The sequence below is a fragment of the Cydia pomonella genome, chromosome 4, assembly GCF_033807575.1.
Source record: "Cydia pomonella isolate Wapato2018A chromosome 4, ilCydPomo1, whole genome shotgun sequence".
Lineage (NCBI taxonomy): Eukaryota > Metazoa > Arthropoda > Insecta > Lepidoptera > Tortricidae > Cydia > Cydia pomonella.
The window spans coordinates 1,895,844-1,967,932 of record NC_084706.1 but is presented as its reverse complement, the minus strand read 5'-3'; the positions used below and the strand labels follow the sequence as shown (position 1 = coordinate 1,967,932).

The window sequence follows — 72,089 nt, the reverse complement described above, 5'->3', positions numbered from 1 at the left end:
CACAAATTGATTAAGTCCCACAGTAAGCTCAATAAGGCTTGTGTTGAGGGTACTTAGACAACGATATATATAATATATAAATACTTAAATACATAGAAAACACCCATGACTCGGGAACAAATAATCACACGAATCACACGAATTGCCCTTACCAAGATTTGAACCCGGGACCATCGGCTTCATAGGCAGGGTCACTACCCACGAGGCCAGACCGGTCGTCGGACTTCGTACTTATAGATAACAATTTACTTTACATCTTGTACGAGTACCCACAACACAAGCCTTATTAAGCTTACTGTGAGACTAGCTTGTGCAAGATTTTCCATTATTTATTACTATTTTATATAATATACATAATTCCCGAGTATCCATCACAGTATTAACCGGCGAAAATCTGAGTGCATTTAAGGCGGCTTTAACAGTTTGACGGCGCACTTAATGTATTTATACCGGGCACCGGGCAGCGGCATGTGCGGCTAATGATATCTGGACCCCCCACCCTCCCCGGTCTCGGCGCCCCCATGATTCGGTCATTAGTTAAACACGCACAGCGCCCGCATGTCGCAAGTTTATCTTTGGCTAAACTGTTGGTATGTGGACTCGATTAGCCCTTTGATCAAATAATCCGGCGATAAAATTGGGTTTGAGGAAATTAAATTACATTAAATGCCATTGTCGGTGTGCTCTGGCGGTGAAATGGCGCTAATGAAAGTAGATTGCTTTGAATAGATTAGCTACGTAGCTGAACTAGTCAAAGCAATAATGTTCTTTATTCGAATAGGCCTAGCAACAAGCACTTTTAAATCATCTAGCTCTAAAACGGGCAGCAATTCGAACGTCATAAACTCAATGAATGATCCGGGGCGGAGTGTTCGGCCAGCTATGCATGGAAAAACTAAGTTTAATGCGAAAATTATTTTTGCTGTTTCATGAATCGAATGTAAATAGTGGTTCAGAAATACATCAATATTTAACTTAAAGCTGAAAACAGCCGACAATGGTTTTCGATTACCTACACATTTAGTAGTAATAGGTTTAGTACTATGTAGTAAACTCTTTGGTGTACAAAAACACGTAATAAAAGTAACTTACAATTAGGTAACGCTAAGTACAAACGAAGTTTATTCCTTTAAGGGATATCTTACAGTTAACCTTTGAGTAGATGAAAGGAGAGCGTGAGTAGAGGGTGACAATTGCAGCAACATGTACAAGTTTTACAACCAGGTATCAGAAATATTTTTTTAATAGGATAAATATATACAGTGTGTCCCTAGCCATTGGACAAAGCCGAAATGCATTAAGGTATTTAGAACCAGTGTACAAAGTATCATAACAACCGGTGTAGCGGTTTCGAAGAAATTAACAAATTACCATTTTTTACTTTGGAGCAGCCTGTATGTGTTAGTAGCTCCTAAGGTAATATCCTCAAAGAATACTATGGAACCTTCTTCGACCTTTTTGATTATCTTTTTTATTTATGACACTAATAAGCTTCTGACTTTTGAGAAATGTCATCATTATCAAATATTTCGAACAAATTGTCAAAAACACTGCCAAAGATTAACACAGTGTGTTTCTCTTTGTTGTCGATTATTGCAAATAACTTTTGTTCAAAAAATTTATGTTTTATCTTTTGTTCTAATAAAACAAATATTAACGTCAGAGCATTCCAGAGAAGTCACCCTACGTGAGATTTCTGGGTTTGTCTAATGGCTAAGGTCACCTTGTATAACATTTAAGTAAACTGATAAAATTGGACCCACTCATTAACTACACCTTGTAAGCTATCCTGGGCATATTTGCAGTTGACGCTATAATTCAAAGCGGTCACGGCGTGGGCGGCGCCGCGCGTCGCAGAGGCTAATTACAACTTATGTATATTGTGACATCAAAATGATATCCAAGTGATGTTAGTCGCGCGTGAGTCTCGCTGGTGCCAACACATGTACGCACAAGTACGTGCGAAATGCATGCGAGACTGATATCATTTAGATATAATTTTGATGTCACAATGTATGTTTGAATTGGCCTCAGAGTCGGAAGACGCGCTCGTTGCCCGCAGGTGGCGCAAGATAAACCGCCGCCCTCTAATTGGCGGTCACCTACGGACGCTCTGCACCGGCCTGATGACTTTATGTTGTTTATTCAAGTTTTAAGAGGAAAGAGGACGACCGATCGTCCTTACAAACGTAATCCCCGTTTTCCTCTCTGAATATTGACATTACGGAAAATATTTCTATAAAATTATATTGTTTTTTAACTATTTAGCTATGCTCCTATCCTATTTAGCTAGGGCTCTGTACAAAAAATATACAAAAGGACCCCGTATGGTGCGACTCTATCCGTCTGTCCGTCCGTCCGTGTGTCACAACGCCAATTATCTCGTTTTAACTACTTTTTTATAAGAGATAGGAGAAAAAAACAAATTCCATACTATTTTTTAAAAGATACTAAATCTTATAGTACCTAATTTAAAAAAAGAAAAAAAAGTAACAAACGAAGGGGCATAGCTATGGCCAATATACATTATATTGTGTACAAATATTTGCTACAATACCCAGGGAGGAAAATGAGGACTTCGTTTGAAGAAGTAGTGGACAACTGCAGCTGCATTAGAGTATTTACAATTCCAACATTAACTCGAGAGTTGTCACTGTCAATATCTTTGATAATATGAGGGATAGATTTTACTTCATAATCACGGCAGTAATGCATCAACTACTACAGTAACGCAGTAACTACTACAGTAATGTTGCTGCAGTCGGTTCCGTTTGTCACATTTCGGGTACGGAACCCTACAATTTAGGGCCTAACTAAATGAATATACTTAACCGTTTTAAATGAAGTATTTTTTTTTAATTAAACCTCATGATACCGTAAATCCGTGCTCAGCACGGCCGGTATCGGTGCCCGTCCTGCGGTGGTCACTCGATTAATACGAGCATTAATCCGCCGCCCGAAGGGACTTTAATTTATGCCGCCATTTTGACAATTGATGGTCAAGAACGTGTTGTTTTGTTTACAACAAGTGGCGCATGCCGTATAATTTAACGCGCTATATTGGGTAAGTTAAAGTCAGTAACGGTTACATTCGTATAGCTTTAGCGTTACTGACAGTTTCCTTTAAAAAGTTCGTTGTGTCCGTTGCTGCATTACTGCTTTGCCGCGATTAGAACGTTCAATCCTTTACTCATTAAAAAAAATATTCCGAAAGCGAAAAGCCATACATTGCCATATTTAGTCGATCTAGGTACAGTACCCCTAGTGTAAATAAATTTGATTTCGAAACGTGACGTACGAGTTTGCGTTTAGTCTCATTTTGTATGTGATTTAGAAAGAGCGCGCCAAGCGGGACGTTTTGGAAACTCAAAATCCTATACAAAATGAGATTTAACGCAAACGCGTTCGTCACGTTATGATGTCGATTAAATTTACACTAGGGGTACTGAATTCATTGTACATACTCTGTAGTTAGCAATGTACTGTCACAAATATAAATACAGGTATATTTTGGTTTCCATGAGCTTTTTCTATTAAGTATACAATAAGGTAAAGTTGCCACAAAAGGTAATGGTGCCACGTTTGACGGTATCGAATAATGTATACTAGCTCTTGAACCGTATATTTCAATTTCAATCTCAATGTATTTATTTCAGACTCTGCGGGTCCATAAAATTGCTAGTATTACAAGTACTTAAATTTAGGGGTTAGTGCCTAAATGCTACAAATATATTCAAATAATAAAAAGCAGCCAAGTGCGAGTCGGACTCGCGCATGAAGGGTTCCGTACCATTTATGACGTATTAAAAAAAATCTACTTACTAGATCTCGTTCAACATTTTACCACTTTGGACACACATTTTTTCACTTTGGAAGTGTCTCTCGCGCAAACTATTCTTTTTAGAAAAAAATTATATTAGAAACCTCAATATCATTTTTGAAGACCTATCTATAGATACCCCACACGTATGGGTTTGACGAAAAAATATATTTTTTTTAATTTTATGCCGTATTAAAAAAGACTACTCACTAGATCTCGTTCAAACCAATTTTCGTTGGAAGTTTGCATCGTAATGTATATCATATATTTTTTTTAGATTTTTAATTCTGTTATTTTAGAAGTTACAGGGGGGGGACACACTTTTTTTCACTTTGGAAGGTTCTCTCGCGCAAACTATTCAGCTTAGAGAAAAATAATATTAGAAACATTAATATCATTTTTGAAGACCTATCCATAGATACCCCACATGTATGGGTATGATGAAATTTTTTTTTTTTTTTTAATTTTATGACGTATTAAAAAAAAACTACTTACTAGATCTCGTTCAAACCAATTTTCGGTGGAAGTTTGCATGGTAATGTATATCATATATTTTTTTTAGATTTTTCATTCCGTTATTTTAGAAGTTACAGGGGGGGGGACACACTTTTTTTCACTTTGGAAGTGTCTCTCGCGCAAACTATTCAGTTTAGAAAAAAATGATATTAGAAACCTAAATATCATTTTTGAAGACCTATCCTTAGATACCCCACACGTATGGGTTTGATGAAAAAAATTATTTTTTTTTATTTTTATGACGTATTAAAAAAAAACTACTTACTAGATCTCGTTCGAACCAATTTTCGGTGGAAGTTTGCATGGCAATGTATATCATATATTTTTTTTAGATTTTTCATTCTGTTATTTTAGAAGTTACGGGGGGGGGGACACACTTTTTACCACTTTGGAAGTGTCTCTCGCGCAAACTATTCAGTTTAGAAAAAAATGATATTAGAAACCTCAATATCATTTTTAAAGACCTATCCATAGATACCCCACACGTATGGGTTTGATGAAAAAAGATTTTTTGAGTTTCAGTTCTAAGTATGGGGAACCCCCAAAATTTATTGTTTTTTTTCTATTTTTGTGTAAACATCATAATGCGGTTCATAGAATACATCTACTTACCAAGTTTGAACAGTATAGCTTTTATAGTTTCGGAAAAAAGTGGCTGTGACAGAATCGGACAGACAGACGGACATGACGAATCTATAAGGGTTCCGTTTTTTGCCATTTGGCTACGGAACCCTAAAAACTAAGTAACATGAAAATTTTTTATATTAAATTCCAAATTATATATACTTATTAAAAGAATTTCATTACAGTTCACGAGAATTTCAGTGTTTACATAACAGGCGAGTTTTCTTGTAAAGCTTAAAGCTGGATAAACATTATGTACAACATACGTCAATCATTATTTTCCTCGCATTTATTACCAGAAGCCTGCGAGTGAAGCGGGCAGTGAATTAATCGCGGCGGTTGGCGCGGACAGCGTCGCGTCGCTTCACGCATGAGGCGCTCGTCCGCTCCGCTCCGCGGCGTTCCGCTCGGATGTGACTAACGTTCAAATAGAAAAACGCAGATTATGGAAATGTATACATGTAATGTAAAAACGATTTAGCGATATTTAAAGGATTTATAGCCATACATTTATTAGGTAAATATAATTACATTGTAATAAAAAATATTTTCCTGGTTCCAACACTATGTGAGAATATTAGTTTTTAAGTGTATACACAACTTAGTAGCTCCCATAATCTTAAAGATAGGTATCTTACATAGTTTTCACAATATTCCTGCCTACACCTACCTGTGCATATAAAAAAAAATAAAAAAAAATGTTATTTATTCAGGTACTAACCCATTAAATTACAATAAAGCAACAATACAATAAAATAAAATAAAAAACAATAGGTAACTAAAAAACTCAATTGCGTCTTATTTTTTCTGTAGTAGTGTACAATACTTGTATGTTGATACATTTAATATCGATTTGATGAATTCCTATTATGCAGAGTACCTGTATCACCTACCTTTCATATGTATTCTCCGTTTATTTGCCGAATTCATGAATCTGTCAGTAATTTAATGCAGGATTCGTGATGGGGACAGAATTACTTAACCGAGTGAACAAAGTTATGCGAATACTTACGCGTATTTCGAATAATTTAATCTATATTATATTAGTTGCGGTATGCGAATTATAAATTCAACGTTGACACAAAAGGTTCAAAACTGATATGGAATAAATTTTCTACTAAATTTCACTACACAAACACAAAGGGACAGCGAAAGGGACCGACTTAATTTCAATATTAAGGTGGAAACTAATGATAAGGTAGTTTGCGTCACGAGGAGTTACAAAATGAAATGATATACGCCTATACATATTTTTTTCGTAACCAATATAATTGTTAAACTATTACTAAGTGCTGATGTCGTCATCGGTCGTCAAAATTAACATGCATTATTAGATTCATTTTGAATATTATGATCGCTTTAAGCTTAACCTTAAAGTAATAATAAAATATAGCAGCTGATTCATTATGATGAAAACTAAAATAACCGAGCTTTTCTGGAATCTCGAATAAATGCATATTTCTTGCTCGCAGACTCGGAATTAAGGATTTCATTAAGCCACACAAAAATTAATCCACAAAAGAACGATTAATTAACATCGCAAGCATAATATTGTAAATTTCGTCGAAATCATTATAAAATCAAATACTTATACAATATTAAATCATTAAAATCACTGAATTTTCGTTATTCATAATATTTTATAACAACTCAATTATGCAATTCCTCGAAATACCTGACAGCTTGATTCGAAATTTTAAGTATTTTTTTTGGTATCTTTAGGGACTTATTAAATGTTGACTTTATAAACTCCATTTTTTGTTTATGGAGTATAATGCATGTGAATTTCAAAATAGCTTAGTTCAAGTTGAAAAGTTTACTTTACACAGCTAATTATAAATTAAAATTCCATGAATTTATAAAAAAACAATAATGGTATTATTTCTAACAATGCGTATGTATAAATATACGAAATAGTTTGTCGATTTTGTTGGTTTTTGGGTCGAATCATTAAAATATATCGTAATGTTTTTAAAACCACACTATGACTCGTTCTAAGTATTATAACAACAACTGACATCAAAAGATTTACACATATATAAGATGACATTTGATTGATATACAATATAATATAATACTCATGTTTCTTTTAAATACAGAAACCTTGTATACAAAGCGTTATAAACGGTTTAAATACAAAATAATTATAGGTATTCCTCATATAATGATTTTCCTCCAACCAAGCATCGAACTCGACTGTAAAAATTTGTCCATAACAGTCCAAAGTGTATTCGACTCCCAATTGCAAATAAACACAGTGAACTCAAAATGCCTTATCCAGATTTTCTCGCTACTCGACACGAGTGCCGCTTCACCCCGCGTCGCGTCTGATTTTGCGCTCGACTGTACACCCGCATCTGCTCGTCCCGTGCCCTTTTCGCTTGTAAGCGGTAATTTGCGAATTATGGTACGCAATACGTAATAAGTATGTATGCAGCTTCTGTTCTGTTGGTATATTCATACAAGCGCATCCATTCAATATGTTGTATTATTTTGTTTTTATACGGATTTAAGGGACGGGTAGCGCCGTGAGGGCCAGAGCGTAAGCCCATGACGCCGGTTTGTATCCGGCCTCCGTCTTCTATACTTATGACTAGACGTTTATAATTTTAATATAGTATTGTGATTACTTAAAAAAATACAAATTAAAATATTGAATGAAACAATTTGATTTCTTCACGAATTCATGGAATAAATAATTTATTTCAGTTGTCAATATTACCGACTACTAAACAAGAAATTCATACTCGACTGGTCTTTTTTTCCAGTTATCACAACATTCTATGAAATATTTAATTATTTACAGATATAAATAGTCAGTGCGGAAAGAGACTAGTCGTGGAATGTATAGGACAAACTACATTCCACAACTCTTCTCTATACGAACAGACTGTATGTATGTATAACCGATTACAGACATTCGAGCCGCCAAAATGATCTCATGAAAGTTAGACGCAATATGTTTTTAATTCAGTAGTGTACTAGTGCAGAATGAGGTAGGTTTACTCCCTCTATTTGTCCAACTTTCTTAAATATATAATATATGTCATTGCTATTTAACATTGTATCATTTACAGTAGCCACATAGCGGACGTAACTGGCGACATGGTGAAAGATGATAATTAAATCAGCGTGCGCCAGCGTAGTTATTAAACCGCAGACTGTCAGCTCAATTAACAACGAATTAACCGGCCAGTTTAGGTGCGGCTGGATGATACTTAGTTACATGTGTGTTACGAGTAACCTAAAGTGAAGTTCAAAAGAAATTTCAAATAAGTACTTAATGTAAAAAAAAAAAAAACAATTTACATTACTTCGTAATCTCTCTCGCACTTTTTAAGGATAACCATGACCTTATCAACAGGTAACATATTTAAATATCTTATTAATATCATTTTATAGTTAAAATATATGTTGATTATTAATATTTCAGTGAAAACAACCTTCGTATTTTAGATTAAATGTCAAATGCTAACAAAATCTGTCATATTTCTTTATATTATTTGTACATTATCTGTAAAACGTTGTACGATACACGTGCGAATATGTAATTCGCAACTCAGTCGATTTAAAACACTCCCCTCGGTCGTGTAGCGCTAGCGTATGCACTTTTTCGCCAAAAATGTTGGTTGCTATTCTCGTTACAATGGGAATCTAGTTACGTTGCATTAAAATGTATCAGGTACAAGGACTCACGGTGTATAACAAAATAGCAGGCGCGTTGCAGCCAAACAACGGGCATACTTCACTCATTAGTTTCCTCGGAGGAGCCGAACTTAGTTCCATACATTTTCATTGGCCAATACACCGCCTGGGGAGGTAATTAATAAAGCTAATATGATTAGTAGTTGTTTGTTGTCTCCATAGTAAATACGTACGAATAGGGCGACTGGCTTTTAGGTGTTTACCGATGAGTTTTCAAGCGAAAACACATGTGGAATTGTGATGTCGTAGTTTGTAAGTAGGTATGTTGACCCGCCCCGTAATCGTGTTAAGTACCTATTACTGTATTTGATTGTTAGATAATAGTTATTACAGGCCTGACCAGCAATCGTTTTACTGAACGATGTTCTAATCAACATACGTCACTGGTCAACAATATTTCATGGATTTATCAAATACATTGAACTATATCAAATTTTCGCTAAACTTACATCTGCAATTAAGTAAAATAACAGAAGAACCAACCGTAGTGTTTTTATTTTCATACTTATCATTAATTCATAAAAAGTACTTAATCAATTCTTGCTATAATTCGATAATCATTTCACTTCATCTAATTCTGGAACGATAATAACCTTTATCATTTCCAGCAACCCCACATGTTTAAGCAAATCGTTCCAGCCACAGGACGATGTGCCACCTAATTCACGAATACGCTATATTTCATGAAGCCAAGACTAGTTTGGGAATTAAGCTACAATTAAATGGTCGTAAATTGTAAGTTTGGCCGGGTTTAGCCGGGTTGGCCGAGCTGGCCGGTCACTCCGGGGAGCTCGGTGGCAATTTATCAATTATTTACGCCACTTGGGCCCGCGCCCGTCTGCCGCGGCCGTCACTCGCCTCGCTTGCCGCGCTCGCCGGATTTGCGGATCGACTTCACTTCAAACTTTGCTAACTCGTGATATTAACTGCTAGAAATCCGGTGCGGAATGCTTTGGAAGGTATAATATGTACGTTCCAACGTAGAATTGTGAGCATATCAAATGTGGCTACGTGCTTAAAGTTCAGGTGAAATTTATCATGTAAGTACCTACACAATAGTAAATAAATAATTATATTACCCAACATAAAAGTGATATAAAGGAATATAGGTATCAAATAAAAAACTGGCCAAGTGCGAGCCGGACTCGCGTTCCAAGGGTACATCACAGAATTTACTTATAACAATGTTTTTTTTACGTGAATCGTGACTGAAACGTCTTTTAAAACACGTAGGTGTCGGATCAAAAAACAGATGTAACGGAAAGTATTATGGCATGGTGGCTTATATCTCTACAATTATTATACATAGCTTTTGTATCAATGTTTAGAGATAAGAAACCATTACTCGAAATGGAATGTACCCTGACAGGGTGCACATAATGTTTTATAATTGCTTTTCATATAATTATTATAGTTTGGTATGTTGTCCTTTTGAATAACGTAATAAAAGGTGTATTACTATATTACCTAATCAACGACATACACGACATTATTCTTGGTATAATGGTTACAGGGTTTATTTAATCTTCATCTAATATACATTGCCATAAATTATAACATACTCCAAAACACATTTTTTATAACTAGTAACATTAGGTTTATAATTATATGTAGGTCTCTATAGAAATAAAAGGCTCCTAGAAAAGTGGGTTCAGTTAGGTTAAAACTACGAGCCCGTATAAAAAATAAAATTTTCGTTTGTATAAAGCATTTCGTTATATTAAATTATAATATAACAAAATCCATTGTTCAATATGTCTTTAGGTGCACTAGTTAATATTGTAAATGCAAAAAATATTGTTTATATTGAATCATAATATAATATAAGAAAATCAACGTATACAATAAATAATTACTTTATAACAAATAATAATATATGAAATGGCATTATGGCAAGTGTATTACACACTTAACGTTGACAGGCTAAAAACGACTTATTCGGAGCTAAAATAACACTTGAGCCCAGTGTTTATTTAACAATTTCCTAATCGTAAGTCTATGGACGGATTTAATAAAGTGGTGTCATTTGATAGAACTTACTAAATATGAAATAGGTACGAGGGATTATAACAAGCTGTACAAAATATGTGGGATTTTTCACACATATGTTACGATTGCTCTTATTTTGAGGCTACAGTGGGTGTGCGAAGTACAGTCAACCAATTTGATTCCTAGGCCACTATAGAACCATGCCATAATGACTTCTACGACAGTGCTTATTGAGTAATACGTGTCAAGTATCTAGTAGTTAAAGCGACAAGATTCTATAGTGGCCTAGGATTCAAATTGGTTGACTGTACATTGATATTTACAAAACTGACGCAAAGTAGCTCGGATAGGAAGATGAAGATTTAACTTTTAAGTCTACGATCCACATTGACCCTATTCACAATCTGCGGCAAATAATATCTAAAATGTTAATTATAAAATAAACATATTTGAGATTCTTACAATGAGCTCTTTCATTTGATATATAACACGATATAGTTTATTTTTTAATTTTCTCATTTGTCCTTTAAAAGTGCCCTCTATGTTTAAACTGTATTTATTAAGTTACATGTCCCCGTCTTTGGGTCACAGACTTACATATGAGTACCAAACTTCAACTTAATTGGTCCCTTAGTTTCGGAGCAAATAGGCTTTAACATATGGACAGACATACGTCCGGGGTTCCGTTTTTTCGTTTAGAAGTACGGAACCCTAAAAGTAACCATCGTGACTCGAAGAAAATTTCTAATTTTGTTTTATTGCAGTTATATTTTAGATAAACAGTTTATGCTTTGTACTCGTAATATTTACATTGTTTTATCACAGCTAAATAAACCACCTTAACCGTTCGTATACGCCTGTCAACAATTTGCCATTTATCAACCATGATATCTTTATGTCTCAAGTTGAATTTGGTTGAATATATATGGAGCAGATCTGCTCCTAAGCATACCAAGGGTTAAATTGTAAATTACTAAGCTACCTTATAGAAATATAATAACAAAGAGGAAGACGTCTCAAAGCTAAAGCTCCATTTAGACGGCTCGCTACATTGCGATATTTGGTCGATCGACTGAATTCATTTCACTCTGAACCTTTAGTAGGTTGTTGGATGGGGCTTCAAGCCCCGGTATGTCCTTAAACTACGTCCACAAGAGAGGTATGGGCATTGTGAATGTCATCTCGCTCTGTGTGGTAGGGCACAGCACAGCGGGTGTCATTCCAGATCTAGAGCAGAGCCCAACTGGGGAAGTAACTCCACCTTACAGAAAATCGCAGCCAAATAACACTAAACCCTACTCATAGTGTTGTGTTCCTACCGGTGAGTAAGGTTGCCAGAGCTCAACGAGGGTGGGAGGGGGTTAGGGTCGGCAACGCGCATGTAACTCCTCTGGAGTTGCAGGCGTACATAGGCTACGAATACTGCTTACCATCAGGCAGGCCGTATGCTTGTTTACCACCGACGTAGTATAAAAAAAGCTTCAAAAAATACTTAATATACTTACGTATTTTTCTTAAATGAATAAACTAGAACCACAAACTGTGCAGTTTCATGTTTATACAATTCTGTCTTCGTGATACTCTCAAGGAGGCCAATTCGAAATTACATTTATATATCAAAATATTTTACTTGTTCGTACATGTATTGGAGTGGCGAATGATAACAAGTCACCGTTTAGATATAAAAATGTAACATTGAATTGTCCTCAAGATACTCGTACCTTGAACGGTAAACAAAAGGAGACGCGCCGCACGGGGGTCCCGATCCGTCACTTAGCCCAGCGACCTGCGGTCGACGCATGCATCGCTCTTCGGCGACAGCTACACACACAGCTGCTAACCCGTAACTTTCCTTAAGTCTGCAATACATTTATTATTAAACATTACCTATGTTGTACTGGCCTCTCGACTCCTATGTTGTACTGGCCTCTCGACTCTATCCGCCTAGAAGTTGTACTGCCCCCATGCATTAATGGTGCAGTAAAGTATACATTATACTGGATAGTGGAAAACAAAGAATTGTGTTATTTCAATGTATCTAGTGTAAATTTTTCATTATTTTATCTGGGAATAACAACATAATACATATAAAACTTAAAATCTAAATCTAAAAATAAATAAAACTAATCTTAAAATAAATAATTAAAAACTATCCCCCTGCGGCATGGTGCCGTAGATGCTGGCAGCATTTCCTCGTTGTATCGCAATACTTATTCTCTGTGCGAGGAAGCTGCCAGCTCTACGATCACCGGCTATTTCTATTATATTCTATTTTTTTGGCTAATTCCTTAAATAGTGTAGATGCATTCGGACCCCACGGGAGATGCATTCGGACCCCACGGGAAAATAAATAAAAAGTGTAAATTTCTTTTTTCATTCTCATTTAATGGTATTAATGAAAACTTTTTAAAATTGCTAAAATATTTTCCAGTACTTATTTTTTAACTCATCATTAGCTTTTTCGTATATTGCAAACAATTTATGATAACATTGGGGAAACACCGTTTTTAGTTCAGAGAAGATTGCGACCTTGTCATTTTTTTGTGCACCTAGCCAGAGGGCCTAGCCAAGATGACAATCGTAAAAAAAATGTGTCGCGATGACACATGCTACGAAAAGTCACGCGATCCCATTGTTTAAGTTTTGATTGGCGTTTCCTATCAACGATTGTCATCTTGGTTAGGCCCCTGGTCTCATCGCAAACCCTCGACCCTCCACAGAAAGTTTTGTGGCAGCTTCCCTCAGTCTCTGTGGTGGTATGAAAGGGTCCCATAATTTTATTAAAAGTCTACATCAACATCATCATCATTTACATTGTGTAAAAAATCATAAAGCTTGTCTAAAATTAGTCAAATAAAATACAAGGCCGCAAATAAATTTCCAAAAATACATGAATCGATCAATTAATAACCGGCCAAGAGCATGTCGGGCCACGCTCAGTGTAGGGTTCCGTAGTTACTCTTCCGTCACAATAAGCTAAATTGGAGCTTAAAGTGTAGTAAATGGTACTTTCACCCGAGTTAAACAAATAGGCAAATTTGCATAATCAGTACCTAATTAAAGTAAGTCTTTTTACTATGAAGGTAAAACTATTTGCGATAACTCAAAAACAGCTAAACTGATCATGTCCGCTATAGTTTTCATTTAATGTCTTTCTTAAGCTCTACTTCCACGATTTTTTTCATATTTTTGGACCTATGGTTCAAAAGTTAGAGGGGGGGGGACACATTTTTTTTTCTTTCGGAGCGATTATCTCCGAATATATTCACTTTATCAAAAAATGTTTTTTTGAAAACCCCTATTAGTTTTGAAAGACCTTTCCAACGATACCCCGCACTCTAGGGTTGAAGCGAAAAAAAAAATCACCCCCACTTTACGTGTAGGGGAGGTACCCTAAAAAATATTAAATTTTTAGATTTTATTTTACGACTTTGTCGGCTTTATTGATTTATATATCCATGCCAAATTTCAGCTTTCTAGCACTAACGACCACGGAGTAAAGCCTCGGACAGACAGACAGACAGACAGACAGACAGACAGACGGACATGGCGAAACTATAAGGGTTCCGTTTTATGCCATTTGGCTACGGAACCCTAAAAATAATGATAAAGAAAAAAACTATAAATAATATTGAATTAAAAAAAAGTAACATGTCAGAAGAAGAAAAACAAATTAAAAAAACATTTTCAACGAGACATATTATTATTTAAAATATTTCTTAAGATGTTTGTACAAGAGGGAGAGAAAAATACATACTAACAATAATTAACTCATTGAAATAGGTATGTCAACATTACAATGAATTTCTTATCACTACGTGTATCTACTGTCGCGAACGTATTGCGAACCAGCTAGTATTTGCCAACGTCATGGAGTAGATGGCGCTAGTAGTCACGTTTAAGTTAAGTAACCGCTTCTAGGTTATTGCGATTTTTTGACGGAAGTTGGGAGGGTAGATGAGAACGACAGTAGGAAAAAGGAGGTTGTGTGCGAACAAATCTACGCGGCAGTGATATTTGCTTTTAGATCAAGTCAAAAACGTTCTTATGGTGTTATTAGAATAATGATGTGTGTCTCTGGTATATTGTGACCAACGTTATCAGTACTCAGAGTGAACAGTGATCCAGTGAGGCTAATATGAACTTAAGGTAAACTTTGTGTGAGGAATGGGGTCGCTATAAGGGGAGGTTTGGAGGCGACTATTAAGCTCAAGAAACCAGGTGGATAATCATGTGATACTCATGATATATGTAGGTAATAAAGTCGGACACCAGCACAACTCATATCGTCATCTCACTAATATCCAGGCCTCGTATAGGTATGTAGTACATTTACATATCGCTTTCCAGTATCCGTAAAAGCATTACCTCATTCGATAGGTTAATAAGTATGGTGAGCTTGACGACATCTACTTAAAGGTTCTCTTAAAATCTCTACTAAAAAATTCTCTCTACTGATTGGTTGATTATAGGATACACATCCTATTACATAATTCATCCCGATATTAAATTAAATTATAAAATATTTTATTACAGCCAATAAACGAATTCTTATTTCAGCTTTTACTTCGTGTATTATCCTATTAAAATCAATTTCATCTGCCTCTCTGTCTGATTAAAATTTTGACTCATATGCTTAAATTATGAATGAGTGCTTCAACATATTATAAATTGCGTGTTTAATAAATAATTAGAATAAAGAGCTTATAGTTAAACCAATGATTGTAACTTTCAGGTTTTTTTTAATATATCAACAATATTTATACATTATTTATATTTTCATTAACTAACACCTAGATTATTAATATCTTTTTAATAATATCGGTTGATGTTATTTGAGGTGTGCAATAAAGAGTTATTGTATTTACATTTTAGTAAACCGGGTGTGGCTTATAACAGGAGCAAAAACTTAAACTGTAGCCAAATTTTTAGGGTTCCGTACCCAAAGGGTCAAACTGGACCCTATTACCGACACTCCGCTGTCCGTCCGTTCGTCCATCCGTCTGTCACCAGGCTGTATCTCATGAACCGTGATAATCAGCCAGTTGAAATTTCTACAGATTATGTATTTCTGTTGCCGCTATAACAACAAATACTAAAAACAGAATAAAATAAATATTTATTTCCAATGTCGAGGTTCTTATCCAATCACCGAAGTTAATCAACGTCGAGCGGGGTCAGTACTTGGATGGGTGACCGTTTTTATAGACAATGGTCCTTCCTGTGCGAGTCCGACTCGCACTTGGCCGGTTTTTCAAATTGACCAACATTTGTTCAGCGACTTTAAAAAATAACTTGTGGTTTGATTTTTAGTAAACTCTAATGTTTATTCCAAGACACAATGTATTGCGAATTTTGTTATGTTCAAGCCGTGACAAGCAACGTCAAATACAATGATGATGGCGTATTTACATACAGGGAAGATAATATTTAAATTGTTTGAAAAAGGAAGTCTAAAGATTTCATAATTTTTAAAAGTTATTGATCAAAAGTGTCGCCGTTTTAGGACAATCTATGTTTTAATTACTTGCTCGTGTTACAGGCCCAACCCGGTTATATTTTGAATCCTTTGACAACATAATATAAGTTATTTGTCTTGGAAAATGCTTAAAGTATCCGGAGAAGCCGGAAGCGCCGGACCGGAAGTCACTCTGTGCGGAAGTTTTAGTAGCGCTCTGCAAATGTTAAGATACTTACAGAAGAAATGCGCCGCAGAGTAGGTAACTTTTTGTTATTATGACCACGTTGAGTGTTTATGATAATGTGGATATGATTTACCAAATTAAATTAAAAAAAATATACATCGTGTTTTTTTTTAATTTCGTTAACTTAATTCAGGATATAGATACATATATTTAAGGAAACTAAATGGCATAGCTAATTTTCATGTTGCATATAGCGTTGTTGTAACACGGGCATTACATTTAATCCAACCAAACAATTGAAAACTATGACATAATATCATTGTCATTTCGAACATGTATCGTCCGAGACTACGTACTTTTAGTAGCAAATGTATAAACTCGTACTAAACACTAATCAATACGTAAACAGGCCCTAAGGTAAGTGAACACGCTCGTAAGGGCCTTATAAGATAAAAATAAATTATTGATTATCTCCGAAATGGATTTAATTAGAATACCGATGTAATTGAGAAAGTTACTTAATTTAAGCTCAGGAATGCACACTTGAAATTAACGGAAATAAAAAAAAACACGGTGTATAAATATTTATTACCATACACTATACAGTACGAATTTTACACAAATCAAACCTAATAAGTACTCATATTTATCTATTATCTGTTAATATTCACACCTGCGGCGGTATCATGGTCGCATTTTTATCACTTGTCATGTCATGTGTCACTTTCGCACTAACATACTTGTTAGAACGTGACAGACATGATGACAGATGATAAAACACCGACCATATTAGCCCTACTGCGGTGGCAACATGGTTCCATTTTTATCACTTGTCACTATGCCTGTCCCTTTCGCACCTACTATTACTACTAATACTTGTTAGAATGTGACAGGCATCATGACAAATGATAAAGAGCGGACCATCTTAGCCCTACTGCACACCATATATAAACATACAGACGGGGACCCCCTTTTTGCGTCAGATATTTAGCAGATATTACGAGTAATTACCGTTCTTATAAATTATTTGAACAAAAGCTGTCTTCACGTATGTGTAATTTAAATCTTTCTCATTATAATACAAATCGGGTCTACAAGACACAACGACAACAAACGACCCAAGAACTGTGTAACCTGCGTCGATACGTCGATATAAAGGTACTACTGAAACAAAATAAATTCGCGATAGACAAATTCTCCAAGTAGCTGACCAATAATGTACAGAATACTTCTTAAAATTGTGTGTCTGTAAGTTTAGAGGAAAGGGGACGACAGCTTCTCCATACAAACGTAGCTCCCATTTTTTCTATGGATAGACATTATGGTTTTTTTTTAAATAATTTGACGCATATCAAGCATAGCTATGAGAATCCGTTTGACTTTTATCAATTCTTGGATTATTATTCGAATTAGGAGCTATGCTAACAAATTCCATATACATTTTGAAATGTTTCTAAGTCTTATAATTAAAAATTGAAAAAATAAAACAACCGAAGGAGCATATGCATACAATTAAGTATGTAAAATATATATTCTAAAATGTTAATATGCAGAGAGAAAAATGAGGATTACGTTTGTATGAAAAGGTGATTTCGCACGGTCATCCCCTTTCGTTTTCGTACGAGCCAGGGTTTGAACCCGCGACCTCCGGATTGCAAGTCGCACGCTCTTACCGCTAGGCCACCAGCGCTTTTTACAATACAGCGCTTTTATTAATACAGGTTTAAAAACTTTAAAATGGTTAAAAACAGAACAATTTCTCCATTAGTCTATAACGAACGTGTTTACGGCGCGCGACACGTTGACTTAATGTAGCCTGACTGTACAGCCATAAAGCAAGCGTTATAAATGGACACACTAAATCTCGGCAACACTTGCAGTTAAGGAGATATCGCATGCAGTTGGGTAATTAGTTTTATTACCCAACTACGTTATTAGAAGGAAAACTTGTGTTTGTCGGGTTAAAAAATAGCTTGTTTTCACTATACCGAGGTATCGATCACTTAATTTGACAAAACTGCACGTTATCGTGAATTACTAGAACTATACCTAGGTATCGGTCACTTACATTTCGCGTATATGTAAGTCAATGTTTGCTAAATTAAAATACTCGTAAGCTTACCAAAATGTTGAATAGTTAGTAAATCGTTAACAACGTGATCGTAAAACAATCAAATCAGCCGGCCTATGATGGTTTTGTCATTATATCATTAATCATTTAATGCTTGGATTGGCGATTATCTGATAAGTGACTTAATTCGGTATAAAGTCGCGAGGGTAACCTATAATTGACTAATGATAGCGCGACATATTTTGAGGTTTTGAAAAATGAATTTTAAACTCTATGCCTTAAGGCGTATTTTAAAGAATAGATGATTAAATCACATTCTACCACTTATCTTCATATGACATTAACAGTTAAAAATTATCCATGGTTTGAGCTTTTGAAAAATAAATTGTAAACAAGTATACTTAAAGCGTATTTTAATGATTAGTTGGCCAAATGACATATTACCACTTATCCACATTTGACATTGATAGTTAAAAGTTATCCATGATTTAAGAGTTTGCAAAATAAAGTCTTATTGTGTTTAATTAAGACGTCTTTTAATAAATAGTTGGCTTAATGATAAGTTGTGTCTACAATTCATACATAGCAAATGGGGAATCATTGCTCGCTTAGATTTGAAGGCACGTTTTAAGGTTTGAAAGACAGGCAAATGTAGTGAAGCGTGTAAGGTGTTCAAAATTAAGCGTGTAGATCATTTCCAACATTTCACACGATGAGTTACTTTTGGTACGGACTGTGCCTATTGAGTGAAATTAACGTAAGGCGGTCTTCACACTGGCGTTGCACCGCATTCCATTGCGACGTGGATGGTGCGGCAGAGTTCGCTATAGTTTTCCTTCAATAGTTTTTCGCCCGGAACTGAGACCTCGCGGTTTGCCAAAAATTATGTATAGCGATTGCATTTGTTGCACCTACTTACTCGGAAAATGATTTTTTGTCATATTATTTGGACCCAACATGGTTCGAAAGTTAAAGGGAGGGACTCTTCTTTTTTTCTTTCAGAGCGATTATTTACAAAAATATTATCTTTATCTAAAAATGGTCATTAAAGACCCATATTTGTTTTAAAAGACCTATCTAATGACATCCCACACCGTAAGCAACACTACGGTTTAACTAACTCACGTTATTTTTGACACTTGTGCGACATGTTTCGGAGAACCTATTAGGTCTTCATTTTCAATCACGCTAGTCATAACCGTTTAAATTCGATCCCACGCCGTGCTTATTGTTAGCTTGGCTCAGTTGAACTGCAACATCCTATGTATACCTTATATTTCGTAAATAAATGACTTATGACGTCACAAAGTTTATGACTTCCCCTCCCTCTTGTCACAACATGTCACATTTTCTTGACCCCCTCTCTCCCCCTTAACGTGTGATCTAATTAATGGATGACCTCTTGGGGCTAGTCCGGTTTCCTCAGAATGTTTTCAGGAAGGCAGTGTTAATGAACATAACAAAACAAAATAATACTAGGCGAAATATTTATTTATTAATAGGGCACGCTTCTCTGCATGTAATGCATCCCTCGAGGTTCGCCTTTTATTGAAAGATTTCTGGAAAAAAGAAAAACCTATTATACCTATAAAGTAAAATAATCAAAAAAACTTTTTACAAAAAAAGTAAACCGACTTCAAAAAGGATAAAATAAAATATTATACTTTTTTAAGTATATGCATTACCAACTAATATGTTTGAAGTCGGTGCCTTATCGTCAGTTTATATTAAAATTTCTTATCATAATATCATATTGTTGCATTAAAACTACTTTGATTAAGCTAATCGCAAGATATAAGGTAATTGCAGCAAAAACAATTAGAAGTCTCACAAGTTATTTTCTCAACACATTATGACGTTAAGATTTTATAATTAAGTGAATAGTTAAAAAAATATTCATATTGTCCATTTCTGCCTGAAACACAAGGAATCCTAGTAAAGGTATTTGTAAACCACTTTTCTCTAATAACAATTCTTAGTCTTTAAGAGCAACCAACGTAGGTACAATACTTTTTCAATGGATGTGGTAGGCAGCTGCCCCCAGTCCCCCATTTCAAAAAATCCATGTACATGGGTATGTGTTCGGTCACCGCAGAGAAAATTTGAGGAGTGGAGCCCTAAACATGGTAGGTAAACCTAAATTTAATTTATTCATAAAGTGTCCAATGTCCATGCAATTTTGCAGATACATCACGTAAAACTAACAGGTGACTTGCATGGAACGACTCTGGGTATCTATGTACCTAATCGCGGAAAACGTCAAACATTTCACAAATATTTATACTTAAAATATTATAACGACGGTTATATGTATATGTAATCTCTTAATATCTTAGAAATTACAAAATAGTATTTGACTACCTATTTGTATCCGTTTTTGCAGAATGAATGATAGATGAATTGTAACAAAACGTACTAATCCCGATTCAAAGTAAACCCCATTGGTGTTGTCAGGGATTACTTTGGCGATCTTACGGTTTACAAGAAAATAAAATGCATTCGATTTATTCTAAAATTTCTAATTATGATTTTGCAGTTATTAAATACCAACTGAACGTTTAGCGAATGAATTCCTTTTCTGTTTAGAAACTGTACGCCATGCGGTAAAGGTTATGGAAATATTTTTACTTGGGTGCAGTCTACTGTGCCTAAAATGTTAGCAACCCCATATGCCTCCTGAACACCTCTCAAACCTCCTGGGAAGACTATCCATGTGTCCTTGAGTCTGTAAACAATCCAACACTTTCATGATTTGGTACTTTAGCTACACGTAGCTAACATTGAATAATACTTACATAAATACATATGTAAGAGTGGTAAAGAATTTGCATATAATAACAAAAATAAGGTATGATTCTGCATTGAAATATTTAGGTAGAAACACTTCAAATACAAATACCAAATGTGATCATACTGATTACGCTGTATACTAGGAACATCATTATAGAAAAATCTCACTGCACATCCATACTCGTATTTTTTTACCTTCTTATCTCCGGTGTCAGTGGTATTCTGTATCAAAATGGACATACCTTCTATTCACCGCAATTACAAATTGATCCAAGTACCGGCTGACGGTAGACTGAGCAATGGACAAGCCATGGTCTTGTCCAGTTCCCCGTTAGTAACTACCGTCAGCCAATAGGTGCAGTGATGTTAAAACCTAAAACAAAGACTTGTAAGTAGGTATATCATTATGAAATAATGATTGTGATCAAGGTGGTAAAGGTAACGGGAATGATTTGAGGAATAGTGCAACATTATATCTTTACTTTAAGATGTGCCGGCAATCCATCGCCATGTTGAGGCTTGAGGTCGGCGTCAAGTTCAGCACACAGTGAGAGTGAGAGTGCTAATTCTTTGCGCACCCTATATATGCGCCGAAACTCCTCGTCGGGCTTATCAGACGGGTTGCATGCATCCCTTATGGCCCGGCGTTGAAGTTTTCTGTCTTGTTTTTCTTCGATAGCAGCAGCTGCCAAGAAGAAATGATATCTTGCCATCCCTGAAAAATGTATTGCTAATGTTATATGTAAATAAATGAGTTTGATTTTATATATAATGAAAAAAACAGATACTTACTGATATTTTACTCCAAAAATTTGTATTTTGCACCATTTATATAGCACAAGAGCACATATCGTGACCCAGTGAGCACTACGATAAAATAATCAAAGTCTAGCCGTCAAAACTCGACTATATATTTAATTATTCAACAAACGTTACCATTTACCGTCTATCGCTGTCAAAAGTAGACAAAACGGTGTAAATGCTATAAAACGGTATAAATCTAGACAAGTGTCATTTATATCATTTAACTTATCCACTTATCAACTAAGTTTAAGTTAGAAATTTAGACAAATGACAAATTATCCACCGACCATGTTATGCAGTAAATCATTTAACATCTATCGCTGTCAAAAGTGGAAAAGACGTCAAATCAATAAAAACTGGATAAAATGTTAGTTATATTATCATTTATACAGCCATATCATTTATAAAATCGACCATAATAGCCCTGCTGATAATATATGTTTGCACATACACATACATAAATAGGTACAGCAGTATTTTTAGTAAACGAAGTGAAATGGTGTAATAGACGAAGCGGAACAAATAGACGGGTATAAAATAAATTCGTTAATAAAATATTTACTGGTTTTCGTTTCAGTTTTATATCATGGCGCAGGGCTATTCTGACGAATTTGGACATATGTCGTAAAAACAGTTTTACGCGTTTTTATTTCGGTTAATTCAATTTTTACCATTACCCCTTTGGACACCATGAACTCATAAACGTGACGTGAATAAATATGTAGTTGTGGCCGTGCTGTTAGACGAAAAGTGGACGACCGCCCCGATATCGCCTTTCCATACCCACGTAGTCCCTTTTTCCTCTCAGGAATTTGATGGATATTAAACACAGCTATGCCCTTTCGTTAGATTTTTTTGAGTCTTTAATTATTATAAGAGTTAGAAGCATTTAAATTTTTTTGTTACTGTTTCGCTCCTAACTCTTATAACAATTAAAAAATCAGAAAGTCAATAAATATACATCAAATTATGTAACGTACTTTTTATTATCTGAATTGTAATTCAATGTATATCGACCTAATTATATGTTGTATTACCTTTTGACATGTAAAATTTGTAATTTATCAATAAAGGAATATGAATAATATGAATATGAATAATGTTAATATCCAGAGAATTAAATGGGGACTACTTTTGTATGGAAAATCGGTCGTCCCCTTTCCTCTTAAGTAGCTACGGTCTCATCTTCATAACGGTCTCAGGTATAATTGTATGTAACAATTTTGAATATGATAAATTACGAGTAAATAGCCCAGAAAAGCTTTAATAAAGTGTATATACATTTTACAAATTAGCAATAACATGAAATATAAGTTTAAAAATATCATATTTATGATCGTTAAGTTTACTGCAGTGTACTGCAGTTCCAATAGCATATAGGTATGTTATCACTTACTCGTACGTGAAAGGTTATTGAAATACCAACATTTCTAAGCACGAAAGTCGACGAAGCACGACGTTATGTCATTCTACTTTTTACAGCAATTTTTTTTGTCCCCAGAAAAAGGTATTTGATTTTTATATTTGTAAATGATGTAACTTTTTAATTGTAAAACAATATAGGGTAACAGCACCAGTGGCCAGCCAGGGACCAGTAGTCAGCCTTTTAAGTCGTTTATTGGTCATAAATATCTGGTATATTCGATTAAACAAATCGCGAGTAGTCAAATAGGAGCTCTGATTCCTTATTCGTTAATACGTAACGCGGCAGGTGCGGTGAGGTATCGGGGAGAAGAAATATACTCGTTCATAAAGGTGATGTTTGTTGACGAGAGCTAGAATGTCATGTCCGCCATATTTTTTACTGCACGTGGTGTTCTTTTAACGCGTGAGAAAAAATATGTTTTAATATAAAAAGTTACTGTTTTTTGTTAATGATGGGTTTATTGGTTAGTTTATCTATTAAATTGCGTTATATTTAAATAGAAATATCAATATTTAACTTATAAATTGAGGAGGTTGACCACTGGATACCACTTTTTTACAAAAAATCCAGTGCTCAGCCTCCCGCGGCTGACCTTTGGGTTATTAGTTATTTCTTTTATTTTCGATCCAATACGACCGTTAGGACCGTTACATTTACATTTTCAAATTTAGTTAGGCATGTCTCAGTCAATTTAAAGTAAAACCCAGTAGTCAGCCGCATTTGAAATAACGTTTTAATGCGGCTGACCACTGGGTTTCACGGATCCAGTACTCAGCCATTATCTTCCTTGGTACGTCGCTGCCAAATATTATGAACTTTAACTCATTTAAATAAGGTTCAAAAGTGTATACATACTTTTGTTGAGAAATATTCCAATATCTAACGGGCCCCTGCACGGGTTTCACCAACATTTAAACCGTTTTTAAAAATAATGAATTCTATTAAATAAACAGATTCATTAATAAAAAATAAGAAGATAAATACAGTGTTTATTAGTTTGCAAGAATAATTTTAAGCACCTATGGCCTACAAATTTCGTGGCATGAGAATTGTACTTATAAGAGTATAGGTACCTACCTATACTCTAGCTTCCTACCTAGGAATGATAAATATTATAATATCGTTAACTTTAATACAAATAATAGTGTTTTTTATTTCATTGTTATTAATAGTTTATAAAGGCTGAGTACTGCGTACACAAAGGCTGCTTACTGGATTTTAGAGGCTGACTACTGGAGAAAAGTGCCATTTTTTGTTTAATCTTAATTATAGATATTATAAAGAGGATTGTTATTTTTTGACATACTTTGTTTTAAAACTATAATAAACAATTGATCTAACCATGTTATGCGTTTATTTATCCGACTAATCCTGTAGAAACGTCGAGAGTACAAACTTTAAAAATGCGTTATAAGGCTGACTACTGGTGCCTTTACCCTACAGCACAATTTAATCTCGCACTAACGACACCTTTTAACCAAAGTAAAACATTATGTATATTTTTTTATCAGTAAGCAACTTGTCATTATAAGTAAAAGAGCTGGGACGGTAACATAGTTGTATGTTTGCAAACTCCAGGCTATAAATTCTTAAAATTAAAAAGCCAATGGTCAACTATTGAGGTCTATTCTGTGCTTATCATTTTTAAATAGCTAGTGTAAGATAAAACTCATTATAGGTTAAAAACTTAAGTAAGTCACCTGTTGTATGTAGTTGTGACGTGTTCGAATAGACATTTGTTTTGTTTGTGTGTGTCTTTTAAACATATATTGTCTATTCGAACACGTCACAACTACATACAACAGGTGACTTCTTAAGTTTTTTACCTAAACAAATATTAAAATTTCAAGAATCTTTGAAACCGTAAAACCTGCAGTAAAAAGTAGACTGACCCCGTTACGAACACGTTGTGGTTTCGCAGTGATTGATTATGAACGGAATCGGTTGCACCGGAAGAGGAAGCCTGATGCCATTCATTTTTATTCAGTTTGTTTACTTTGCCCATTGTTTGTTTATTAACTTACAAATGGAGGGGTAATAAACGACATAGATATACACTTAAAATGCTTGTATCCCATGTTGTTGTTTTTTTTTATACTACGTCGGTGGCAAACAAGCATACGGCCCGCCTGATGGTAAGCAGTCTCCGAAACCTATGTACGCCTGCAACTCCAGAGGAGCCTTCACCCCCCCCCCCCCCCCGTGTGTATTGTATGTTACCTACTAATAATCGGTTGGCACGTTTTAATTAATAAATGAACTTTGGAAAATCTGATCTTAAGTGACGCCATTGTTTTACAGTACAACTTCCTTATGTAAGACCTGGATAAGTGAGAAACCTCCACTTGTACTTGCACAGCAAGTAGGTAGTTATTGGAAAAAGTTATAAATAAAAACCACACCCTTTATCTACAAATATCAATTAATTCCTTGAATGTCACGTTCGGATGGCAACTGCAGATACCGAGATGACATAATGCATGATTTCGCCGCCGCAATACATACTGCTGCTATTATGATTATTCCATCCATCACTAAATCTACAGATACCGCAGCAGCAACAACGACGTCGCAGCAGTAATGCAGCTGCAGTTAACCTCTTCACAGTGGCGGGGCAAGACCAAAATTTTATGTGGGCAAGGTACATTTAGCGAGGCCCTCTGGTGGCGCAAGAAATAACGAACATTTTTACGTTGTGTCCGAGATATTATACTTATTTGAGGCGCGAGGCCCCTCGAACCGCGAGGCCGTAGGCGGAGGCCCACGTCGCCCACGCCTAACGCCGCCTCTGCCTCTTCACCTTTATTGTAAACATTTTTGTATAGTTTTACTACATACTTGTAAATAAACATTCTTGTATAATACTACTAACCTTGTTCGCCTAATTGACGCATGTTTCACAGGCAAACGAGTCGAACTTTAAACTTATTAAAAATATACAGTTCTTAATGAAGTAAGGGGGTATTTACGGACCCAACCCGCTGTCAGCTGTTGAGCGCAGATCTTAACAAACAGAAGAGGCGTTGGAGCTAACTTAAGCCTTTTGTTCCCTAATTCCTTACGAAGACGACGGAAAGCCGTGGTGCGGTGCACACTGGCTCATGTTGATTTAAATACATATATTTTGTAGTAACAATATATACATATATATGAATATTAAAGGCATTTTGTCATTGAATATTGAAAGCAATACAACACCGACAACTTACCTGAACTTTCAATGTCCAATCCGAAAACCACCAGTTTGACACTGACGTACTTGCTAGCGTGTACGATTGAAAATTTATTTAATTTAACATACACAATTAATAGCTACGAGTATTATGATCAAAAAACTAAGCCTAGATTAGCCTGGGGCATTGTTCCCAGGGGCCTACCGCGAAAATCGAAGTTAGTTCGTCAATTGCGGGCATTTTTCTCTGACACTCTAATTACGTCTTAGTTCAATTGAAGAACTTCTATTTTCGCGAATTGCGGGGATCTTTCTCTTTTACTCTCACTAACATGTAATTAGAGTGACAGAGAAAAATGCCCGCAATTGATGAATTTCGATTTTCCCGGTAGCCGCCCAGGACACTGGCCGCGTTCCCCCTCTGTACGTAATTACTCGCATTAGCTCACTTACTTTCTATGCATCTTGTACTCGTATTAGTGCGAGCGAGATGTATAGAATGCAAGTTACGCAGACGTTAGCGAGTATGTCAGTTTGACACTGCTAAGACAGTGGGAAGGCTACAAGTATCATAATCGAATGTTTTACGTTTACTCTGTAGTGTGAAGCTAAAGATTCATAGACTGAATGGATTCAAACACTCTGGAGAATATTAACAGGAATGTTCGTGATTTTATATTTATTATAAAACCTTTTTCAGGTGAATAAATTGAATTCGGACAGATCAGACGGACAAAGGGGACACTTTGCTTAAAATGTTGGAGTGCGCTGTGCAAGAGTCGATATATAGATGACGAAGGGTTCATTATTAGGAAAAACTAAAAAAAGGGGCCTGTGAATGTAATTAATTACACGTCAAGATTAGGTACATTAGATTGGATTATATTAGAGTTGCCTGGGGCATCGTCCTCAGAACGCTTGCTGCATTTCCCCTTGGCTTGCCAGACTTAGCCGCTGAGCGAAATATTCCCCCGCACGAAGGTCGCCGGACTCCCACACAAGTTTGTGAGAAATTTCTTTCACGACTTATTTGGTGTCCGATGACCACGGCCCAAAGGTTTCAACTGCAAGTGCCGCAAATATGTAATTGTTTTAAAAAAATGCATAATTGCGGCACTTGTTAAGTTGGGCGTCTTTTGCAGCCGTCCCCGGTTTTCGGGACGAGCCCTGGACGTGGGACGGAGCCAATGTATCCACACAGGTCACATCCCACGCCAAGGGTCGCCCCAAAAACCAAGGTCATAGCGAGTTTTGACTTTTCTCACAAGTTCATTACTTGAGCTTTATTTTACAGACAATATTATTATATTACTCGCAGTGTACACATACCGCATCATCCCAGTATTGTTCTGACGTCATCAGTCACGTGAAAATTGTAACAATACGAGTTTAACAGTTGATGCCTTTATAAATATTCATTTCGGGAGCAACTCGAGGGCCGTTTGGGGCGTTTTGTTTGCGACAGATGTGTCGAGACGGAGAGATTACCCAGATTTCGAAGATAATTTTACAAAATGTTGCTAAATTGTGAAGTTTTGATGTTGAGATATTTACGTCTTAGATTTCAGTCGTACAGTCAGCATAATAGTAGCGGATGAAACAATGCGCCAAAAGTATCTGATATTCCGGATATTCCTTTTCTAAATATACCAAGATTTCTAAATATATCCTTTACAGTCTTAATTGTTCTACATATAGAACCATCAAATTTTGTTAAGCTGTTACAGAATACTTTTGACACCTTGTTTCATCCGCTACTTTTGATGCTGACTGTACCACCTATATAAAGCCACAGGTATTCTAATGCATAGTTCATATAGAATTGGCACATAATTATCAATTTTTACAAAATAAAAATTTCATGGCGGGAGAAAAATTGACAATTACAGTTCAATCACCAACCTTCAAAGTATTAATGGTGAAAATATTATTTTCCTAGCTTTATGCATTTTAAAGTTTTCGACAATGAAAATTGAGAACAGTGCACAAATACTTCGAAAATTCTTATCGATCCCGGACAAAGCTAGCTAAGTCGCTTAAGATGCTAAAAGCTAGTATGTGTAGGGCCATAAAACGTTACAAGGAGACTCTATCAGCCGACAGGAAAACACAAACTAATCGGAGGTCTGGGACAAATAACAAGATTATGGGAAAAAAGTCCCAAGGTCACTCAAACAAAATTCAGGGCGGTCTAATTACGATTTATCTCAAAAATTCAAAGAAACTTCTAGAAAGATAAAGATGATTCACCTCAGAGGTAAATAAAACAGCCAAATCGGACTGTTGAACAGATCCGACAAGCTAAAACACTAGCTCGACTATACCCAGTATTGACAAAATTCGAAGGTTACTTGTTGTTGGACGACAAGACGTATATGTAAAACTCGATTTTAATCAACTACTCGGTTCGAAGTTTTATATGGCAAATAATAGAGGTAATTTACCCGAAAAATATAAGTTCGTGAAACTTGATAAGTTCGCAAAAAAACATATAATATGGCAAGGAATTTATAATTGCGGCTGTAAGACTAAAAGTTTTATAACATAGTCAACAATGAAGTCGGACCTTTATATTAAAGAGTGCTTAGAGAAATTATTATTGGCATTTATTAGAACCAATAACGGTCCTGTGAAATGTTGGCCAGATTTAGGCAGCTGCCACTACTCAAAAAAGTTTTGGCATGGTATACTAATAATCAGGCCAATTACATACCCCGCGAGATGAAGCCTTAGAATTTTCCCCAATTTCAATCTATCAAAAACTACTGGGCAATCATGAAAAAAATTTAAATAAGACTAGTCAAATTGTCCAGGGTATCAATTCATTGCGATCTACGAGAAATCAACACGCCAAAAATGTTGTGCAGAAAATGACGAGAGTCGATTATGAAAACAGTTCGTAATTTTTACATAACAGAGATTTTTTTTAAAATTTATACATATTTGAAAGCTAAATACATAACTTTTTAAAATTAACTATTCATAACTTTCTTATTTCATTAACGTAAAAAAATATGAATCTTCTAGTGCGTACCAATTCTATATGAACTATGCTTTAATTAACTCCATTTCGGAAATAATAAATAAAATTATATATAGTTTTAAATGAACTATGCCATTTAGTTTCCTTGGGATTCAATTACGGATAGCAAAAAAATTATGAAAAAGAGTTGAGTATAACAGTTTTGTTCGGAATTTTTTGATTATTTTGAGGTCCTGAGTCAAATCAGGCCCAAAACACAATGTAACGGCCCGATTCGAAGAATGAAATACGATAACGATAAGTTCTGGTTTAGATAAGTTCTCATTTAGATATCGTTTACATGTCGTATAATTGACAGAAGCAGCTCGATTCGGGCAACCAATCACTTCGACGTTAGAAATATCGTTGATAGATCTTATTGGGATCACAGCGGAATCGAAATAAACGTCAATTTTGACATGTCGTTTAGCTATCGATCTTTCCAAGATCTTAAACGTGTCTTAATCGTTCTTCGAATCGGGCCGTCGGTATTAATTTTTTTAATGAAACCTACTTGAAATAGTGTAAGAGCCTGTTTCACAATGACCAAGTAAAATATTGGATAGCTAATTAACTGCCAGATAAAACTACCTTAAGTTATAAAGGCACTTATCTACCAGTGTGCAGAGGACAAAATCGCGAACCCTTCAATGCAGTAAGGGTAGTTTCAGAACGAAAACGTAAAGGCGAATTTAACGTATTCAATGTAAAAACTGTCTGTGGCCTTAGCGGACTCAAAGTAGAGCCACCTCGGACATGCCTGCGCCCCCCACAGTGTTACAACTGCCAGAGATGGGGTCACACGCACAAACACTGCACCCTAGAACCTAGGTGTGTAAAGTGTGCCGAGCCCCATCTCTCCAGTAAATGTGATCGCAAAAAAGACCCCGAAACTGGCCTCTACCCTACCCAATGTTGCAACTGTAAACTAAATCATGTAGCTTCACGCAGTGTCCTGCTGCTCCTCCTATAAAACAACTGAAACCCCGCAAGGAGTGCCCTCCTCTATCTGACCCAATGGAAAGTATAAACGTCTGGGAACAACGTTTCCCAAAAGTCAATATATCTTCCTCACAATCTACCCGGGGCCAACAAAACCCTACTCTCCACTTTTACCCCTCTCATCACCCACAACACCTATCTCCTAATTACGGAAAAACTACCCACCCCTTCGAAATTGAAGGGAGAGTCAACAGTGAAACACAGAATAATACGCCCTTTACAAACCTAATGCAACAGGATTGACCACTCATTCGCTCTCTCCCCCACGTCGATTCTCAGATCACCCCCACCACAAGAGTCGTCTTCACAATCCAGCCTTCAATCATTCCTATTCCACAGCCCCCTCCTTAGGCGACCCTGCAGCAGATCTGCAGCTGGTAATGGACCTAGCTAATGCACTCGACATTGACGAGGTCTGTTTACTAGCTTCTAGACTGCGCAGCGCGCCCTCTCCTGGTCAACAGCTACTCATCATGGTTCAACATGCAAATATTATCAGGACAGTACGAAAATTGTGCTCCCCAGTTAACCCATAATGGTTTATACTACTATATAGTCTATTACTAAACCTATCCATCCCATTAGTCTTATTAAAGTCTGATCTAATAGACTTGCGCTTAACCTATTAACTTCCAATGAAGAGCATGATCTTTTGATACTAAATATACTAACGTTAAAAATTGGGTTCTGCCATACTTATGTTGCTATTTTTCTTTGATTATCTTTTAAACTTGGGTATTTATTTATTAACCTAATTATTTACCGACTTTCAGACTAAATACGAATCACTTTCTCTAACATGGATTGACTAAGTTACTAACATCCCTTCTCTTCAACTTTTTTTTTCGGGACGCCTCGGCGTCCATGCAATAGCAAATGGAGTAAACGAATGAGTAAAAAAACCAGGCGAATGATCCAGTAAAACTATGTTTTTAGATCCGTAAGACTATGCGTGGCCGGAGAGCACCTTATACTGGTTCGTCTCTGCATTCGTGTCGTCTGCGCTGTGTAACTGATTAGAATAACACCCCAGGTATTAGAGGGCCAATGCGCCCAGTAGTACAATCGCATTGCGTTTTTCGATACAAAGCGAAAACGTTTTATCGGCTACGAACGTAGCGCCGTAGCTCGCACTGGCAGTAAATGCGTTATGCTCATAATATGTATATGTCTATCGGCCCGATACGAACTTTAACTTTACGATATGGATTGGATATATCAGTGTCAAAAGTGACGTTTATGTTTGAAGAAACATCACTTTTGACAGTGATATATCTAATCCATATCGTATCTCTAGGAAATTTTTGATGTATTTTAAAGTTTTAATATGAGGATAGAAGCAAACTTCGAAAATATAAATCGGGTATCAGGATGTGTAAATAAGGCGCTACCGACGTTGAATACAATGCCGACAACCGACAATGTTGTAAATAAGTCCCCTTTTCCTGGAAACGTCACATATGTTTAAAATAGTTACGTTCCAGCTGTCACTCTCTGTGAGATCCTCTCAGCTTTCCAAAACTGACGGAAGCACTACCAATATTCATAAATATCTATAGGGTGTTTATTTAGTCACCTCCAATAATTTACAGGCTGTTTATATAGGTAGGATTATAAAAAAATACTCTCTGATACAAAATGTCATGATCAGACAGCCAAAATATATGAAACAGTCAATTTTTTTATTCGCGATTTCGGGGTTGTTCTCATAGTAAAAGTTGCTCAGTATGACCTACATTCACCCCGTAAATTATTGCAGCTGACTAAATAAAGACTCTGTATGTCTACAGTACTTTGTTCTGATTTTAGGAAATACTGACTTATTATTATTTTCTTTAGCCTACTTACATGCGCCAACTCTTTAAAGGGTTGAAGAGGTCATAGACCTTTGAATATCTTCGCAGACCGACGAATCTTCGAAACTTGGTAGGTAAGCATTGATTAGAGTCAACTTTGCAGCCTGGTAGAAATATACGATCAAAGTATCGATAATCCGTGTCAGAGCTGGACCTCCGATACTGGACGTTAATCGGCCGTTAGCGACGCATTATTCACCGACACGCGCTGCACCGATCCACCCTACATCACCCTTTATCGATGCAGCCAACACATGTCCAACACAGCCAATCAAAACTCAACTTTATCCCAAACCTAGTAAGATTGAATTCAAAACGCCCAACCCTACTCTGCGTATCCAACGTTTAACTAATCCAAGCCAATATATTCTCTATTTCACAATGAATAAAAATTAATTCCACTTTAAATTCGCCGTTTTACGAACAGAAATTGCATATTTCAAAAACAGCAAGCATTTTTAAGCTTTATTTAGAACGTAATAGAATTCGTTTTCCATTGGGATTGTTGATGGCTTTCGTATTGTGGAAAAGCATACGGTTGTGTGCGTGAACTACAGTTGCATTCGACAATTAATTATTTGTAAACAACAGTGGGTTGCGATTTACGGGTGATATCGAATACTCTGAATTTCGAGGACAATCGTGCCTCGTCATAAATAGCTTGTCCATTTCGATTTACGCACTAGTTATGTTGGTAAGTAATCTAGTAAATATGCATAGTTAACATAAAATATTGATGTAGTTAATATTGAGTACTTACTTATAAAGACTCGCTAAAAATAGACTGCTTCTACACCACGATGCGTAAACGAGCCACATCCCTGGTGCGCAGAGTACGGGCCAGCTGAAATACATAAGTAGCTTCCCTTTCTTCAGTTATATAAGTACAAAAACTGGTTACACAGAGATGATTGTGACCATTTCTCTAAGTATTCTACAGCGATATAGATATACGGGACAAAACGGGACAGATACAAATAAGGGACGCAATGCAGTTAAAGATTCTGGCAAAGGTTTCAATAAGGAAAATATCAATAATAATTGCTTAACAAAGTAAAGCATTTTTAATCGACCAAATTAAGTTCGTCTCTAAAATTTAATAAGTTGTGTTTCGAACAAATAAATTCGTAACTTTATTATGAGTCTATTTATTGACAATAACAATATACATAATGGATATATACAGATGATTACTATAACTAGCTTATATCTAAAATAGGCCCTTGAGGCATTGTACCAAGGATGCTGGCGGCATTTCCTCGTTGTATCGCAATACTGATACGTTGTGCGAGGAAGCCGCCAGCTCTTCGGTCACCAGTTACGTCAAACAGACGTTTCGCGATTTCTCCAAAAAACTTGTGCGCGCTGGGACCCCATGGACCTAGAGTTTCAACGCCAAAAGGTACAAAATGGTACTCTCTACCGAGGCTCTTATATTTATTACGTAACTTTATTTATATCATATTTAGAGTAATGTTTTCTATGGACGCATCACTAGATATAATAATAGCTTTGTAATTAAAATATTGTCATTCTTAACTAAAATAAAGAAATAAATGTCGCTCATTGAAAATGACTCACCGGTGCTCCCGGAAGAACCCTTTAAACGACACTTTGTAAAGTTGTAGCACTTTTATAGACCACAATACGGCTGTCAAAAATTAAATTAGCAATCTTGAGGTCATCTATAGAGACTTCGACGATTCAAATCTTAAGTTTTAGACGGCTCAATTGAAAAAAATCACGACCATAGGTAAAAAAGCTAAAAATATAAATATGAAAATTGTTTCTTAAAATCGGCAATATCATGTTTGAGGGAACTCGGCGATTAAGTACTTTTTGATTATTAAAACACAAAAAATATAAATTCAAAAATATGATATCCGATCCGCGCTTCTGAGCACGCACATCCATCTCGCTCACGCTTAAGCTCAAATTGAGCTGCTCAATGAGAGATAGGGAAGAACACGAAACTACTGGGCCTTAAACATATCTAGTACAATAAACACATACATAATACACCTGAAATTCGAGTGTACATGTCATATGGAAGGACCGTATCGAAAGGAAAAAAACGGATATTTAGAGATCCGCGGATGCGTGATCGAGCAGAATGGTTCCGCTCGGCCGAGCGCGAAGATACCGCGATAGTGCGCTCCACTACACCACTATGGCCGCTAGTGCCAGGGGATATTGTTAAATCTGCTGCACATATATAAGTACTTTATGAAGTACTAAAGTAACACTAACGGCTTATCTACCGCTATTAAAATAAAATCGGCCAAGTGCGAGTCGGACTCGCGCACGAAGGGTTCCGTACCATTATCTAAAAATCACTTTTTTATATGGGTGCTCCCTTAAATATTTAAATTATTCTGTTTTTAGTATTTGTTGTTACAGCGGCAACAGAAATACATAATCTGTAGAAATTTCACCTGGCTAACTATCACCTGGCTATATTTGGGTTCGGAACCCTAAAAACTTTCCTATTAATATATTTACAGTACATATGGGGCTACTTTATAGCACTAGTGCGAGAAGTAGCATATTACGTTACTGTGTCGAACATTTAAAGGGCCATATGTACTGTAAAACGTTGTACGATACATGTGCGAATAGGTAATTCGCAATTCGTGTCGATTTAAAACACTCCCTTCGGTCGTGTTTTAATTTATCGCCACTCGTTTCGAATTTCCTATTTTTCGCACTTGTATCGTAATGTACTATTTTAATACTTTCTGATGCGTACATTTGATAGGAATGTTATTAAAAGAAAGAAAACAGTACCCACTTTTCTTATAGTAAGTAATAAAATGATATTATTGCTCTTGCTCTTTGTAACAATAACCTTCTTTTTTATTATAAGTTCAGGTAAATCGCTTAAATAATATAGAATATAAACGTACTATGACGGTAATAAATGTATATAATTACGTTTACATTACACCTTAATTATAGTAAATAAGACAGTCAGACCAATCATTAGCCATTTTAAAATAAAATAAAAGGTAAAATTTTCGAATCAAATGATATTATAAATGTCACCCCTAAGCTTGCCAGCATCCCTAAAACACAAAGAATCACCGTCTTTCATCATTCAAACACAATTGCCCCATAAAAGCGCATTTCGCCGACAGTGAAAAACGACATTCATCATTTCAACACCATTTTATGGCCACAATTTCTTTCGCATAAAAATAGAATCGTCTTTATAAAAACATCGCTTCAATTGTCATTCATAGCGGCGCCGTGCGTATTTGTCACCCGGCATGTCGGATCGCGTTCCAAATATAAAAATGCAATTTTAAACAAAATCCCGCCGAATTCGAACCCCACATACAATAAAAAGAGATGCGTGCCAGAACGGCACGCTCTGCCGAGTTTTTCGGCCGCATATTTTGACTTTTGGCGGTGTGTATCGCTGATAGATACGTGACAGAAATGATTGTTCAACGTTCATTGTTCGTATACGTCTCTTCAATGTCAACGTCTGCCAGCGAGGGTTTCAGTTGTGCAAAGTGATGAATTGGATTAGAAAATCATACACGCCGGTGTTATGCTTTTCTCAGCTTTTATTTATTACCTATCCTCGAAAACAGCCTGTCTGCCTGTGTAACTGTCGCCTGCGGTATTTCCGGACCGATACGACCTTCAAACCTTCAAGAAAAGAGCGTACTCCCATCTTAAAGGCCGGCAACGCACTTACGACCCCTCTGGTGTTGCAGGTGTCCATGGGCGGCGGTAATCGCTTACCATCAGGTGATCCGTCTGCTCGTTTGCCTCCTCTACCATAAAAAAAAAAATTAGTTGTATTAAATTAGTCTACCCTACTTTGCAGCTACGGGCTATACCCACGTCGCGATATTGTAACGACGGCGACATATGCACTAGCTTCTGTCCGCGACTTTGTCTACATGGAATGATGATGATGATTAATATAAAAACTATCCTACTAGGTATATATATCCCCGGGCCTTCCAACTGTCTCCGCACCAAATTTCATCTACTTAAATCGGTTCAGCGCTTAGCAGCGGTTTAAGGTTCAGCGGTGTGAGGTAAGCGTGAAGTGATGACAGACAGACGGAGTTGCTTTTTCATTTATAATATTAAGTAGGTACGGATTAAATATAAATCCTTGAAATATTTTTGTATATTTAAGTGTGATATAACTGATACCTATATTAACTTACCATCAAATCTAGTGTTGTGAGAAAGAGGGCAAAATACTCTGTTCTGGAAGCGAATTATTATTTTGTACCTCTCGCCTTCGAGACAACGGGGTGTTGGGGGTCTGACGCCATAGCGTTTATTAGGGAAGTGGGACGTAGGATTAGGGAGAAGACCTCTGAGGCCCGCGCGTGTTCGTACCTGGTGCAGAGGTTGGCCATCGCTATCCAGCGCGGTAACGCGGCAAGTGTGATGGGCACCTTTGCACCCGGTGCAGCTTACGGAGGTCTTTTAGAATAAGATAGTTTATTTAGCATTGTACTCGTAGTTTATTTATATATTATTGTTTTGTGTGTATTTGTTTCTAATTGTATTTGTGTGTAATATAATATTCTACTTTTGTAATATTTCTTTAGAATAAATAAAATTTGATTTTGTGTATCTTGTAAGTAAAATCCCAAAAGGCAACTTTAAACCGGAGCAGTGTAAAGACACGAGTAGCAACACACAAAATTGGTGGCGTCATATAAATCCATGTTAGCTCCGGCTTCCCTATGAATGTTTTTGATGTGCTGCCTCTAAAAAACAAAGAAAAGTATCCCAAACAATGAAGAGCACAGCATACCACCCGCGCTACATTTTAATAGGGGCCGAGGTTTTACACACTAAAGCTTACAGCCCTTTTCGATATCCAAATGAAGGAGCAGGATCGGTTTTAAACATTTTGGAGAATTTATGAACTTTATAAATAGCGCGTGATGCGTGAGATGATGATGATGAATACCCTATGTCCTTCCTGCCTCAAACTACTCCATACCTAATTTCAACTAAATCGTTCTAAACGTGAAGAAGTAACAGCAAGACACGCACTTACAACCCCTCTAGTGTTGCGTATGTCCATGGGCGTCGGTAATCACTTACCAACAGGCGATCCGTCTCCTCGTTTGCCTCCCTTATCATATAAAAATCTTCTCCGTGAACAAAGTTTTGTACGGACAGATTTTCGCATAAATATATAATATTACTATATTCTGTATCTTTAGGTATCAAAATCTACCCTCAAATGGCTCCTTAAGTCAGTTGAGGGTAGATGAAAACATTACACGATCAAATAATGTATTAGGTTTAAAGTCAGGTTGCTCAGTGACAGATCCAGGCGGTTTTGTACTTGGTTGGTTAACCAATAAATGTTATAACTACCGGAAAATGTATAAATTGTTTGTTTACTTTTATTTAAATACCTAAAGATATAGAGTATAGGGATACGAACTCGCTTTCTAAGCTGTAAAACAATACCAGACCCCTCAAAATTGTGTACCTTCTAAACAAACAGACCAAACAGCAATAAAACTGTATTCACGGTTGATTTTCATACATGAATATGCGCTGTTTGGCATTCGGCGCCGCCGGCCGCTTAAACACCGCGGGAGCTGTTAAACTAGACGACGATCCGGGCAATAAAACTGAGTCGAAGTTACGGGTTTCGTGTGACGTCACTTCGCTTTCATATCACGAGCCCAGACCTGACGATGACGGCCTAACGCGAAAATCGTAAATCTAAATTTCGTTATCTGCCTCTCTATCACTCTTTCATTCTCAGACACTAGAGAGGCAGGGAAGAAAAACTCGATTTTCGATTTTCGCGATATCCCTCTAAGCCGGCGCTGTGACGATACCAACATTGGCAGTAGGGATGTTGCCTATTACCGATATTTTTTTTATCTTATCATTACAAGTTACCGGGAAATCAAAAACTTACACATTTTATTAACGTTAGGTACATACACACAGATTCTGTAAGCATAAGCATGTTTTAATTCCGATTTTTGAATCAACGAGTACCTACTCACCCACACCCACAATCCCACCCACACCCACATACCTATGTGGGTTATGAAGATAATAACAAGGCTTCTACAATATGTAGGTGTAACCCAAGCGATTTATTTAAAAAAGTAACAGAATTTTAATTATGTAATAGAAACCTGAAATAAGCAGGTCATTAAAAACACACACACACCACTGATGCAGTGGTCCTGCCGCATGTATAGTATGTCTCAGAAACGTGGTGCCTGTATCAGAAGCATAATTGCTCATTATTAGACAGTTTTCATCTGTGATGCCTCCGCGAAATTATGAGTGTTCATTGGTCTGACCGTGTTAGAATCCAGACAGAACAGAGATCCTTAGGCGTGCCGATGGTGCGGTCACGTCTCCCACATGTCCTAAGACCAAGTCGCGAAACGCATCTTCTACTGCGAACTGCAAGATGGAAAGCGCAAACAAGTTGCGGTTCAAATATGTGTTGAAGCGGCATATGAAGAAAGCTCATATAGAGCCAACGAAATGAGAGAGTCTAGCCAGTGACCATCCACGTTGGAGGCATATTGTGCAGACGCAGGTGCGTCAGTTTGAAGCTAGGCGGCGCACAGAACTCGACGCTAAGCGCGACGAGCTGCTGCACCTGCGGCTATACTTTACAATTATGTCGGAGGGATGCTGACTTGCAGCGAGTGTGGTCGCACATTTGCTGCAAAAATTGGCTATATCAGTCACCTGAGAACGTACCAGCGACGCTCTCAGCGGTAGAACGCAGGTGTGGTCAAAAACGGCTAGGAGATGATGATGAAGAAAAAATAAATAAAAATAATTTGGGGACAATGTTACTCAGATCGGCCTAGTCCCAGACAAAGCAAAGCTTGTACTATGGGCACTAGGCATGCGACGATACACATACTTGCATAAATAAATACATACATACATAGATAACATCCATAACTCAAGAACAAATAACTATTCGAGATGAACACATAAATAAATGCCATTATCATGATTCACACCCCGGGACCTCTTGTTTTTAGGCAGGGTTATTACCGATACCGACTAGGATAGGCGGCCGTTAAATAAAGCCGCTTATAGTAACATTAGTAACCTAGTACAGGCAGACTAGAAGTAGTTTGTTTTACTTTTATACGTATACCACGAGTAAAAAGATACATTTGAAAAATTAAATACATTTTAACAATTTACTTACACAATATTTTCCAAATAAATTAATAATATAGGTAGTTACCGAAACCGGCAGTTCTTAGGCACATCACTTCACTATTGTTCGCTGGGCTCGGTAGACAACGCACCTGACACCATTATACCATTACAATATTTGGCTGCTCTGATGTCTTCTTGACGACGCACTGAATACAAAACACAACCCACGCTACTCGTACCCGTATCTGATCGAAATTTCGTGTCAAATTTATTGGTGATTGTATTCGTATTTGACAAGAGTGGTTTTGCAATGTGACTTTTTATTTTATTGCAGGGGTTCGCTTAAACGCTTTTTAAAACAGGAGCAGCTAAAGGTACGTGTGGGTTCACCTAAATAAATACTTTCTACATAGATCTACAAGTCTACATAGATCTACAAGTCTATATAAAGTTCAAATAGCTATGCATTTATAATACTTGCATATAAGTAGGTATTACAAATACAGCAAGCTGCATAAGTGCATACCCACTATATAAATGAATCCCATACACATTGCATGGCATATAGCAAGTTACTATATAGGTAGGTAGTAGTTTTTTACGAACGTGACTGCCATCAAATCTTCCATACCAGAGGGAAAATTAGGCCTTACTGGAATTAGTCCGGTTTACTCTCGATGTCTTTCTTCGCTTCTTTGCTTTTAAGCGACTGTTAAATATCAAATGATATATCCGGAAATTTGAACCCACAACCTCAATATTGAAAATCGTAAGCTCTTACCACTACGCTCCTAGTGCACTAATAAAAACTTAGTAGATACCTAACATAAGTAAATATATTTTTCTCAAACTTGCAATGAAATTTTGACATTACTTACTTCATTTTAGGTCCGGAAAGTACGTATCCGGTGCGATGAGTGAAGATGATATGTAAAGGAATTTCATACAGCCTTACACACCTAGGCCTGTAAAGAAAAGCAACCTTTTCTTTTTAAACGTTTTGACGTTGTGAGACAACGTCTTGGCATTCAACCATCAAATACTCGTAGTAGTACATTTGTAATTTGTTTTTACCTGTGTAAAGCTACGAACTAGACAAATTAACTGTATACAGGATGTAATCGTAAAACTATATGAATAACTTTTTTTTAATAAAATCAGAAATATCTCAAACATTAACTTCAAACGCATTTAAACTTAATATTTTTAATATTACTACTTTTATTTAAAAAGTTATTAATGTTTTAATTACTTATTGGGTAATGCACTTTCGATATCATTTTGAAGTTTTCTGATATCTGTTATATTTACGGAATTATCTATTATATAATACATATATTATTTTTATTTCATTGGAAGTTTCAGAAAAGCACTGTACAAATCTCGGCGAGAAATCTATCTTGCTACGCTCGGTCGTCTATCGGCCCGATTCGAAGAATGAGATACGATAACGATAAATTCTGGTTTAGATAAGTTTTCATTTAGATATCGTTTGTATGTCGTATAATTGACAGAAGCAGCTCGATTCGGACAACCATGTCACTTTGACGTTAGAAATATCGTAGATAGATCTTATTGGGATCACAGCGGAACCGAAATAAACGTCAATTTTGACATGTCGTTTAGTTATCGATCTTTTAAAGATATTTCCAAGATCTTAAACGTGTCTTAATCATTCTTCGAATCGGGCCGTATATCTAATTGGCCTGTAACTTAAGTTTCCCGGCCTCTATAGTAATGGACTAAATTATTTGAACTTATTGTCGCAGTGACATATGTATCTATCTACTTTCAAGTTTACCTTATTTTATAAACACGATTAAGTACTTTGTAAATGAATTGTCACACACGTCACTTGGAATTAATCGAAAGCCACTGAAAACCCAAAACATTTCTGTTTACCCAAATAACGGTGATTAGCTAAAATGTGGCCCGCATATGAAATGGCAATTAGGGATGAAAAATGATCATTACCGCGTTTAATAATTAAAAGGGGCCCGTGTGTAGTGCAGGTTGCTTTGATTAATACTGCCGTGACAGTTGACAGTCGCAGTAGCCAGGCGTCACGAATATGATCCTGACATTTTATAGGTAGACAGTTGGGTACTTAACACATGTTGAATATTTGTGATCTATTCTACGGTTATCTAGACTAAAATAAACATGAGAACACAGAACATAAACTTTATTATATTTATAGAGTAATTACACGAAATCATTAGGTTGGAATATACACATTATTTAACAAACGGAATTTACACACATTCTAAGATATTTACATATTTTAATATGAAAAACATATAATACTTAATTGTTTAAACAATCAGGGATACGTACGTCAAGCCATATATCAAACCGAAATGATACCGAATTTAACCGTGAATAGTTACTTCACTCGGAGGCGTCAGGAAGAGAACTGTCAGCGCAGCTACGTGCTCAATGGTTTTTATACACCAAACCGCCCCGCCCTGGTAGCTGCCTCGTAGCTTGAAGGAAGTCAGCAGGTACTGGCAGCTTGAGGCCGGAAAACGCTGCCTTTGCACCTGCATTCGATGCCGGAGCAAAGTTTCACAGGCACGCCGACAGGTGTCGCCAACATATTATAACAAAATTTAGCTAAATGGATAGAAAATGAGCCATCCATTATATAAAAAGTGGAATTTAAAAACACACATTCAGATAAAAAAAAAAAAGACAAGGCTCCAGTTAAAAAAAAAAAAAAAAATTCTTTCAAAAAGAGAAAAGAAAATGGTAAATGGCCATTCGATTCCTTGCATTTTATTGAAAAATAAATTATACGACAACTATACACATACACGCAATATTTCAAGGTCAAAACAGCAATTTTCATGAACTTCTATACATTTAGGACAGACTAATGTAATGTGACGACACATTACAATATAATTTTGTTAGAGGCGTTCAATCGTCAGACTTTAACTCTCATTTCTGGCCTTTGTGTTGATTAAATGCCATGAGTCCTATATAGACATTTGATCCTCAGGAAAATCAAGATCGATTGACATTATTTACAAATAAGTTTTTGGCAAAAATTTCATTTTTGGTACAAGCTTTTATCGCTGACTGTACTTTTCTTTCCACAAGTAACTAATACTCATCGAGACAATTCTAAAAACCCCAAACACAATTAGGTTAAGTGCGTTGTTTTATCACAGAGTTCCTATGGCCACCTCCTGTCTCCATCATCAGATCATCTCGATGGTACCATAATATTGCATTATCACCCGACTTACATATGTATGCAAATTTTCAGCTTCATCGGAAACCGGGAAGTGGGTCAAATTTAACCTGCAAGATTTGATTACAAACAGACAACGGTCAGGTGAAAGTAAATAAAAGCTTGTAAAAACTGTCAAGTAGCCAGTTGGTAACATATATGTACAAACTGTAGGTTTTATACTTATTCGAAATTCAAAAAAATATTACGTAAGAAGGCCTTGAGGCTCTTTCACAAGTCAATACAACATTTATAGTGACATGAAGAATTCATAACAACATTTATTATAAATACAACAGCCAATACATGTGTCGTCCTGTGTAAACATTACACTATAAAAATCTTAATATACTTAAATAAAATATTACTACAATATAACAGAGATGTACTCGTACGTATGGTCTCTGTCGTAAATGATACAGTCAGCATCAATAGTAGCGGATCAAACAACGCGCCAAAAGTATCTGATATTGCGGATAACTTTTCCAAATATTGATAAATCTCTAAAATTCTTGTTCATAAATATATCTTTTACAGCCTTATTTTTTCTTCACATAGAACCATCACTTTTTGTTAAGCATTTACATGATGGTAGATACTTTTGGAACCTTGTTTAATCCGCTACTTTTGATGCTGACATTAAATTGTAGATGTAAAAGGCCACCAATGTCAGAGTAGAGTACTAATACTAATAAAAATTCAAGGTGTAAAGGCTCTCCAAGCTTGAAAATGAAATTATATGAAATAAATGTTTCGCGTCAGGACTGTAAAGCAAACAGTATTATAAACCAATGCTGCAGAATACCTACCGTAAGTTTCTCAGTAAACAATGTTCGTCCTCAGCTGAATTCAGGGACCGTTCGCACTACACTACTCGTACAATAGATATTTGTTTTACAAGGGGAGAAAGTTGTGGTTTAACCGCTCGTGTTAATATTGATACCCAGGCAAGTGCAAGATTCTAAAATTGAACCACGACCGTAACGAGTAGTTCGAAAAGTGGAATCTTGAACGTTGCGAGGGTTAAACAAATTTAGCCACCGAGTGAAACACAACTTTTTTCACCACACCAACGCGAGGAAAATACGAACTGTGAAATATCAAAACCAAAACAAATCCAAATGAACGTTATTAAATATTTATCATTCAAAATCGTCATTTAAAAACCGGTCAAGTGCAACTTCGTTTTACTCGCGCACTGCGGGTTCCGTACAATCACTACAAACTTTGAATTATCTCGTGTAACTATAAAGGCGAAAGAATTTTGATGCAATTTTTTCACATTTTCCATTATAAGTCTTTTTTTTTATCACTATGAAAAAAATAAAAAAAATGTTTTAGAATGTACAATGTAAGTTCTTCCACACTTTGAAATTATGCCCCCTCTTCATATTGAGCATTTTGCAGTTTATAAGAAATAATACTATCAATGTGTCTGGGTTAGCGTTGTTCATAACTACTCCAAATTTCAAATCGATAGATTAAGTAGTTCTCGAGATATTTAGCGATATGACAGACAGGCAGACAGATGGACGGACAGAGTCGCACCATAAGGGTTTGTACGTTTTTGGTACCGAACCCTAAAAAGGACGACCGATCTGGCCTAGTGGGTAATGACCTAAATGATGATGATGAACCGAATGATGGTCCTAGGTTTGAATCCCGGTAAGGGCATTTATTTGTGTGATGAGCACAGATATTTTTAGTTCCTGAGTCATGAGTGCTTTCATGTTTAAGTATTTGTATACTATATATACTCTTATCATTGTCTTAGTACTCACATCACAAGCCTTCTTGAGCTTGCCGTGGAACTTCGTGTCAATCTGTGTAAGAATATACTAAAATATTTACTTACTTACTGCTCTGGCGCAGCGACCCGATGTGGATCTTGGCCTCCGACATCAAAGACCGCCCGAATGCTTCTCTGTCCAAAACCATTTCTGTCCATTCGACGGCGCCGAGTTCGCTAAGGTATTTTTGCACTTCGTCTCTTCAGCGGTACCTAGAGTATCCCGACGGTCTTCGGCCATTTGGAACTCCAGAGTACGCCCTCCAAACTGCACGATCCTCACCCGGTCAACGTATCTGGTCGGAGGAACGTCAACCCGGGGAATGGAACATTGCCCACTACATAAGAATGGATGCTATTATATTTATTTATTTAAATCAATTCAACCAACATAAGGAAACAACTCAACATTTGCATCAGATTACTTTGCCACACATGTGGATAAAATGCAACTTTCTCATCAGTTTCTAAGAATCAAGATAGCCTTTACCAGCTGGTGTGGTGAAAAATCTTTAAAGTTTTCCTCAATAGATTTTTTAATGAACAGACGTACGGCAACACATAAGTACAGTCAGCATCAATAGTAGCGGATGAAACAACGCGCCAAAAGTATATGATATTCCGGATAACTTTTCCAAATACAGATAAATCTCTAAAATTTATATTCAAAAGTATATCTTTTACAGTCTTAATTATTCTTCATCAATCACCACATTTTGTTAAGCTGTTACAGAATGGAAGATACTTTTGAAACCTTGTTTGATCCGCTACTTTTGATGCTGACTGTACATACTCGAACTATTTATTTTATTTTATTTCTTCGGAAAACTTACAGCTAGAGAGAGTAACAAAATAGTTAACGAAATAGAAACAGTAAGCCAATTACAAGTTTCCACAGGTAGAAACTACGTAAAGTGCATGACGTGAACTATTATGATTATAATTATGTTGACAGTGAGAATGAATTTAAACATTAAACGAGAAGAACAAAAGAGAAAGAAATAAGATGGAATTGCATAAGTGTTAACAGTGGGAGAAATCTTGGCTCATAAGTTTACGTATTGAACTAAAGCTGTCACAGAACAGATCGATGTGATCATGATGTTTGAAAAGCTGATTTTTATGAATTTTGAATGGTCTCGCCGGAAGATCAGCGCTGACTTTTGGGTTAGCATTAATGCTGAGGGGACCATTTCGTGGTAAACTATTTATTTATTCTATGTTTCTTCCTTTTGTTATGTTGTTATACTTTTGTATGTCATAGTTTATCACGAATAAATGCTATGATTTCTGATTTCTGATTTCTGATTAAAGGACTTAGCAGCTCTTAGACGAATGGAGTTGTTTTTATAATTAGTATGAACGAAGGTAATTTGGAACGTTCGTTTGGTGCGTGAGGCGTGGGGGAGTGAGAACCACAAGTTCGCAGATTATCACTGGGTTAAGAAGCAAGCTATATATTTCCGGTTTACTTATTTTGTTACTATTAGGCACAGAACATCTTTTTTTTTTAATACTACGTCATTTTTCATTTTCATTTCATTTCATTTATTCATAAGCAACTTGTACATCGCATTTGAAATTATACATTAAAATAGTCTAACATAAACACAATAACCTATACACACACATATTACACGTTAATTTGCTCATCGATGGTGACAAACAAGCATACGGCCCGCCTGATGGTAAGCAGTCTCCGTAGCCTATGTACGCCTACAACTCCGGAGGAGTTACATGCGCGTTGCCGACCCTTTAAAAACCTGTACACTCCTTTTTTGAAGAAACCCATACTGTAGACGTTCGGGAAAACCTCGGAAGGGAGCATCAAAATAATTATGATTTTAATTACATCACTGTGCTACTTTACAAAAAACAAGATTAAAATATCACTCTGATATCAGTGTCCGTTCGAAATAGCCTGACAGTTGCTCCGAGTATAATAATATATACAAATCTGTAAAATTCAGGTCAAATTCATAACGCACGATAAACAAAACATTAAAGTGAAGAGACTAAAACCTTGAAATGGATATGGCTAATCCGTATCACTCAGTTTAAATCGCAGCGGCGGCGAAAGTGTCATCTTCTAATCTTTGTAATTAAGTGAATGTCAGGACGGGCTTACCCGGCCGGTCGCAGTGCAAGCTGTACTCAGTATAACAGCTTATACGGTACGCCTACCACGTGCTTGAGACTGACGTGATACATATTCGCTAATGTCTGCGTAACTTACTTTCAATACATCTTGCTCGCACTAATTATTAATTTATTTATTTACCAACAGCTTTAAACTTACAATAGGACAACAAGATTAATACAGAAAGCCAATTACAGGAACTCACAAGTAATTAAAAAGTATATAAAAAAAATGCTAACACTGACGCACACACACATGCGTACAAAGTGAGAAAAAAAACAAAAACACAATTGAAAATGAAAATACATAGAAGCCATTAAAATAGACCCTAGGTTCGGAAACAGGGCTAATATACAATGTAAGCCCGTAGTAAAGCTTATAGGACCATACTGATTAATTTCGGATTCGTACGTTAAATGTTCCTATTTTTATCGCGCGCGAGTAATTATATTGCTGTCCTGCTCGCAGTGTTATTGTCCGCCGGCATCATGGGCGGGATAGCAATACAAATACGCGCGTGCAATAGACGGGTCGATGTACGAAATCCTTCGTGCTTAGCCTCTTGACGTCAGTAGGCTATTGTGTTTTAGAAGCACAACCGTTTTATTCAGGAAAGTACAGTTTTTTTATGGATATTATGGTCGTAAATATAATTTTATAATACCTACCTATACCCCTTGAGTTTCTCATTATTGCTTAGTTCTAAGTTCATAAATAGAAAGTGTCGTATATTGTTGTCAAAAAAAATACTGTAATAAGTTTATTTTACAGTTTTAATATGCAAGATGGGTACGTCAACTGTCAACCCAAAGCCTACTCACATTCATCATGAAGACACCGGTATACCCTTAAACTACGTCCAACCAAAATGGTGGTAGAACCAGTGAAATGTCATCTCGCTGCAATCTGAACCAGCCCAATTGGAGAAGTATCCCCACCGTAAGAGTTGCAAGCGCACATAAGCTGCGGGGGCTGCTTCTCAGGCGGTCCGGATCCGCACTCTTGTTTGTCACCATCGTGGTATACAAAAAATATTCAGGTATCACATTGTTTTCATAATTTGATTTATACGACTATAAACTACAAGTGCAATCAATCGCTATACAAACTTACCTCAAGAAACTTGAACAAAATCAGCATATTTGCGCTGGAGACGCGACTAGACGTGAGTTAATTCCCACTAAATGAATTATTCCTTCCCAAGGTGGCGCCCTCTATTGACGGAGTAAACTTCGCTAAATAGTTTCGTTCCCGCTGCCATTATTGTTGGGAACTGTCGCGCAAGTTAAATGTTATCACAATGTGTCGGGAGACACAATAGTTCGCCATTTTGACGTCTACGGGCATGTTATTTGGAATGGTAACTTTAGATATATGCTACGGTATAGATGAGTTATTGATCGTTTGTATTGTATTGTTAAGTGATGTTCGTTATAAAGGCGTTAGTTCATTTTGATGTTAATAACTGGTTTAACCTTGTGAGTAATTAAGGAGCAAAATTGTTGTTGCTAATATTGAAACTTTTCAAACTCGAGCAAGCGAAAGATTCAAAAACTTGTATGTTTCACTTTATTTGTCGTTATAAAATACTTTTATGGCACAAGAGGCATTTGCTGCCTAATGAAACACAAAATTTTCGTCGTGAATCCTATCTGTAAAAAGTATAAAATCACGAAAAATCCAAAGAGACGCTACTAAATATTTATCATTACATTATCATCGCCTAAAAGTCCTTTCTGAAGTGAAGAAACAACCTAATATGTACATTTAATTACTATTTACTCTAGAAGATAAAATTTTACTTTGCAGGATGGTTTAAAAGAATAAAACTTTTTCCGACCTGTAGAGTTAAGATGGTCGTCTCTTTATCATTTGTCACCATGCCTGTCACGTTCTAACAAGTATGTAAGCGCGAAAGTGACGGCCATATAATAATATAAATGGAACCATGCTGCCACCGCTGATATAGTGAAAAAGTTAAAATAATATTTGATTGATAAGAATGTACTTATATGTTACATTTTAATTAAACATTGTAAAATAAAGTAATTTCCCGAATATAAAGGAGCGCTGTAACAGGAAAGATTGAAGCAACTAATCTTTCTACTCAAAAGCTGAACAAAATAATTTTAGAACAATGACCAATATCGTAAACTTCAGGCCAATTAGAACGTACACTGATATCAGAATTATGTCATTTAGTTATTGTGCGTCTCGCTCGCGCCATTACAAGTAAGGATAAGACCGAGCGAAATGCACGATAACTTAATGACATAATTTTGATGTCAGTGTACGTTCGAATTGGCCTGCTTGTCGGTGCGACTGCCGGTGCCGCAGCACGGACAGGATCTCCATAATCCCCCGTCCTCGTACGATGTTATACTTACTTAACATTCGAATCTCAGCGCTCCTTAAATCGGAATACTCAATTAATATGCAAATACGTGCAGCGTGCAGGGTGCACTAAAACCTAGATTTTGTATTAATATTGTCATGAACTTATACAACTTGGCGGTGTAAAATGTAAATTTTACTGCTCATACCAAAATATTTTAGATAGCTTACAAGAGGCAGAATATTTAGAATACAATATAAGCATTGCTATCAAAAAGCACATATTTACAGCTTGCTCGTGTATATGTATATAAAATAAAAGTTAACGTAGAAATGTATTTATCTCAGTACATCTTAAAAATATATTTAACAAAAACACATTAAATAGTGAAAGTAAAAAGTAAATATTTAAAACAATAAATGGTTATATCGATGCCCCTAGCTTGTTGAAAGACATATGTATAAGAGTTCCAGGTAATAAAGAGCGCCTATGTCGTCCCAGATACAAACATTTATTCTCCATTCCATGTAGTAGAACTAACTATTCTAAAAATATGTTTATTAAACGAGCATGTGCCCTCTATAATGATCAGAGATCGGACAAATTAGCGTCATTGCTCGCAATAATGTGGATATGACTCAAAAGTGATTAAAAAATTAATCATTTAATTATCAGAAAATTTAGAAAAATTACTAATTATTTTCTTTTATAAATCTACATTATAAGAAATCTTTGTATTATTTATTGACTAGAAAAGAAAGAATCAAAATTAAATCTTAGGTAAGAAATTAAATAAACGCTGCCAGCCTTCTGGGTACCATAATGCACGAAGGTGACCTGGGGAGCATTTTTTATTTATAAGTTAATTTTAAGTTCTATTATATTTTAGTTTTTATATTAATAATTAGTTTATTTATTTTGTTCGTTTTTTTAGTTATATACTATGTTACTTGATTAATAAATACATCCATTAATTGTACAGAAATAAACATAAAACAGTTCGAATTGAAAAAAAAATATTATTTTTTTAAGCAATTTTGGAGTTATGTCCACATTATTGCGAGCAATGACGCTAATTTGTCCGATCTCTGATAATGATAATAACATTGTAAAAAATGTAGATATATTTAATTGTACCATAAGTTCATTGAAAACAGTATTCAAGACTAGTAGCATATAAATCTTTACGCGTATATAATAAGTATTATTATGTCATGTTTGTCGATACTTCATACTTATTCAAATATTGTTATAAACGTAGAACGTGTTTTACATTGTGCTTTTCACTGAGTGTTTTGTAAATCTGATTTCTCAAATTCTGTGTAACCTCTTACTATTTAGCTGAACCTAAACGTAGATAGGTACTTTTCGTGCTTCTATATAAAGATATGTTTAACAAACATGGAAACTATTGGTCTAGATTAAGAGAAGAAACTGTAATTTTTTTTGTATGACCGTTTGTTTCATATTTAAATAAATTAATAAATAAAAAATGAAAATAAAAAATGATATATTGGTACACAATAGGTTTTAACTGGGACCAAAACAAGAGCCTTCTTTTAAGTAAAACAAATACTTGTGCCAGAAGGCTCTGCTCTTCCATTGATGACAAGCTTTACCATAATTATCTTAAGTCTTAAGGATATATTTAAATATAAGGTAAGATAAATACTTGACATTTAAAACTAAATAAAAAAATTAATACATATTAACCTGCAATTTGACAATATTCATCAAGTTATTCATAAACAAGCCTCGATCTGCCATTAAAAGTTTTTCTCTTAGGAGTAATTTGTCATTTTGAGTTATGTACTCATTTGTAAGAAAGAAATAAAACATAAATTAACTAATTGAGGCTTGTAAATTGTTATGAATAAGGAGGTACGATATGATACGATCATTTATTGATAAAGCCCGATTTATTTACATGGCGCTGGCGCGAGAACTTGCATGCAATATTCGATACATTGCTAACTACAGAGTAGGTACAATGAATTCAGTCGATCGAACAAATACCGCAGAGAACTTGCATGCAATATTCGATACATTGCTATCTACAGAGTAGGTACAATGAATTCAGTCGATCGAACAAATACCGCAGAGAACTTGCATGCAATATTCGATACATTGCTAACTACAGAGTAGGTACAATGAATTCAGTCGATCGAACAAATACCGCAACGTAACGTCCACCACGTTAAAGCTGTTCAAGTGCATGTCCATTACAAGCTTAAGCAAAGCGCTTGGGCTAATATAGTCCCCACGCTGACCCAATGCGGGTCAGGGACTACACTTACTCCTTTAAATGTCTTCCTTTAACGAAAAGCTATAATGGGAAATATCTTTTGATATTCCATCATACGTTCGTTCCGAAAAACTCATTGGTACGAGCCAGGATTTGAATCCGCGACCTCTAAATTGAAAGTCGGACATCAGATCGACCGCGTTATAAATAAAACCGGACAAGTGCGAGTTGGACTCGCCCACCGAGGGTTCTGTGTGAAAAATACATCATGTGTGAAAATTTCAACTGCCTAGCTATCACGGTTCATGAGATACAGCCAGGTGACAGACGGACGGACGGACAGCAGAGTCTTAATACTAGGGTCCCGTTTTACACAAACAAATACAAAAAAAATAGAAAAACCAGACAAATATCTTACCAGTGTTTTGATTTGACCTTTTCATCGATTAAAGAGTCTAAAATAAAATCCTTCGAGCCGGATTTGAACCAGCGACCTATGGATAACGATTCTCACAACTACAGTCCACCGCTCTACCAACTGAGCTATCGAAGGTACAAACAAGCGGACGAAATGAGAGTATACAATCGCATTACTTATTGTATAACTAAAGAAATGCCAGGCTTCGCTAATACGTCACTGCTGCATGTATTCATTGTTAGAATGTACGTGGCCCAGTTTATATACACGCCCGCGGCAACGTTCACGACATCGGCATACTCCAGTCATTTTTTACGGACCGAAAGTATGGCGAATTGGAAATAATTTATAATAGATGATATTTTTAGTTTAACGGATAGGTACGTATATCTTGATTCTTGTATTATGTACGGACAAAAATCTAAAAAAAATCGTAATATTTCGTTCCGGTACAAGTATGTATTACAGTCAGTCAGTTGAGATATATTTCTTCAAAGGTCGTAGAAAATGTCTTATGCACAATAGGTATAACACATTATAAAGTAAGTATCATTTGTAGCACCTTCAGGTGGGTATCATTAAGAACTATTGTTTTAATTCAAATATTGATTTCACTCGAAAGTCTCCCCGAGTCAACAATACGGCGATATAATAGAATTAGTTATAATTTACGTATCAATAGTGTTAAAGTAGGTATATCACGGTTCACGGTGTTAGAATTTGAAGACTTATGACTTATGGCGTTATTCATATAAACGCGCTATAAGCCTCAACTCCATAGTTCATAATCGCCTATCTTAATCTGTCATGTCGACTGATTTATTTGTAAGAAAGGGATAAAACATAAATTAACAAATTAAGCAGGCTTGTATAGTTTTATGAATAAAGGGTTTAAGGGTTAAAGGGCTCTCCGAAACATGTCGTTGCAAGTAAAATCGGAGAATTTAATATGTTTTACGAATATTTAAATTCGATTTTACTTTAAGGATTTATATCTAAGGCAGTCTTTCTTCGATGGCATTTAAGTATTCAAAAGTAATACGAAAACAACAATAGCATGTTTTTAACTATTGTTGTTTTTCATATTTTCATGCAAAATGGCTTAATCGTTTATGTGCGTGGTTATCAAAATTCGTGGGTGCAAATATAAACAACAACCGAGGTTTGATTTGCTATATAGAGCAGAAAAATCATTAAAAAATATTTCTAAAAAACAATTCAAAAATATTTCTAAAAGTTGGATCAAGGCCCTTGCCATGTACAGTCAGCATCGAAAGTAGCGGATCAAATACCGTTTCATAAGTATCTACCATTTTATAACAGCTTACCAAAAAGTGATGTCTTTAATATAGAATAACTAAGACTGTAAAAGATATACTCTTGAGCACGATTTTAATAATTTATCTATATTTGGAAAAGTTAATCGGAACATCAGTACCCCTAGTGTAAATAAATTCGATTTTGAAACGTGACGTACGCGTTTGCGTTTAGTCTCATTTTGTATTGGATTTAGAAAGAGCGCGCCAAGCGGGACGTTTTGGAAACTCAAAATCCTATACAAAATGACACTTAACGCAAACGCGTACGTCACGTTTCGCTGTCGAAAATATTTACACTAGGGGTACAGATACTTTTGGCGCGTTGTTTCATCCGCTACTTTTGATGCTGACTGTACAGACAAGAGGATATAGTCTACGTGTTCTTATACATAATCGTATTAAATAGGAACCTATTTATTGCATATATAAAAATAATTCCTTCGAGCCGGATTTGAACCAGCGACCTATGGATAACAGTTTTAACATCTACAGTCCACCGCTCTACCAACTGAGCTATCGAAGGTGCAAATAATACTCCGAAATCTTACACCACTATCAAGTAAGTGATGTAATGCATAAAGTATGAACCTAATGTCAAAGTAATAAGGTCGTAATTAAATTAACACATCTGTAGAAAATTATTATGTATTTAAGTAACTTAATAACCATTTAATTTTATCATTAGGTAATTACCTAAGCCAATTGCATTATTAGAAAAGGTCATTAAACGCGTAATTGATAGTAAATAAATTAGTAATTAAGTGTTTAAAAAGTATCTAGGTGCAGTTATTAATAACAACCAAAGGGTTATTAATATTAATATAAAAGTACCAACGGCTACCACCAATTTTAACATTGACATATTCGCTCACGTCTACGTAAATTACACAATTAATAGTGATTTACGATACAAGTGCGAAAAATAGGAAACTCGAGTCGAGTGACGATAAATTAAAACACGACCGAAGGGAGTCTTTTAAATCGACGCGAGTTGCGAATTACCTATTCGCATATGTATCGTACAACGTTTTACAGTACATATGACCCTTTAAATTTTCGACATAGCTACATAATAATGTTAATGATCGTATTTGCTTTATAATTGTTACATACTCGTATTAGTCGTAACTTATTTTCCAAAACCGTTTTCCAATAAAGACACGTCAAAAATGCTTACCTTTTTTTTTAATGCTAAAAATACGGACTATAGATTGTTTCAAAACTAAATGTAAGTCGAATACACCCTTACAAAATACTTAATGGTCAGGAGAAAACACTAGGTAAAGTTGAAGTCAAAGTTATGTTTACCTTTTCGCCTAATTACAAAGGAGTCAGGTTCAAAAGAAAAAAATATGTCTTTGACGTCGACTGTAGGTACTAAATATTAACGAGACCACCGTGGTCACCACCACCATGACCACCGAGACTATAACCTTTTCTGGTGGTTCTCTGAAACCACTAATTTTTACTTGCTCCAACAATTTCAAGCGACCGATTTTAATATTCTTAATGCATTAAACAAAAGACAAGGTTTACTCTCCAACCAAACATATATTGCATTCAGTACATTACAAATCGTAATAAAACCTTAATTTACATTCACTTTATAATTCCCATGATAAAATTATACCTATCTATCTAGATTGGATAACTGCGACACAACTTTTCATTGCACGCATTCAAGTGGCCAGTCCGGAAGTACCGACCTGACGTGTCGTCTAGTGCTTTAGACACAGCCTTCTACCCACCATCCCTTTAATATAACACCAATTCATATATCAACATCCATCGGTTGATTCATACACTAATATTTTCATCGTTTCGAAGCCAACACGGCAATGTAAAACAAGATAGTGTGAAAAGTCTGATGATGCTCTTTTGTATGGTGCGCGGTCGTACCTAATTTGAATAGAAAGTGTCGTGGTTGCGATAGTGGCGCCGTTTCCGACCCGTCCCGTATCGTCCCCTCTTATACAAACGACACCCGTAACGACCGCTTGAAAAATTTAAACATTCTGCGGACTGAGTTAAAATGGGTGATCACGTGATCGGTGTTGCATAAAAAGTGAGAAAAATGTAAAATATTTAAGTGTTTTTCATGCTTTCCATTTTTGCAGATTTTCATATATTATATGTTAAACCGCCTTAAAAAAAAAAGCGGCCAAGTGCGAGTCGGACTCGCCCACGAAGGGTTCCGTACCATTTATGACGTATTAAAAAAAACTACTTACTAGATCTGGTTCAAACCAATTTTCGGTGGAAGTTTGCATGGTAATGTATATCATATATTTTTTTTAGATATTTCATTCTGTTATTTTAGAAGTTACAGGGGGGAGCACACACATTTTTTCACTTTGGAAGTGTCTCTCGCGCAAACTATTCAGTTTAGAAAAAAACTATATTAGAAACCTCAATATCATTTTTAAAGACCTATCCATAGATACCCCACACGTATGGGTTTGATGAAAAAAGATTTTTTGAGTTTCAGTTCTAAGTATGGGGAACCCCCAAAATTTATTGTTTTTTTTCTATTTTTGTGTAAACATCATAATGCGGTTCATAGAATACATCTACTTACCAAGTTTGAACAGTATAGCTTTTATAGTTTAGAGAGAAAGTTTTAGTATACATGGATGGTTTGAAAAAACCCGGATCTGGTAGGTGGCGCTGTTATCGTCGAATTTGATTTGCTCAAACCGATTTAGATGAAATTTTGTGTGTATATTTCAACGGGTTCCTGGATAGTTTGGAAACACTATTGGACCCGGTAGGGGGTGCTGCTATCTGTATATTTTTTTTTCTTTCTGGAAACATCTTGAACGACCGTTGTGGGAGTGGAAGTATGGTAAAAGTGTGGTAAGCGTGTGGTAAAGGTGTGGTAGAGGTGTGGTAAGCGTGTGGTAAAGGTGTGGTAGAGGTGTGGTAGAGGTGTGGTAAAAGTGTGGTAAGGGTAAAGGTGTGGTACAGGTGTGGTAAAAGTGTGGTAAAGGTACGGCAAAGGTATGGTAAAAGTGTAGTTAAGTGTGGTTTAAGGTGAGGTAAAATTGTGTGGTTAAATATTTCCAATAATGCCGCAGTAATGTAGCTGCGGACCGAATCCGAACGTCACCTTTATTCGTGACAATTACAAATATGTACGAAGTCTTACCCAAATCCATATCCATATGTGGAAACTTGTAATTGGCTTACTGTTTCTATTTCGCAACCTATTTTGTTACTCTAGCTGTAAGTTTTCCTAAGAAATAAAGTAAAAATATAATCCATACATACATACTTACTCGTCGTCTACAAATATGTTAAATGCGAAAGTTTGTCTGTCTGGCCGTTACCTCTTCACGCTTAACCGCTGAAGCTAAACCAGTTTACTTGAAATTAAAATAGAGATATCTGATTTGAGTCGCGGGGAAGGGCGTAGGATAGTTTTTATCCTAGAAATAATCCATTAAGGGAGTTGAAATTTTGGGTGTAAGTTGGTATGGAGAATCAATAAACGATGAACCGATTTAGATGAAATTTGCTATTGATATAGTTTGAGTTGTGGGAAAGGCATAATATACAATCGTTTTCATCCCCGAAGTCATCCCGTAAGGGTGTAAATTGGGGGTGGAAGTTTATAAAGGGCATAATCAATATTTTCTTACGACTTTTATCATTTAACTTTTTGTAAGAAAATAATACCTAAAGTTTAAGCATTTTTTGACTAATTAGGTAGTCATCCCTTTAGGGGGTGAAAAGGGGGTAGAAGTTTCTTTGCTGCCAATAAAAAAACGAGTAGTTATAGTAGTAGTACAAGAACTAAATGAATGAGTAAACTATGTCTTGTTTATGCAAGTAAGAGTTCTTCATTGTGTAAAATTTTGTTCTCTAAAGTTTTGGTTTGGTACCGACTTCAAAAACTAAGTAATGTAACAATAACACGATTGAAATATGTCAAAAACTAAACTTAACATCAGGTCGTAAAAAACTCGAAAAAATTCCTTCGAGCCGGATTTGAACCAGCGACCTATGGATAACAGTTTTTACATCTACAGTCCACCGCTCTACCAACTGAGCTATCGAAGGTCCATTTAACACTCCGAAATCTTACAACACTATCTATTAAGCTAAACAAAAGAGCAACGATTGCAGTGTGTAATGGAAAAAAGAACCAAAAATGAAAGAGATAAGGTCGTGAATAAGGAGTCGAGTAAATAACAATTAAACATAATATCTGGTCATTATCATTACATAAGTAAATATGACGTAGCGATCAGTTGGTTTATGTTGACACCGTTGAGCGAAAAATCATTCTAAACTAGGGTTGCCATCTTGTTTCTACAGAAAAATAGTATTTTTAACAAAATATTGAAAATATATAGTATTTATTGGAAAATGAAATAAAAATAGGAGACCGATTTGAGACTTGTCTTGGTCTGACTCTAACATCTAAAACTTGCATTTTTTCTGATTCCTCGTTACTCATTTTTTTATATTAAATTGAATGAATATGTAAGCTCAGTTTATATCTCCAGACTATTTAAGGGTGGATCTATCATTCTTGTTGTTATTCTGTCCCGTCAGCCAGGTGACAGGAGTAATACAGTTTGTTGGGAGAACTCTTGTACCACGTTATATTATAATGCTGATGGCCCATGGATTGTAGAACTTTTATACAATCTGTGCCATCGTGAAAAGAGCTTATAACGATCACAAGAATGCATGTTTAGTTAATTAAAATGCCATAAACCCAGCATTTAAAGAGTGTCCCAAGCGACTGTAACCAAGAAAACGTTGATTCACCCATAATTTCATTTAAATAATACTTTACAGGAAAACACTCGGCATGGACGCGGTTAAAATACACCCTCGATATATTTTCAAAGTCGGAGCTAGTACCACCTTTAGAACATCATTTTATATCTGTGACAATTATAAACATCATAGTCGTTAATAATTGTCAAATAAATCATGTACCAGACCAACAATAAATATTCAAAAGGGACGTCACAGGTAGGCAGCTAGCACAGCCTTCAAGCCATTTAATATGCACCAAACATTTACGAACAAATTGACAGGCAATCATAGGAAAGGGCAACCTAGGGAGATCAAACATCCAAGCGTGAAATAATTCACGAGCTGCACTTAGCATAAGGTCAAACTGACATTTGGTGAATAGAATTACGTCAATTCATAATGTCATAAGGTATGGGGCGTCACGCGAGGTTGGGTTTAGGGGTGGGATAGTTGTCAACATCGATAAATTTGTCGTTATGTGTCCAAACTTGCTAAAACGTTTTTGGGATTGGTTCGGGATTTTTGTTTGAGTTCTTCATTTCTTTATTCAAAATCCTTTTACTTAAAATCCATGAAGATAATTTTAATTCTGATGGCAAGATATTACGCACCCGTATATGCCTATAATAACAACTGCCTCGTGATCTTTCACCTTCAGCGATTCAATATGTGTGTTATGCACGCGCTGAAAATCCGTACACCACTTTTAAATTATTTCATTTGAATAGGCAGAACCTCGTGCTGCATATTTTTCTAGCTATTGCATTCTGCTGTTTTTTTTTTACTGTTTACGCAATTTGAGTTAGGAAAAACTTCATTTCTAAAATGTTTTTTTTTTTTGATATTAACAAAAAATACAGTTGATTGTTTCATTGTGTAGAATACAATTTTTGTTAAAATAATTCAGTCAAACACTCTTTTAGGTACGAGTATTCATCCTTCAAAAAGACTTAGCTAGAAATAAATAAAAGGCTAACGTTATTCCGAATTAAAAACAGAAGTTTAGAACATATAAAAAAAAATGTATAAAAAATTTCTTCGAGCCGGATTTGAACCAGCGACCTATGGATAACAGTTTTTACATCTACAGTCCACCGCTCTACCAACTGAGCTATCGAAGGTGCGTAAAATGTAACAAAATGACCAGCCACATTATACTTTAACCACATCGTTATGATTATGTACGTGTAACTAAAACTCGGCTGGTATTTATCCATGCCCTTGAGTGAAAGGTGCGGATCTCGTCAGTCGTTACGTCACCGTACTCGTACGGTCAGAAACAACGTCTTGGTCTTGTTATAAACATTAGCAATGAGTAAATGCAGAATTTCAAACCTACATTGTACATTAGTAGTATATATCGCTGCAGGTAAATAGAGGCGCAAAGTTTAAATAATGGTTACATATGGTCCAAAAAATTAAGCAATAGTTCTGGCGACTTCATTTATTATACGATGAATTTTTGTGACACCTAACTACGTAGTTAAGAGTACTTACCCTTAACAGAAAGATATATAATATAAACTGGCTAGCGTGGTTCTAAATAAAAGACGAGCTTTTTTAAACAAGTCAGTTTAGATATAAGTAGACAAAATTAATACCCCAAATATAGTGACTTATCGATATGATCGCTCGACCTTATGTCACCTTATTAAAGGGAATGAAGACGGAGTCGCCCTGGGAAGTGCCCTGTACAATACCAACAACGGAAAGAATGCCCGATTTAATTATTGCAGTTATTTTTAACTGCTCCTTGACATGTAACAACTTGTGACCCTGACAGTGCGTGTTTGCAAGTGATAAATAGCATTTACTAGGTATTTTATAGCGTACGGCCAACTACCGAGTACGATGACCTATCTGTAATCTGCAAATGCAAACTCGACTACGATAAAATGTGCCTACTTTGCTCCGATACTCGAAAATTAATTTAATGTTTAAAATTATTATATTGTAGTACGTAGTCTGTGTAGCCTACGCAAACATATATGTAGCGAGTATAGCGAGCTATCTGTTGATGACTCATACGTACCTTTGTGAAAAGTGGAAAGGCCACCTGCAAAAAACCGAAAGTGACAGTCGTAAAGACACTGAACTGAAATAGTATTTTATGCAACCGTTATATAAGAAGGGTAAAAAAACCCGAGTGGCGTGGGTTACATTACATTGTAAAGGAATACGCCACGAGCATTTTTGACCTATGTAGTTATACAACGTTGCGGACAATACTTTTTATACGACTCTCTGACTTATAAATAAAATACAAAATTAATTCAAATTTATAATCCCGGGATACGCCGAAATGAAAAAACATTTTTGTATGTTGAACTTTGTTTTGAATTGGTGTGATGACATTAAAAAAATAGTTTTTGTAAGTTGGCAGCGATGCACTTTAGTTCATTTAGATTTTGTTAGATTGGTAGCCATTAATCGCAGTATCGTTTTAGCGATTTTAAATCACATACAAGTGCTGTTATGAGGAACAGACAATATAGACTTTTCTTCAAATTTTTTATTAGTAGAAAAACTGATTTTTCAATGTCATTTTAAGTTGTTATGCATAGTGTGGGGTTATTGAATGGACGATTCCCGAGTCTGTCTGAGTTTGAATATTTTGCATTGTAAAGTTTTATTTATGTATTTTATTGTTACGTAGTTTTTGCAGTCGTTTACTATTGTTCTCCACGCCTTTTTGATATAAATATTATGATACTTTAAAATTATGAACCAGAGTCAACAAATGGCCACATAAAATGACAATCACCTTTAACAAGCCAATCTACATCGCAACTAAACGCCGAACAAATCCCTTTGTGCCATATCAATCAAAAATACTTCCGCTAATTTACGATGGTAATTAAGTCAATCTCCCGTTAAAGCCCCTTTCTTAGCGAGTCGTCTTGTCTCGCGCATAAAACGCGCGAAAACCTAATGCCATTTCACGGCGGAGTAAACCTTTCTCTTAGAGTTAACGTCTATTTAAACTCGGCTTAACTTAATCGATCGAGAAGGCCCTTAATTATGGCTTTATCCAGCAGCAATGAGGATCGAAGCCGGATTTAAGTTTAGTTGAATTAGCACGAGTGAGTTTGCCGAGAATCTGCCGGGTTTTGCATCGATCCTTTTAAGAGTTAGGCTTCGACGTCGTTATTAATTACTAATTGTTTAGTCAATAGGTTTCTGAAAGCAAATTGCTTAGTAAGAACACTAAGTTGAAGTATTTCTTCTATTATTTCTATTTTTCATAGTCGTATACTCTTGTCAGAGTAGTCGTGGTCATTGAGGTTGTTGCACTATTATAATGGTGTTCATTAATATGACACAAAACTTACTGTTTCCGAAATTCTAAATATGCATACGAAATTCTCTTGACGGTACAAATTTCTCGATCAATAAGTATATGTTACAGTATCAATTAGTGTCTAAAATCAGTCCGTTCCTCAGAATTGAGATACGTGGAAGGCAGAGGGATCGTCTGTCTATTTGAATTAGAGCAACCAGTCTGTCTGCGTTCACCTGCAGGGATATGAATATTTATTATCAATGCATACCTATTAAACCTGAGACGTTGAATCAATTAGATATACACTAGTAATGTGAAGCATACTTTGACAGTAATTTTCTAACTTGGTTTACTTGACGAAGATGATACGACCAATTTAGCGCACAGTCGGTAGGTGACCTGCAAAGCTGAAGGGCCCTTTGGACCACGTAAGCCAGTAACTGATTTTTACGACCAAGTTCTTCCCGGGCAATAAGTAGTTAAGTTAGTGAGTCAGTTAATAAAGATGTGTAATGAAATGTCGTGAAAGTCAACTGCTGATCGAGGGACGGTAGCCACCCACACAAACATTTTACCACTTTACAGCGGAGGTACTGTATTTTTTATTGATATGACACAATATATGATATGATTTGTTTGGCGTTTAGGTAAGGTGTAGGATTTGCTTCAAATGGTAAATTTTCTAAGAAAAAAGTACCCTATACATTAAAAGATATGAACGCATTATTAATATTTTTTCACTTCTTCACCATGTACTTATTGTAACTGGGGCGTGATTTGGGTTTAATGTTATAAACAATTATTCAAAATATATACAAAGGGCCACAACCTCACAAACCTGGTGCGTTCGTTTCTAATTTTTTGAAAAAACTGCCCCAAAAAAAATCGATTTATGCATTTAAACAAGTAATGTATTTGGTCGAATTGTAAGCAGATTACTTAATGAATCGATTTATTTGTAAATATTATTGCAATGACATAAGGCACACCGAAATGGTGTTGCTGTTAGTTACAAAATTATAATATGTAGGTATTTAGCAGTAGCTGTATATGGACATTCTTTATTTATAAGAATTTTACATATAACTAAGTAAATAAATAGGATACCTGTATTTGTCGTAGATTCGTTTTTTTTTTACAATAAAATATGTGTCCAGAGCTTCGCTATCCCCTAGTATCTATATATCTAGTATTCCCTTTGTATCTTAATAAAAAACGTGTATATCACTACTCAAGGATCTTACCGCGACTTGGGTTCGCGCTGTCTAACAACCGTCAGTCAGTGCTTCTTTCACAGGGATGAACGGATGCTACTCGCCGTTTGAGTTTTGAGATATTGGCGTACGTATTTCATTCCCCTGGCTTTGGTTCACTGTGGTTTTCATTTCCCTGTGTTTTGATATAAAGGTATTATTTATCTTGGACATTTAGTGTTAAGTCACATGTAAAGTACATTTATGTTTACACTTGTTGATATACTAAACATTATCGTAATTATTATGGGTTCCAAGCAATTGGCAAAAACATACTTATTTCTATTCCCCTGGTGCTCATTCCCTTGACGTTTAGACTGGGGTATCGAATAAAACCAATGTGTGGCACATCATTCGATAGGTCTTTAAAAATAACATTACAGTAAGTAAGTAAGTAAATATTCTTTACTGCACCAACAATTATACATTTACATATATGTAAAACTACAAATTAATTTTAAAGGAAAATAGAACCAGGTAACAACAGTCTTTTTTTATTCAGTGTATATATTTGTAGTTTTTATGATTATTCTTGTCGAATCTATCATTCCCCTGATAGGTAATTTTTGCGTAACTTTTCACTGTTATTTCAAATTCTGCTGATAATGTTTGTTTAAGACAAAGAATCCCGTTGAAAGTGTGACTTGCGTTTTACGCGACGCCCGCTGGGGCCACAAACCCTAATTATGTCTCAAACAATACCCCGACTTATTTTTATCCATTTTGTGCTCAATCATAATTACCCGGGTTCCTCTGGGAGGCATTGTTTCGGAAAATCATCAGACCCTTCCAGTCGTTACGTTTTATTATCGCTTCGTAGAACCTTCGCGTTAACAAATCGAGAGTATTTTGAGGTAGATATCTTGCTGTTGAAGTTCGGGTTACTATTAATAAAAAGATGATTTATATTGCGTATGAAAACCATGAAACAGGCAATGTTAGTGTGTCACATGCATACGTGTGCTAACTCGCGGGCCTCGCGGCACGGACACAAAAATTATATTTATAATTAAAGTTTATGATTATTTATGAACTTGCTCATTTATAACCTCCATTACTGTAAAGAGTTATGTCTATTATCGAGCATCTTAAGGTAATAAATTTTAATAATAAACGTAATACGAGTTAGCACACGTATGGGCTCATATAAACGTATTGGTTTCAGTTTGTGTAAAATTATTTTATTAGTATCATATTTATGTAACTTTCAGTAATATAGGTATCTTTGAGGTCGATCATTACAAAAATGTACGATATACTTACGGCCCGATTCGAAGAATAAGACACGATAACGATAAATTCTGGTTTAGATAAGTTCTCATTTAGATATCGTTTGTATGGAAGCAGCTCGATTCGGGCAACCAATGTCACTTTGACGTTAGAAATATCGTAGATAGATCTTATTCGGATCACAGCGGAATCGAAATAATCATCAATTTTGACATGTACCTAGTTTAGTTATCGATCTTTTGCAGATATTTCCAAGATCTTTAATGTGTCTTAATCATTCTTCGAATCGGGCCGATAGTCCTATTAGAGATATCTAAGTTTGATGTTTATAAATTTCCTCGTGACGAGGGAACAGACAGAGTTACTTTTGCATTTATAATATTTAGCGATAGTACCTAATGCTCTTGCTATGTCAAGTTTTAAGTACTTATAAACATATAAGTACTGTACATATAAGTACTGGAAGAAATCCCTTAAAGGGATAAGTTCGCCTTTGTACTGCTTATCCCGTGCCATATTTATATATTTTGTCTTTTGTACAATAAAGAGTTTATACATACATACATACATAAGTTATAAGTAATCAGAAGTATGTTTGAACAAGTTTACATAGATTGTGTAGCGCATTCATGAAAAATAATTATTTTAAAAAACGACGTTTTATATTAACACATTTTTTATGATACAGGAAGCAAACGAGCAGATGAGTCACCTGATGGTAAGCGATTACCGCTGTCCATGGACACCTGCTACACCAGAGGGGTTGCAAGTGCGTTGCCGGCCTTTAAGATAGGAGTACGCTCTTTTCTTGAAGGTCGTATCGGTCCGGAAATATCGCAGGCGACAGTTCATTCCAGCTGTGCGAGGCAGGAAGTTTCTGGAGAAACGCACATTTCAAGACTGCCAACCATCTAAGTGGTGAAGATGGAAATGTCGCGTAGGGTGATGGCGATCTTTTCGCCTCAGCGGCAGGGATCAATCCGAACAATTCCTCGGAGAACTCCCCGTTATACATGCGATAGAAAATGCAAAGCGAGGCCACATCTCTACGCAGCGCCAAGGTGTCAAGCCGATCCGATATACGCTGGCAGTCGACAATTCGAGTCGCTCTTCGTTGGATGCGGTCCAGAAGGAAAAGCTGGTACTGGGGTCCCCTGTCCATGGATGAGAACAGTATTCCATGTGTGGGCGCACCTGCGCCTTATAAACCTACCAATGAAACAAAACAATTTTAAAACCATTGAACTGTAGGTAGACATACTGATGCCACCGGACCACCACGGCTCTGTTATTATAGAAAACTGAAACGTCAAAATTACATATAATATTTTATAAAACCTATAAATTAATAAATTGCAGAGAACAGCCTCATCGATGGAAAACACAGACGAAAGCATTTTTGCTCAAGTTGAAACGGCGACAAAAACTTCATTTATTTATCGTGTTGAAATCAAAAAAGTAATAAATGAATTGTACGTAGGTAAATAAGTAAGTTACACAATGGAAGGCTTTGAAATCAAACAGGGGCTCAATAAAAGCGTGCAATTACTGGCGTCTCGCATGCCGGCCCTGTAACTGAACAGTCGTAAGTGCAATCAAACATCATTGCACATTGGCTTTTTCAATTATTTATCTTTTTCGCGATATAGCTCTGTAGGGTGAACAATACCGTGAGGGGAAGCTTTATAATTTTTTAATTAATCGCGCCGAAAATATCAAAGTCACCCGCCAGCGGCTAGTGGAAAATGTAATTAAAATTGTTAAAGTTTTTCATAAACAACCCTGTTCCGGACAGACAAATACGAGTCTCAATCATGGTAAAATTGTATAACGTTTTTTTAAATTCAACTGTAACTCATGCTAATGGACACTAAAGGTTGGTTTTACACATATTGCCCTCTAACTGACTCATTGTTAACGTATTTTCCATTGTCTGCTATAGAAAAAACAGCAAACTGTTCATATTTTGAACCCATTTTAGCGGTTTTATTAACTTTTTTTATTTTATACCCAGTACATGCCTGAATTTTTTTAATCTACCTCAACTCATTCTAAAGGTCGATTTAATACTATTATTCTTACAGTTTCATCTCATTTCATCACACTTGCTCGAAAAAGACCTTATTTCATACAGGTGTACTAAAGGACGAAGGCCTTTTTTTTTATGCCACGACGGTGGCAAACAAGCATACGGCCTGCCTGATGATAAGCAGTCACCGCAGCCTATGGACGCCTGCAACTCCAGAGGTGTTACATGCGCGTTGTCGACCCTTTAAAAACCTGTACACTCCTTTTTTGAAGAACCCCATACTGTATATTGTTCCCGCGGGAGTTATAGGTTGTAAAAAACAAAACAAACTATAGCTCCCTAGGGAGTTAAAACCCCTATAACTCCCGAGGGAGTTATACCTTTTTAAAATATTCTGTCTAAAATTTATACGAACCATGTAGGTTTACTTTTAAATATTGACTTTTCTAATTTAATAGTCATTGTCGTTATTCATAATATAATAAACATTATATGTCAGATTATTAATCAAGGCATTATTCAGTAACAATATAACATTCAAATTAATTAAAATATTCCGATAGGTACAATGTAAATTATTCACTTAAATTATTGAATTAGATACATTACAAAATAATTATTAAATATTTTTGTTTATATTTAAAAAGATTTCATTTCATTATTTTAATAACCGTTTAAAATAATGGACCCGGGTATGTCCTTAAACTACGTCCAAAAGAGAGGTATGGGCAATGTGAATGTCATCTCGCCTTGTGTGGTAGGGCACAGCACAGCAGATGTCATTCCAGATCTAGAGCAGAGCCCAACTGGGGAAGTACCTCCACCTTACAGAAAACCGCAGCCAAATAACACTTGACCCTACTCATAGTGTTGTGTTCCTGCCGGTGAGTAAGGTTGCCAGAGCTCAACGAGGGGGGTGGGGTTAGGGTCGGCAACGTGCATGTAACTCCTCTGGAGTTGCAGGTGTACATATAGGCTACGGAGACTGCTTACCATCAGGCAGGCCGTATGCTTGTTTGCCACCGAAGTAGTATAAAAAAAAAAATACTTTTACACAATTTTCAATCATGGCTGAATGCCGGATAGGTCTGTGCCTTCGATGCCTAACCCAAACAATGACAATATGGCGGACGAATGTTTGAAACGTCACCGTATTTAAGAATTAATTCGCTTAAAATTTACTTTTTTCTTTGCAAGTGTGATGAAAATCATTGTGTGTAACTCCTGGGGTAAGAATATTGCAAAAACGGGTCTTTAATTCCCGACAGCCGCAGACATTATCACCCTCGTGGCCAATATTTCACTTACCCCTTTCGTTGCACAATATATTATACATTGTCGGCTACAAAAAAACGGTGTTCATATTTTAAACGAAGAATGCCAATAAAACTACTATAATATAATAGCACTCATTAGTGACCACGTGAATTACAAAAGGTCGTTGACCTGTTAAGGAACCCTAGCATAATGTACTCATTGTATCGGAAGCGTTGCTTCACATGTTTGCGGATTCGGAAAATTGTCGCTAGGCATCCATTAGGGGTACCCGTACAAAAGCCCAGTCACTCGTTAATTGTTACACGTGTCTAAACTGTTTGCTTTTTGCATGCTCGGTTTCCAAGATTTAATTGGGATTTTATCGGGGTAAAACCGTTTTGGTCAAATAAGACATCGTACAATGGAAGCTTAATTTGGCGAATAAATGTGAAGTAAGCGAGGCAAATTAAAAGGATCATTTATTCTCATAAGAATTTTACAATTAATTTATCGAGATAAATACAAAACAGTAAATATATTTAATTTTGTTTAGAGCGCACAAATAACTAAAATACTTAATTTAACTTAACTAGTAGTTTTACAAAATAGTTATTATTAATCCTATATAGGTTGATTTCGGGGTCGTGGAGCAAGAGAAGACGAAGGAGAAGAGAGACATCATACAGAATTCAAAGATGAGCTTAATGATGTTGCTAATTATTTATTATCACCAATAATGATGATTATTTTTCAGATGAAAAGTAGAAAAAAAAACTTTTTGCATACAATTTGGTCACCCTATTCAATGTGACGTCTTGTCGCTTTCCTTTCAGCGTATGTCAAAATTCATAGGGTGACCATGATTTCTTAGTATAAAATTAATTTTACCTGAAAAATAAGAAAAAATGAACTAATTATCGTTTAACCAAATACTACTATATGATAATGTGGATCATTTACAGAGTCAGAAAAAGTGGTTCTGGATCACGACCCAAAAATCACCCTGTATATTCACCTCATACACTCGGGGTAGCTTCTAATTCAATGGCCGATTTCGCCTTTATTGAGGATTTGTAATTTTTCAAAGATATGGACTGTTTGATGTAATAAGAGATGTATACTTACTTATTGTATGTATGCGAGTACGTATGCGTGTGCGTGCGCGTGTGCGTGTGCGCGGTCGTGTGCGTGTGCGTGTTCGTGTGTGTGTGTGTGTGTGTGTGTGTGTGTGTGTGTGTGTGTGTGTGTGTGTGTGTGTGTGTGTGTGTGTGTGTGTGTGTGTGTGTATGTGTGTGTGTGTGTATGTGTGCGTGTGCCTGGGCGTGTGTGTATCACTATATTTTTTTTACTCGCAATATTATTTAAGTCGTGGTAACAGTTAATTTTGAAACAATGTCAATTAATGCAGAATAAATATAAAAAATAATCTAAGGTTATAGTTTTCCCCTAATTTTCATTTTATTATTGACTGCTATTACATTACACACAACTGTAGGGAACCCTCCGTTATGCGTGGTCCGACACGCACTTGGCCGATTTTTACTACCAATCCAATCCATTTGTGTGCACAATCAAAGTGATCGCTCGGCGTATCACTCAATACTGTCTCAATCTCATTTTACTTTTCTATGTCCGCTCAAAATTAAACTGTATTTCATACTATCCAGGGGACTTTTTACAATAACAAATTCTACTGACATACGAGAATTAAGAAGTTAACCATGGGTATTTGATAAAATTTTATCGCGCGGACAATGGGCGGTAGGAATTAGCGGTTATTAGCCCTTACTGGTTTAAATCGAACGCATTAATTTTATGTACCTAATTGATTTAATGCCTTTCTTTGTTGTCATTTTAATGCATTCAGTAAAATGACGTTCGAATTTTGATATTGTTGTATGAATTTGGGGTGACTTCTGCCTTTTACCGGGGTTTTACTCGGTCATTTGGCATAATAAGTATTCATTACAATAATTTGCTTCATTCCGTAGCCAAAATGTTAAAAACGGAATTTCCGGACGTACAGTCGGTTCCCTACACACAACTTGTATGGCTACTTGGTTACTTAAGTTGGGGCACCGACCGTACCTAAATTATTCTTATTGATAGTTTTAAAAATAATACGATTCTGAGAATCTTGCTATGCAGCTGTTCTAATACCTATCTATTTACTTTGATAGTATTTATTATCACCTACACTACCAGCTACCCGCTAGGCGAGTACTCTGTTCGTAGACACCTTTCGCTACAAACGAGGAAAGCAGTATTATCAGTTACGCTCGTAACACGATATGCTGGCAGTGTAGAGTTTGTGAAGTTGGGGCTTGTAGAGTTAGAAGCCTGGCTCTACAAGAGATCTGGTAACGTTTTAACAGTGCGAGCCTTATGGTTTCGTCTTGGCAACACTTTACATGCAAATCTTTTTGATGGGATTGACTTTTACGTCATGATTTATAATGACAAAATACTTAATAGTAGCTATTTATTTGGAATTTATTTCTAATGGTTTACAGTTAGTATATCGTATCCTTGCCTTATTGTGAAAAAAAAATGTTTAACTCTGTAGCAAAGTTTGTTTAATCCTTGAAACCCTCCCAACGTTCAAGATTTCATTTTGGAACTACTCGCTACGCTCGTGGGCTAAATTTTGGAATCTTGTTTGGGTATCAATATTAGAACGAGGAGTTAAAAATAACTTTAACTATTTATAAAATAAATAACTATATATTAACTTGTCACAACACATCCTGTTTTTCTCAACACGTCATGCCTGTCTAACTAAATAATGAAAGATAAAAGATTGCTTGTATGTATAGTAAAGTAAATTAAAGTATTTATTCATTGTTAACTGTGTACATAAGATGTCATATACAGGAGATATCGAACCAACAGTTTCCCGTTTCGAGCATACAATATATATGATCTTAAAACTACTAACTCCTGCCTCCTGTTGTCTGCCTCTAAATTTAATCAATGGTTTATTTTTCTTGTATATTTTTACTGAGGTGTGCCAATAAAGAGTATTCTATCTATCTATCTATCTATATATACTAGCTTACTGACTAACTTATTATTATCAAACTGGTAATTCCAGAAAAAAACTCATTTAGGTTGTAAAATACATTTTTAGTCAACCAGTTTTTTAACTTAAATTTAAAACGATTCCCCTCTAACATTTTTGTTTCAACTGGCAGGGCGATAAAAACACGTATTGCAGTATTGAATGTACTTCTGTAAAACATTGAGTTATTTGACTTTGGACATACAAGATTAAATTTGTACTGCTCTCTGAGATTATCTCTCTGCGAGGTTTTTTCCTAAAATAGGCGTCGTTATTTTTTTTAAAGAGACAAAGTTCTGGAATGTATATTCCAGTAAGAGTAAAATACCGCTTGATACATTAAATATATATGCAATATTCGTAAATTTGATCTAATTTTAATACATCAAATGTACATTCGGCAATGAAGCCCCCATGTTGCAAGTCAGGACGATAATTACCTACGGGTCGGTAATTGCCAACAATTGGTCGGGTCAACACAGACTCGGGGGTAAATCCTTTTAAATTGCGAGCAGTCACGGTGAAAAGTACTGTTTTATCTGCCGAAGCCTGGATACGCTTTTTAGTAATAAATCTGCCTGGCCGCGTAGCCAACGTTTCAATCGTTAACGCTTCGTACCGTAGCGTAGTCATCTCTCTCTATCACTCTTCCATATTAGTGCGACTGTGACAGTTGCGTTTCGTTCGCCACAGAGCGAGATTTTCTGTGACTTTTAAGAGAAAGAGGTTCCAGCTTATTGACTCTCATTCCAAGGTGGGCTATACACGGTGCTCACGAGGAACCCGAAAGATTTTAACCACGTACTTCTGAGGCAAAAAGAAGGAAAAAATGTTATATGAGTTTCAGTAAAGATCCCAAAAAAAATTTTTTTTGTTTTTTTTTTAATTTTGAACGTATTTGTACATAAAAAGTTAATGTTATGGTAAAACTGGCACTGAAAATGATTCTTTACGATTTTTTTTTTTGTAAAAACTAGTTCTTGCAACGGTTACTTGTTACTTTTTGGCATCTATCAATAAGGATATTTAGACTACGCTCCATAATGGCATCATCGCGATCAAAAAGGCGTGTTGCACTAAGTTACGATAAGAAGATGTTTTTTTTACATTGGTATTAACTCTGAAACTAGGCGAAATCCAGAAAAGTTTATATGACATTTTAGTCTCTAAATGTGATCAGTAATACACTGTCAAAATCTTTCGGTTTCGTCATGTAGCACCGTGTATAGTCATAATAACATATAATTTCATTTCAATCACCACACTGACAATAGTGATGTCATTAAGTACTTTCGGTTATTCCATACTTATTGATGCAATTACGTTAGTCTTTACCCTTAATCCTATAAATAAATAAATAAAAATAAATAAATATTATAGGACATTATTACACAAATTGACTAAGTCCCACAGTAAGCTCAATAAGGCTTGTGTTGAGGGTACTTAGACAATGATATATATAATATATAAATATCTATAAATACTTAGATACATAGAAAACACCCATGACTCAGGAACAAATATCCATGCTCATCACACAAATACATGCCCTTACCAGGATTTGAACCCGGGACCATCAGCGTCGTAGGCAGGGTCACTACCCACTAGGCCAAACCGGTCGTCAAAATATAACAAAATTCTAAGTGTAACACTAAAAATAAATTGTATTTCAACGCACAAAGACATCCAATGAAACTCATCGCGTGTCTAAAATTATAACACAGTCTTATTTACAAAGGCACGGCTGAAAAGCCTCGGGTTTATCTTTACCCTTTAATTGTTGGCAGGAGTACTATCTGGAGGTTGCGATTGCGGCCATAAAACGTAACAGCTCTTTTGTGGTGCGCCTCGAGAACCGTTACGAGTGAAACTTGTCGCCTGTAAAACGGATATTAATTTAATGCAGTTTACGTAGCACCGACTAGACATTTTGTAGGCAATCTTACAGGCCAATTCGAATATACACTGTCATCAGAATGATGTCATTCAGTTATAGTGCATTTCACTTGTACTTGTCCGAACAAACAGTGGCGCGATCGAAATGCCTAAATGGCATCATTCAGATGTTGGTGTATGTTCGAATTAGCCTCTGACTGACACAGATCGATTTAGATCCAAACCA

At 35.9% G+C, this 72,089-nt stretch overlaps 4 non-coding genes across 4 annotated transcripts; all 4 read right to left on the bottom strand.

The window, feature by feature from the left end:
• Positions 1-51,810: 51,810 nt before the first annotated feature.
• Positions 51,811-51,897, bottom strand: Trnay-gua (transfer RNA tyrosine (anticodon GUA)). The gene is given in 2 exon segments: positions 51,811-51,846; positions 51,861-51,897. It is a non-coding gene; the product is annotated as a tRNA-Tyr (tRNA).
• A 1,620-nt stretch (positions 51,898-53,517) lies between these two features.
• On the bottom strand, positions 53,518-53,604 carry Trnay-gua (transfer RNA tyrosine (anticodon GUA)). Its single transcript is given in 2 exon segments — positions 53,518-53,553; positions 53,568-53,604. It is a non-coding gene; the product is annotated as a tRNA-Tyr (tRNA).
• A 3,452-nt stretch (positions 53,605-57,056) lies between these two features.
• On the bottom strand, positions 57,057-57,143 carry Trnay-gua (transfer RNA tyrosine (anticodon GUA)). Its single transcript is given in 2 exon segments — positions 57,057-57,092; positions 57,107-57,143. It is a non-coding gene; the product is annotated as a tRNA-Tyr (tRNA).
• A 1,745-nt stretch (positions 57,144-58,888) lies between these two features.
• Trnay-gua (transfer RNA tyrosine (anticodon GUA)) lies at positions 58,889-58,975 on the bottom strand. Its single transcript is given in 2 exon segments — positions 58,889-58,924; positions 58,939-58,975. It is a non-coding gene; the product is annotated as a tRNA-Tyr (tRNA).
• Positions 58,976-72,089: the final 13,114 nt, after the last annotated feature.